Source organism: Oncorhynchus tshawytscha, linkage group LG20 (genome assembly GCF_018296145.1).
Source record: "Oncorhynchus tshawytscha isolate Ot180627B linkage group LG20, Otsh_v2.0, whole genome shotgun sequence".
Classification (NCBI taxonomy): Eukaryota; Metazoa; Chordata; class Actinopteri; order Salmoniformes; family Salmonidae; genus Oncorhynchus; species Oncorhynchus tshawytscha.
Window position 1 is genome coordinate 7,069,359 of NC_056448.1, and position 72,089 is coordinate 7,141,447.

A 72,089-nucleotide genomic window follows, 5' to 3' on the forward strand; every position below is an offset into this window, starting at 1 on the left:
ATGTGACAGGAATACTAGTTGAATGTCAGCCTGACCTTGGTCGCATATGAGCATCCCCACGGAAACACTAACACAAACACTGTCATCAAATGATCAGAGTACTAGAGGAAATCCTTTAAATCCTTGTGGCAGTTTTGTTGTCTCTAATATCTGTGTCAAATGGGCAAATTATGTCCGCCATATCGTGCATTCATGACTTAAATATATTTTAATTCCCTGTGTGACAAAGGACGATGGTTCCTCCATGGAGACACACGGACAAACACATCTGTATAATGTAGTGTATTCCAGTCCTATAAACCGAAGCAATTCTGATCTCACGTTGGCCACGACCCAGCAGTAGACATAAGGAGTTATTGAACAGTTTTTGTTCTGAAAAAGCCTTGCAGCAAGCTTGACATCCTGAGACCTAACGGTGGTGCCGCCTGCAACTTAATGCTGCCGCTTGTGACACACACACTGGTCAAGGTCACTGACAGTTGATGTTTCGTCTTCAGCTATTGACATAATCATTTCCAGGAATGAACTGGAGACTTTATATTGCTGAACGCCTCAATAACTCATAGTATAGACACTGTCTGTGTTGCATCAATATGCCTCTATTCATTGAATGTGTTGGGTTAGTTTCATAAGCACGTGGAGTCTCCTTTGCACACCCATTAGCCACGATCCATAAGAGGAGGAGAGGCATTGAGAGACTTTACAAGGCCCTAATGTCCAGCATGCTGCCATGCAAACCTGATGAGACTGAGTGTGAGCTGTGTGACATGGTAGTGATGAGAGCGAGGGCTGTGGAGATCAACTGCAGGGGTCACACACAAATCTGTCAGGGCATTTGTTAGAGCCTGCCCTGTTCCGTAATCCCCTCTGGTTGAGACCCCTATCTCTCTCTTCTCTCCCTCCAAGGATTCACCACCGAGAGATGCCTCCTCCCATGGATTTCACATGGATTCACAGAGAAGGTCACAAGAGGAATTTCAGTGGAAAGTATATGGCAGGTGGGGATTTTCCATTACACCTCCATTACGACTGACATAACCTGAGAGAAAGGCTGGGATGGAAGAGAGCTGCACCGTCGCAGGAAAAGAGGGAAAACAGCTGCTTATATGCTACAGCTAGATAGAGACAACGGAAACACACATACGCACGCAAGCACGCACCCACGCACGCACACACACACACACACAGACACACACACACACACACACACTTAATGTAGGGGTCATACACCAATCAACAAAGTGAGATAAACATGTCCAGGCTGCCTGTACCAGGCATGCATTCTTGATGGAGAGACAAAAGCAGAGGGATAGCATGTGCACTTTCATGACCAGCGTGGCACCTGCCGGGGGCTCTGTGAAACTGCGGTATGCAACTGCGCGTGGGCCTTGCAGACAACATGATGGCGGAGATCCCACTCTTATCCAGAGCAACTTACAGTTAGTTAAGATAGCTAGGTTAGACAAACATATCTCAGTGATAGTAAATATATTTTCCCTCAATAAAGTAACTATCAGAAAAGTCAGTGCCAGTAAGGGGGAAAAAAAAAGACAAATGAGAGTGTTAGTTCACAAAATACTTTTACTTTTCAGGTGGGGAGGGGTGAAGTGGGGATGCGAGGGGGGGGGTGTTGTGGGATTTATTTAAGATACTCTATAAAGGGTTTCAGATGTTTTTGGGAAGATGGGCAGGGACTCTGCTGTTTTAGCTTCAGGGGGAAACTGGTTCCACCATTGGGGTGCCAGAACAGAGAAAAGCTAAGTCTGGGCTGAGTGGGAGCTGCCCTCCCGTAGGGTGGGAGGGCCAAGAAACTAGAGGTGTAGGGTTTGACCATAGCCTGAAGGTAGGCATGGGCAGTTTCTCTTGCTGCTCCATAGACAAGAACCATGGTATTGTAGTGGATGCAAGTTTCGACTGGAAGCCAGTGGAATGTGCGCACGAGCGACGTGACATTGAAGAACTTGGGAAGGTTCAACACCAGGCACGAAGCAGAGTTATGGATAAGTTGCAGGGGTTTGATGGCACAAGCCAACAACAAGTTGTAGTAGTCCAGCCGGGAGATGACAAGTGCCTGGATTAGAACCTGCACCACTTTCTGTGTGAGGTGGTAGGGTCGTACTCTACGGATGTTGTAGAGCATGAACCTGCAGGAGCGGGTCACTGCTTTGATGTTTGCAGAGAACGACAGGGTGTTGTCCAGGGTCACACGTTCTTTGCACTCTGGGAGGGGGACACTGTGGAGTTGTCAACCGTGATGGAGAGCTCTTGGATCAGGCAGGCCTTCCCTGGTAGTAAGAGCAGCTCTGTCTTGTCTAGGTTGAGATTGAGGTGGTGGGCTGACATCCAAGCTGAGATATCTGCCAGGCACGCAGAGATGCATTTCGCACACCTGGGTGTCAGAAGGAGGGAAGGAGAAGAGTAGTTGAGTGTCATCCACATAGCCATGTTTTGACATATCATCATACAGTATGTGTGTGAAACCATCTTGTCAACCACATTAGAGAAACCAGAACCATTTATTTATTATCATTTCCTGTTTCAAAACCTCATTTTACAGAAGAGATGGTAAGACAATTTCATGAAAGAAAGAAGATAATGTCCAGATTGAGGTAAATACAGATGTGCCTGTGTTTTACTTTAAAGCATTCAAAAATATTTTAATATGTACAACACTTTAACACTGGAAGCTCTATCTGTCTCTGTTAGCCTTTTATCTGTCCTCACAGGATGGAGGAACACATTAATTACACAGCCATTAGTCATGAACATCCATGTTGAATGTCTAATCCGGAAGCCATGTTATTTCCCTGCGTTTATGTTACTGACAAAGCCTGGCATCTGCTGCAACAACAGGTCATTTACGAGTTACGTTTCACCACCACCTCTCTTGCTGAAACATAAGCTGGTGCCAAAGCCTATTTATCATGCAAATCCATTTGATAGACAATGGATTTCAGGATGAGTCAAACCAGATAAGGTGGCCATTTTAAGTGGGAACTCAAACACTCATACCACGCACATTCAACTCTGCATCAGTCATCCTTGCTGATGGTGAAAAATAGTCATGTCAGAACGCAAAAGAGTGGAAGAGTGGAGTGTCCTCTTTCTTCTCCCAGTGAATGAATAATAGTAGAAACCGCTGGAGACACACTGTACTGAATAACTGTACATTAATAATAGAACTATAACACTGACCTGACTGAGAGCCTTTACCTGGAATTACTACTAAAGTCACCATGGAATCTTACCAAATATGAGTCACTGCATGAGACTGCAGAGAAGGGACTAACGTTTGAAAACCAATTGTGTGGAAATATAATTGTTTGGATGAGATTTGTTGACAAGTAACAGCACTTTCACAAAGAAACCCACAAGGATGCCCTTGAGGTGTCATTTTCCCTTATGTCGGTCAGACTGGAAGGAAGTGACATATCTTCATCTGTCCTGTTTTCATTCTTTCATTCTTCCCTTCCTGTCTTTGTGCTTCTCTCCAAAATAATTTTTCCTCTTTGTCACAAATGCCAACGCTTGTCATTCTATGGCCCCATTGGCATGTCAAAGAGGAGACTGCCCTATTAGCAGTCACAGTAATAGAGATGCCTCTCGGTGTGGCAGCTCCTGTCACCTCAGGAAATAATGGAACACTTTTTTGATTGCCTTTAAAAAAAAACATGAATATTTTAACACCTGCTATAAGCCTACATTGAACAATTTCAGTTCCACGATGGCTTGTTCACCAGAGGCACTCCACTGTCTTTCTGAATAATATGGAATTAATCAAGTTTTGCCCTTTGGTTTATTACTCATGGTAATTTTTACATTCCAATCAGATTTCAATCAGACTGTCAGGCTCTGCTAAAGGTATTATCAAGGACCATTGTCACAAGATTTAACCATCAAAAAGTAAAACAACTGAACGGGTTTAATTACTTTATTGTTCACAGACTCATAATGACTACGCATGATAAGTGTGAAATGTATTTGAATTATAATGCTGATAGGTCCAAACATACATGCAATAAGGACATTTTTGAACATATGTAACTTTTAAACATTTCTAGGTCATCTTGAACTGACCATTTCCTTCCTTAATTTCCAAATGAGAGTGTGGTAAAAGAATCACTTGTGCTTGCTTATCCTCAGTTATCATTTCTCCTCATAGGATAATGACCGGTCTTCATCAGGAATCTCAATTGAAAGTCTTCCGTTTGTCTTCAAAGATTTACAAACCTGCTCATTAACTTGGAGCATTCTACACCACCTCATTGATGATACATTTTCGTTAATTATCTAAGCTGCATTGATGCTAAAGACACTATCTTGTGTCTAAGATCTGTGACAAAATACTTAGATCATTGAAACAGCACAAACAAGACATGCTTGTCTTCTGGCTGCACCAGGCAATGGATTTTACCCTGAGTTTCACCCACTGATGCTAGACTTGAATAATTCATCCCAGACTAGTCTGTGAAAGTCATCATGCCAAAATCGAAAACAGTAGTGATAATATTGCTTAAAATGTAGTCTACTATACTCATGTTGGTCCATCCTGCAAATAAACGGCGTGAATTATTAGCTGACATTCAAGTGTATTAGTGTTTTGAATCTAGAAGGTCATTGTTTTGAATGGACTGAACACTCCATTGCACTGTCGAAGACATTTCTGATGGCTGTGCATGGCTGGCAAGTGCCAGGAGCGCAGCAGAAAAGGACTGTGTAATTTATGTATCTATGCTGTTTTGACTTTCCCAGTGAGCGTACTGGAAAGCTCCAGAAGGTAACCTAATTGGATACAGAGTGTCTGTGTGCCCTTCACAAACAGAAAAACAGGCTACACTGCTAGATGCTCTACTCTGTAGAACACAGATAGGGAAGGCATGTTTGGAGTTTTTCAAGCAACATATAAAACCAGGCACAGGCACACAAATCAGATTTTGTCGTGTTTTGCACTAATAAAAGAGAAGGGTTAGGGCAGGGATCATCAACTAGATTGAGCCGCGGGCCATTTTTTCTTGAGTGGATGGTCGGGGGGCTGGAACATACTTGCAAATAATTTGTCGACTGCAAATTGACCGATGGTGCCAAAACAGATACAATGTTTGACTAAAACATAATCAATTCAAACCTTGCTTACGTTTGTATAGGATCAAATGACTCTCTATTATGTGTTGGAGCTGATTTCCTGTGGTGTAACTGTCTTTTATGTCCAACAATAAAAAATAAAAAAAAATGTTTATTTTTTTTGCTCAGAAAACTTGGGAGGGCAAATAAAACCACCTGTGGGCCAAATACAGCCCGCAATCCGCCAGTTGGGGAACCCTGGGTTACGGATTAGGTTGCAGTGTTTATACCTGTCTGCCACAGACAGTGAGACAAATATCTTCTGTCAAATTCAAGGTAACGATCTGTTTGACATTGGATACACACAACTCATGCTGTACTTCCCTTCATCACCTAGTTGATTAAATATTAATGTAATTCCAGTCTCATTATGTGTGCTAACATTCGAATATCACACATCAACTTCCTGTCGCTATTAATCTAAATAATACTTTGCAATACAGCCAGGTACTGTCCCGTGTATACATGTACAGTACCAGTCAAAAGTTCAAACACACAGTGGATTTTCTTGTTATGACCGCTGATCAGTTATTGATAAGTTTTGACTCAATCACGGGAACCAATTTGTGGGTCCTATACTGCATTGAGTGTGGGATATACGCTCTACAAATTAAATATTGTTATTACTGTTCAAAAGTTTGGGGTCACTTAGAAATGTCCTTGTTTTTGATAGAAAATAACATCAAATAACATCAAATTGATCAGAAATACAGTGTAGACATTGTTAATGTTGTAAATGACTATTGTAGCTGGAAACGGCTGGTTTTTAATGGAATATCTACATAGGCGTACAGAGGCCCATTATCAGCAACCATCACTCCTGTGTTCCAATGGCACGTTGTGTTAGCTAATCCAAGTTCATCATTTTAAAATGCTAATTGATCATTATAAAATCCTTTTGCAATTATGTTAGCTTCATTAAATAGTACCCGCAAAACACCAGTCTCAACGTCAGCAGTGAAGAGGCGACTACGAGACGCTGGCCTTCTAGGCAGAGTTGCAAAGAAAAAGCCATATCTCAGACTGGCCAATTAAAAAATAAAGATTAAGATGGGCAAATGAACACACAGACACTGGACAGAGGAACTCTGCCTAGAAGGCCAGCATACTGGAGTATTTGCGGGTACAATTTCATGAAGCGGCCAGTTGAGGACTTGTGAGGAGTCTGTTTCTCAAACTGGACACTAATGTACTTGTCCTCCTGCTCAGTTGTGCACTGGGGCCTCCCACTCCTCTTTCTATTATGATTAGAGCCAGTTTGCACTGTTCTGTGAAGGGAGTAGTACACAGCGTTGTACAAGAGCTTCAGTTTCTTGGCAATTTCTCGCATGGAATGGCCTTAATTTCTCAGAACAAGAATAGACTGACTAGTTTCAGAAGAAAGTTATTTGTTTCTGGCCATTTTGAGCCTGAAATCGAACCCACAAATGCTGATGCTCCAGACACTCAATTAGTCTAAAGAAGGTCAGATTTATTGATTCTTTAATCAGAACAACAGTTTTCTGCTGTGCTAACATAATTGCAAAAAGGTTTTCTAATGATCAATTTACCTTTTAAAATGATAACAATAGTAATTTACAACATTTGCAATGTCTACACTGTATTTCTGATCAATTTGATATTATTTTAATGGACAAAAAAATTATATTTTCTTTCAAAAACAAGGACATCTTGAAGTGACCCGAAACTTTTGAACGGTAGTGTACATTGTAGTGAAGACATCAAAACTATGAAATAACACATATGGAATCATGTAGTAACCAAAAAAGTGTTATTAAACAAATCAAAATATATTTTAGATTTTAGATTCTTCAAAGTAGCCACCCTTCGCATTGATGGCAGCTTCGCATTCTGGAGTTCCCACATATTTTGATCAAATGTTGGCTGCTTTTCCTTCACTCTGAGGTCCAACTCATCCCAAACCATCTCAATTTGGTTGAGGTCGGGTGATTGTGGAGGCCAGGTCATCTGATGCAGCCCCTTCTTGGTGAAATAGCCCGTACACAGCCTGGAGGTGTGTTGGGCCATTGTCCTGTTAAAAACAAATGATAGTCCCACTAAGTGCAAACTAGATGGGATGGTGTATCGCTGACAAATGCTGTGGTAGCCATGCTGGTTAAGTGTGCCTTGAATTCTAAATAAATCACAGACAGTGTCACCAATAAAGGACCCCCACACCATCACACCTCCTCCTCAATGCTTCACAGTACAAACCACACATGCGGACATCATCCATTCACCTACTCTGCATCTCACAAAGACACGACAGTTGGAACCAAATCTCAAATTTGGACTCATCAGACCAAAGGACAGATTTCCACCGGTCTAATGTCCATTGCTCGTGTTTCTTTGCCCAATCAAGTCTCTTCTTATCATTGGTGTCCTTTAGTAGTGGTTTCTTTGCAGCAATTCAACCATGAAGGCCTGATTCAACGCAGTCTCCCCTGAACAGTTGATGTTGAGATGTGAAGACTTTGTATAGGCTGCAACTTCTGGGGCTGGTAACTCTCATGAACCTATTCTGCACTTGAAGACACTTGAAAAGTTCTTGAAATGTTCCGCATTGTCTTGACTGTCCACGAGAATACAAATGGGTCAAATCAGGTATGCAATGAATAACTTCAATCAGACCCCCTCTCACCCTAGAGCGGGAAGGAAAGAACTAGGGGGTTAATAACCGGCCTGTTGTAAATCAAGGGAGAAGATTCAGATCTGCGCTCTCAAGATTCACCAAAGCAAACTTTTTCCCGCTGAAACTCTAACTCGTTCATAGCGAATACTGGAACAATATTTCTGACTTAAATCGTGAGGAATGGTCAGAGGTGATAAATAGAACACTAATGTCATTTTGTTTGTAATTTTGTGATGTTATTAAAAATGTTATAAAGGAAATACTGTAACTTGGAAAGTATAGACACTACATATATGAAGTTTCCATACTCTGTGTTGTGCATGTAATATGACAAATTATGAATGTGTTTTTGTTAAGAGAGTCAGGTGTGATTTGAGAAGCTATAAGATAATTTTTTGTTAACCTAACTTTGCACAGTGAGTAGTTACCGCCTGGAGTGAGGCCAGGAGCCCCTTTTGAGCATATACATAATTGGTTAAGAAAAAACACATTAGACCAGAAAAGAGTGAGGCTGCAGCTGCACATTTAAAGTGGTTTGAATTTGGAATCTCAACACAAGGTGGAGACAATAAACTCACCTCCCAGACAATCATTGATACGGCTGAAAGCAAAATTTAAGTAGGATCATCCTGTTACTCTGCTCAAACCATCGATACGTTTGGCTAGCCTATCTTCAAAGAAGCCTCTTCAAGAGTGAATGGAAGGAAAGTCAACTCTGTAGTTCGGTTCAGGACTACACAACAAGTCCTGTGCTACCAGACAACTACAAAGAAGGATAACAGTAGAAGACTTGTTGTAACCATTTCGTTCAATTAGAACCTTACAAGTGTGCCACGAAAAGGCCCAACCCCCTTTCCAAGGCTGCCCTGTTCACCAAGAGACCACCAGCAAACTCAGGCATTTCACGTAAAAACATTAATGATTTCTTACTCAGTGGGCAGCAGTTCGTGTTCAAAGTAGGTGGTTACTGTAGACGAGAGTGGTTTTTGAATGTACCAATGTTAAGTGTCTCTGTACCTCTCTCTGCCTCTCCATCGCTCCTTTAAAAGCATCAATACTGTTGTCATTCCGCTAGGGACCTGTTTTCAGTGTATTACAGTCAATAGCTAGTGCAGAGTGTGTATGTTTATCTTGTGTTCCCATTTAATTATCTTGTAAATAAATAATTAAACAAATTTGTGTAGTAGTGAATCATAAGTAAGGCTCTGGTTTTTGCAGATCCAAGGAGGTTACGACTGTTCAGAATGGTCATATGATACGAGGTTATGATTAATAAGTTGACTGTTTATAGATGTGATAGGTAATGCCCTTTTAGAGTTTAATTCGGAGATAACTCTTTAAAGAACCACTCTCGTGGTGCCCCAGATACTTATGAATTAATTGTTACATTATTAATTTAATCGCGTAACAATTAAACATAGTTAGTTAAAACTTATCTGGATAGGGGGCAGCATTTGGAATTTTGGATTAAAAAGCATGCCCAATTTCAACTGCCTACTCATCCCCAGAAGATAAGATATGCCATAGTATGTATTTTCCTTGTCAAGTCATAAATGCTTGAACTTCTTTTGGACTGGAGGGCAGTATTGAGTAGCTTGGATGAATAAGGTAAACTGGCTGCTACTCAGGCCCCGTTGCTAATATATGCATGTTATTAGTATATTTGGATAGAAAACACTCTGACGTTTCTAAAACTGTTTTAATCATGTCTGTGAGTATAACAGAACTTATGTAGCAGGCGAAACCCCGAGGACAAACCATTCAGATTTGTTTTTGAAGTCACCATCTTTTCAATGAGGTTTCATTGGGAATCCGGGATTTCTAAGGGACTTGCTTGCAGTTCCTACCGCTTCCACTGGGTGTCACCAGTCTTTAGAAATTAGTTGAGGTTATTCCTTTGTGTAATGAAGAAGTACGGCCATCTTGAATGAGTGTCACTTCATGTGTACTGTTTGATAGAGGCGCAAGACCAGAAAGCATGCTTGAGTTTGTTTTCTTCCTGTATTGAACACAGATCATCCCGTCTTCAATTTTATCGATTATTTACTTTAAAAATACCTAAAGTTGTATTACAAAAGTAGTTTGAAATGTTTTGGCAAAGTTTACAGGTAACTTTTGTGATATTTTGTCGCTCACGCTATGCAGTTGGAACCGGTGTTTTTCTGGATCAAATGCGCCAAATAAATGGACATTTTGGATATATCTGGACAGAATTAATCAAGAAAAGGACCATTTGTGATGTTTATGGGACATATTGGAGTGCCAACAGAAGAAGCTCGTCAAAGGTAAGGCATGATTTATATTTTTATTTCTGCGTTTTGTGTCGCACCTGCAGGGTTGAAATGTTTTCTCACTTTTGTTTACTATGGTGCTATGCTCAGATAATAGCATTGTTTGATTATATAAAACCTTTTGAAATCTGACATGTTGGCTGGATTCACAACACGTGTAGCTTTTAATTTGGTGTCTTACATGTGTGATTTCATGAAAGTTTGATTTTTATAGGAATTTATTTGAATTTGGCGACTCTGCATTTCATCTGTCTTTGGCCAAGTGGGACGCTACTGTCCCACATATCCCAGAGAGGTTTTAATTGGATAAATAGCAGTCTTTAGATTGATGTTGTGTCAAGTCACCCATACAGCATTGACTGACCTTCATGTCTTAAAGTAATGATGGACTGTCATTTCTCTTTGCTTATTTGAGCTGTTCTTGAATAATCTAGTGGTATCTCCTGTATAGAACTCCTACCTTGTCACAACACAACTGGCTGGCTCAAACGCATTAAATTCTGTAACGTACTAGAATCACCATTAGCCTCATGGTGAAATCCCGTGCGGCTTCCTTCCTCTCCGGCAACTGAGTTAGGGAAGGACATCTGTATATTTGTACTGCAAAATGTTTACTCCTGAACTTATTTAGGCTTGCCATAACAAAATGGTTGTTGGCATGGGGCAGTGTCTATAGAATTCCTTGGGAATTCCTTGGGAAGTCCCTACCCTACAACTTAACCTTAACGCCTACCCTTTCCTTAACCATAGACTGTAGTAAGGCATTTGAAGATCAGAAGTGTCTTTTCAGCACACCATATTCTTGCATATGGAGTTTATGGAACATCGCATCCGAAGTTTGAGCTTTTCTAGGATGTGACGTTGAGGGCTAGCTCATTGATGCCCCTTGTTCGAGAATCTCAAGGTGGAAGGCCGATGAGGTAATTGCAGGCTGCCATTAGCACCTAAATTATCCTTTTAACCCCGGCTGCATTTCATTTTAAAGTAATCAGTTCAAGGACAATGTTTTGTGTGCTGTTCATTCTACAGTACAGAGCAAGGTAATGTTGATTAGAAAGTCTTGCTAAGCATGACTCGGTAGCGCACTTGACTCCGTTCAGTGAGTAATGCTAACTTGGCTCGCTAGTACTATAGAAGTATCACACTCAGATTTACATAACAGCAGCGCCATCTATTGGCTTGGCCACATCTCGTAACATCCTCCTTTATACAACAAATGAAGATAACTGCTCCTCGATTCATAAACAGGAGAACTAGGGTTAGACCCTTGCCAGTGAAAACATCACATTGTTAACAAAAACATAACTGTGTTTTATTCAAGTACCATCAATAAGCATCAACTTTAAAGCCAATGAGCAGACTACCCTCTTCCCAATTATTATTTTTTTCCAACAATTTAAACGTTACGATTAAAGCAACATAGAGTCTGGAGTATTTCACATGCGGCCTGATATTTGCCCTGATTCTGGTATATTTTCAGGCAGTGGGGCTGCTTCCATATCAGCAGCCTGTTGTTCACCACCTGCTTGGATGGCAGGTTCGTGCCGTGGTCCCCAGTCATCCTCATCCATGTTTGTTTGGTGGTCGTTCAGGGGGATCCTGAGTTGTTCAGTCACTGCACAAATGTCTTTCTGTTTCTGCTGTATTTTTAGCATTTGCTAGTACTTCATACGACCGGTCACTGGATTAATCAGTGCATATGCCCAGCGTCAATTGCTGGCTGAGTTGTTGGGGTGGAGAAGAACCCTTACTGCTTGTCCTTGGATGACGATGGCCTGAGTTGTTGGGTGGAGAAGAACCCTTACTGTTTGTGGATGATGTTGGTCGTGTCATAGTGGTGTTTTGCTGTCAGCCCTTTTGCTTGTTTTCTTGAATGACATTTTTGTACCACTTGGGGTTCGAGCAGTTTTTTCAATGGTGGGTAGGATCGTGCGTATCCGTCAGGACATGAGTCGCTGTACTCGAGAACTGTTAAGTCCCTCTGTTGGAGTATTACGCCATGCCAACATTGCTTTCCATGGGTCTTCACCATCCATCGCAGCCTTTTTTTAGGAGCATTTTGGCAATTTCCACTGCTGATTCTGCTTTGTCATTGCTTTGGCTGTGATATGGTGAGATGTCACATGTTTACAGTCCCACTCATCAGCAAATCTTTGAAAGTCCATTCCAGAGAAGGGGGTCCATTATCACAAATAACTGTGTGGGCAACGCCATGTTCTGGAACTGCTTTTGCAGCATTCAAGGATGGTGTCTGATATAGTGTACTTCATCTCATTGAGCTCCCAATAGTCTGAGTGATAATCGACCATGATGAGGTAGTTACTTTTGTTGAATGTGAGTAAGTCCATCCCTGTCATGGATGGACTAACTCATAGTCCTTCCATTCACCAGCTCTGGAGGTCTACGTCACCAGCCCCTTCTAGGCATCACCGAATTGGATTCATTACTGTCTTGTCTCATTACGCACACCTGGTTCCCATTCCCCTGATTAGCATGATATTTTTGTGCCCTCTGTTCTCCGTTGTCCTTGTCGGTTATTGCTACCATGTCCGTTGGTCCTGTGAGTACCTGTGCTGTTGTATTGGCTTCCATGCTACGTGTACTTGTGCACTCCTTTTATGGGTCTCGTCCCGTGTCTTATTTAGAGGTTTGTCCTCACTCTTTGTTTGGGTGAAGAAATAAAAACCCTATTACGTATCCCTGCACCTGTCTCCAATCATTAGACAACGTGACAGAATAACCAACCCAAATAAACGGAGACAGCAGGAAAGACTGAGCTGTCGACCATCAGAGAGACAGTCCAGCATCACGAGGACTGTCTCTCCAGATTCGGCAGTACCATGGAAAGCGTGCTGGCAAACATCCTGCGCTTGGAGGGGAATGTGCAGGCTCCAGCACCGGTTATGGCACCAGCCCCCCACACCACGACCTGCCTCTGTCCCATCTGAGCTGGCCCGCGGAATACCCCTGTCCCTCCCGGAGTGCATTTGACTTGCGCGCCAGCAAGATACCGTGGCTGTCTACGGGAGAGACAGGGTTGCCACCGTCATCTCGGCATCGACCGGGCGGGCCCTGGACTGCATCAAACATGCATCAAACATGATTTTAGAGCTTGTTTTATGGAAAAGTGCTTATTTCTGCATTTCAATGTTGCAACTTGCTGAAAACAGTCTACAGTGTTTTCATTTCATCTCAAATAAACAACAAAAAATTGGAATCCAGAGTGCATCAAACATGATTTAGAGCTTGTTTTTTATGGAAAAGTGCTTATTTCTGCATTTCAATGTTGCAACTTGCTGAAAACAGTCTACAGTGTTTTCATAACATCTCGAATAAACAGCACAAAAACATTTTTTAATCCAGAGTGCATCAAATATGATTTAGAGCTTGTTTTATGGAAAAGTGCTTATGTCTGTATTTCCATGTTGCAACTTGCTGAAAACTGTCCACAATGTTCATTTCATCTCAAATAGACAGCACAGCAAAAATTGGACATCCAGAGTGCATCAAACATGATTTTAGAGCTTGTTTATGGAAAAGTGTTTATTTCTGCATTTCAATGTTGCAACTTGCTGAAAACAGTCTACAGTGTTTGCATAACATCTCGAATAAACTTAAAACATTTTTTAATCCAGAGTGCATCAAACATGATTTAGAGCTTGTTTTATGGAAAAGTGCTTATGTCTGTATTTCCATGTTGCAACTTGCTGAAAACTGTCCACAATGTTCATTTCATCTCAAATAGACAGCACAGCAAAAATTGGACATCCAGAGTGCATCAAACATGATTTTAGAGCTTGTTTATGGAACAGTGCTTATTTCTGTATTTCCATGTTGCAACTTGCTGAAAACAGTCTACAGTGTTTTCATTTCATCTCAAATAAACAGCAACAAAAACATTTTTTTAATCCAGAGTGCATCAAACATGATTTAGAGCTTGTTTTATGGAAAAGTGCTTATTTCTGCATTTCAATGTTGCAACTTGCTGAAAACAGTCCACAATCTTCATTTCATCTCAAATAGACAGCACAGCAAAAATTGGATATCCAGAGTGCATCAAACATGATTTTAGAGCTTGTTTATGGAAAAGTGCTTATTTCTGCATTTCAATGTTGCAACTTGCTGAAAACAGTCCACAATGTTCATTTCATCTCAAATAGACAGCACAGCAAAAATTGGACATCCAGAGTGCATCAAACATGATTTCAGAGCTTTGTTTATGGAAAAGTGCTTATTTCTGCATTTCAATGTTGCAACTTGCTGAAAACAGTCTACAGTGTTTTCATAACATCTCTCAAATAAACAGCACAACAAAAAATTTTTTATCCAGAGTGCATCAAACATGATTTAGAGCTTGTTTTATGGAAAAGTGCTTATTTCTGTATTTCAATGTTGCAACTTGCTGAAAACTGTCCACAATGTTCATTTCATCTCAAATAGACAGCACAGCAAAAATTTTTTATCCAGAGTGCATCAAACATGATTTTAGAGCTTGTTTATGGAAAAGTGCTTATTTCTGCATTTCAATGTTGCAACTTGCTGAAAACATTCTACAATGTTTTCATAACATCTCGAATAAACTTGCTGAACTTTTTGAACGGTTTCAGAAATTTAGAGCTTCATTTGTGGAACCATAATGTCAGTAATTCAACAGTTTTGCTGAAAACAGTCTGTTTTTAAAATAAACAGCAACAAAATTGGACATCCAGAGTGCATCAAACATGATTTAGAGCTTGTTTATGGAAAAGTGCTTATTTCTGTATTTCAATGTTTTTAACTTGCTGAAAACAGTCACAATGTTTTCATTTCATCTCGAATAAACTTAACAAAAACATTTTTTAATCCAGAGTGCATCAAACATGATTTAGAGCTTGTTTTATGGAAAAGTGCTTATTTCTGCATTTCAATGTTGCAACTTGCTGAAAACAGTCTACAGTGTTTTCATAACATCTCGAATTTAAACTGCTAATGTTGCAACTTGCTGAAAACAGTCTAAACAAAACATTGGAATCCAGAGTGCATCAAACATGATTTAGAGCTTGTTTTATGGAAAAGTGCTTATTTCTGTATTTCCATGTTGCAACTTGCTGAAAACTGTCCACAATGTTCATTTCATCTCAAATAGACAGCACAGCAAAAATTGGACATCCAGAGTGCATCAAACATGATTTTAGAGCTTGTTTATGGAAAAGTGCTTATTTCTGCATTTCAATGTTGCAACTTGCTGAAAACAGTCTACAGTGTTTTCATTTCATCTCAAATAAACAGCACAAAAAAATTTTTTAATCCAGAGTGCATCAAACATGATTTAGAGCTTGTTTATGGAAAAGTGCTTATTTCTGTATTTCAATGTTGCAACTTGCTGAAAACTGTCCACAATGTTCATTTCATCTCAAATAGACAACACAGCAAAAATTGGACATCCAGAGTGCATCAAACATGATTTTAGAGCTTGTTTATGGAAAAGTGCTTATTTCTGCATTTCAATGTTGCAACTTGCTGAAAACAGTCTACAGTGTTTTCATTTCATCTCAAATAAACAGCACAGCAAAAACATTTTTTACATCCAGAGTGCATCAAACATGATTTAGAGCTTGTTTATGGAAAAGTGCTTATTTCTGCATTTCAATGTTGCAACTTGCTGAAAACAGTCTACAATGTTTTCATTTCATCTCAAATAAACAGCACAGCAAAAAAACATTTTTTTCATCCAGAGTGCATCAAACATGATTTAGAGCTTGTTTATGGAAAAGTGCATTTCAATTTCATTAACTTCTGTACAATTTCATTTGTTGACAGCAGTAATCCAAACAGATTTTGCTGGAAAAATGTGCAGTCAACATTTTTCATTTCTCGAATAAACTTAACCTGAATATCTCAAATAAACTTGTTTAACAAAAAAACATTTTTTAATTTTTTACCAGAGTGCATCAAACATGATTTAGAGCTTGTTTATGGAAAAGTGCTTATTTCTGCATTTCAATGTTGCAACTTTGCTGAAAACAGTCTACAGTGTTTTCATTTCATCTCGAATAAACAGCACAAAAACATTTTTTATCCAGAGTGCATCAAACATGATTTAGAGCTTGTTTTATGGAAAAGTGCTTATTTCTGTATTTCAATGTTGCAACTTGCTGAAAACTGTCCACAATGTTCATTTCATCTCAAATAGACAGCACAGCAAAAAAAACATTGGACATCCAGAGTGCATCAAACATGATTTAGAGCTTGTTTATGGAAAAGTGCTTATTTCTGTTTCAATGTTGCAACTTGCTGAAAACAGTCTACAATGTTTTTCATCTCAAATAGACAGCACAGCAAAAACATTTTTTATCCAGAGTGCATCAAACATGATTTAGAGCTTGTTTATGGAAAAGTGCTTATTTCTGCATTTCAATGTTGCAACTTGCTGAAAACAGTCTACAGTGTTTTCATTTCATCTCGAATAAACAACAAAAAATTTTTTAATCCAGAGTGCATCAAACATGATTTAGAGCTTGTTTTATGGAAAGTGCTTATTTCTGTATTTCAATGTTGCAACTTGCTGAAAACTGTCCACAATGTTCATTTCATCTCAAATAGACAGCACAGCAAAAATTGGACATCCAGAGTGCATCAAACATGATTTTAGAGCTTGTTTATGGAAAAGTGCTTATTTCTGCATTTCAATGTTGCAACTTGCTGAAAACAGTCCACAATGTTTTCATTTCATCTCAAATAAAGCACAGCAAAAATTGGACATCCAGAGTGCATCAAACATGATTTAGAGCTTGTTTATGGAAAAGTGCTTATTTCTGTATTTCCATGTTGCAACTTGCTGAAAACTGTCCACAATGTTCATTTCATCTCAAATAGACAGCACAGCAAAAATTGGACATCCAGAGTGCATCAAACATGATTTAGAGCTTGTTTTATGGAAAAGTGCTTATTTCTGTATTTCCATGTTGCAACTTGCTGAAATCACAATGTTCATTTCATCTCAAATAGACAGCACAGCAAAAATTGGACATCCAGAGTGCATCAAACATGATTTAGAGCTTGTTTTATGGAACAGTGCTTATTTCTGCATTTCAATGTTGCAACTTGCTGAAAACAGTCTAACAGTGTTTTCATAACATCTCGAATAAACTTAACAAAAACATTTTTTAATCCAGAGTGCATCAACATGATTTAGAAGCTTGTTTTATGGAACAGTGCTTATTTCTGCATTTCCATGTTGCAACTTGCTGAAAACTGTCCACAATGTTCATTTCATCTCAAATAGACAAGCACAGCAAAAATTGGACATCCAGAGTGCATTAAACATGATTTTAGAGCTTGTTTATGGAACAGTGCTTATTTCTGTATTTCCATGTTGCAACTTGCTGAAAACTGTCCACAATGTTAATTTCATCTCAAATAGACAGCACAGCAAAAATTGGATATCCAGAGTGCATCAAACACGATTTATAGAGCTTGTTTTATGGAAAAGTGCTTATTTCTGTATTTCCATGTTGCAACTTGCTGAAAACTGTCCACAATGTTCATTTCATCTCAAATAGACAGCACAGCAAAAATTGGACATCCAGAGTGCATCAAACATGATTTAGAGCTTGTTTTATGGAAAAGTGCTTATTTCTGTATTTCCATGTTGCAACTTGCTGAAAACTGTCCACAATGTTCATTTCATCTCAAATAGACAGCACAGCAAAAATTGGACATCCAGAGTGCATCAAACATGATTTTAGAGCTTGTTTATGGAAAAGTGCTTATTTCTGCATTTCAATGTTGCAACTTGCTGAAAACAGTCTACAGTGTTTTCATTAACATCTCGAATAAACTTAACAAAAACATTTTTTAATCCAGAGTGCATCAAACATGATTTAGAGCTTGTTTTATGGAACATTGTTTATTTCCTCATTTCAATGTTGCAACTTGCTGAAAACAGTCTACAGTGTTTTCATTAACATCTCGAGTAAATTTAACAAAAACATTTTTTAATCCAGAGTGCATCAAACACGATTTAGAGCTTGTTTTATGGAAAAGTGCTTCCATGTTGCAACTTGCTCTAAACTGTCACAATGTTCATTTCATCTCAAATAGACAGCACAGCAAAAATTGGACATCCAGAGTGCATCAAACATGATTTTAGAGCTTGTTTATGGAAAAGTGCTTATTTCTGCATTTCAATGTTGCAACTTGCTGAAAACAGTCTACAGTGTTTGCATAACATCTCGAATAAATTTAACAAAAACGTTTTTTAATCCAGAGTGCATCAAACATGATTTAGAGCTTGTTTTATGGAAAAGTGCTTATGTCTGTATTTCCATGTTGCAACTTGCTGAAAACAGTCCACAATGTTCATTTCATCTCAAATAGACAGCACAGCAAAAATTGGACATCCAGAGTGCATCAAACATGATTTTAGAGCTTGTTGATGGAAAAGTGCTTATTTCTGCATTTCAATTTTGCAACTTGCTGAAAACATTCTACAGTGTTTTCATAACATCTCGAATAAACTTGCTGAACTTTATGAACGGTTTCAGAAATTCTTCATTTGTGAACCATAATGTGCAGTAATCCAACAGTTTTGCTGGATCTGTTTTTAAGGAATGTGCAGCAACATTACTTGTATCTTACAAAAAAATTTTAATCCAGAGTGCATCAAACAGTTTTGCTGGATTGTTTTTATGGAAAAGGAATGTGCAGCAAAACATTACAATTTTTCTGAATATCTCGAATAAACTTAACAAAAACATTTTTTAATCCAGAGTGCATCAAACATGATTTAGAGCTTGTTTTATGGAAAAGTGCTTATTTCTGCATTTCAATGTTGCAACTTGCTGAAAACAGTCTACAGTGTTTTCATTTCATCTCAAATAAACAACAAAAAATTGGACATCCAGAGTGCATCAAACATGATTTAGAGCTTGTTTTATGGAAAAGTGCTTATTTCTGTATTTCCATGTTGCAACTTGCTGAAAACTGTCACAATGTTCATTTCATCTCAAATAGACAGCACAGCAAAAATTGGACATCCAGAGTGCATCAAACATGATTTTAGAGCTTGTTTTATGGAACAGTGCTTATTTCTGCATTTCAATGTTTCAACTTGCTGAAAACATTCTACAGTGTTTTCATAACATCTCGAATAAACTTAACAAAAACATTGTTTTATCCAGAGTGCATCAAACATGATTTTAGAGCTTGTTTATGGAACAGTGCTTATTTCTGTATTTCCATGTTGCAACTTGCTGAAAACTGTCACAATGTTCATTTCATCTCAAATAGACAGCACAACAAAAATTGGACATCCAGAGTGCATCAAACATGATTTTAGAGCTTGTTTATGGAAAAGTGCTTATTTCTGCATTTCAATGTTGCAACTTGCTGAAAACAGTCCACAATGTTCATTTAATCTCAAAAAGACAGCACAGCAAAAATTGGATATCCAGAGTGCATCAAACATGATTTAGAGCTTGTTTATGGAAAAGTGCTTATTTCTGCATTTCAATGTTGCAACTTGCTGAAAACAGTCTACAGTGTTTTCATTAACATCTCAAAGAAACTTAACAAAAACATTTTTTAATCCAGAGTGCATCAAATATGATTTAGAGCTTGTTTTATGGAACAGTGCTTATTTCCTCATTTCAATGTTGCAACTTGCTGAAAACTGTCCACAATGTTCATTTCATCTCAAATAGACAGCACAACAAAAATTGGACATCCAGAGTACATCAAACATGATTTTAGAGCTTGTTTATGGAAAAGTGCTTATGTCTGTATTTCCATGTTGCAACTTGCTGAAAACTGTCACAATGTTCATTTCAACTCAAATAGACAGCACAGCAAAAATTGGACATCCAGAGTGCATCAAACATGATTTTAGAGCTTGTTTATGGAAAAGTGCTTATTTCTGCATTTCAATGTTGCAACTTGCTGAAAACAGTCTACAGTGTTTGCATAACATCTCGAATAAACTGAAAACATTTTTTAATTCAGAGTGCATCAAACATGATTTTAGAGCTTGTTTTATGGAACAGTGCTTATTTCCTCATTTCAATGTTGCAACTTGCTGAAAACTGTCCACAATGTTCATTTCATCTCAAATAGACAGCACAGCAAAAATTGGACATCCAGAGTGCATCAAACATGATTTTAGAGCTTGTTTATGGAAAAGTGCTTATTTCTGCATTTCAATGTTGCAACTTGCTGAAAACAGTCCACAATGTTCATTTCATCTCAAATAGACAGCACAGCAAAAATTGGATTATCCAGAGTGCATCAAACACGATTTAGAGCTTGTTTTATGGAAAAGTGCTTATTTCTGTATTTCCATGTTGCAACTTGCTGAAAACTGTCACAATGTTCATTTCATCTCAAATAGACAGCACAGCAAAAATTGGACATCCAGAGTGCATCAAACATGATTTTAGAGCTTGTTTATGGAAAAGTGCTTATTTCTGCATTTCAATGTTTCAACTTGCTGAAAACATTCTACAGTGTTTTCATAACATCTCGAATAAACTTAACAAAAACATTGTTTTATCCAGAGTGCATCAAACACGATTTAGAGCTTGTTTTATGGAAAAGTGCTTATGTCTGTATTTCCATGTTGCAACTTGCTGAAAACTGTCACAATGTTCATTTCATCTCAAATAGACAGCACAACAAAAATTGGACATCCAGAGTGCATCAAACATGATTTTAGAGCTTGTTTATGGAAAAGTGCTTATTTCTGCATTTCAATGTTGCAACTTGCTGAAAACAGTCCACAATGTTCATTTCATCTCAAATAGACAGCACAGCAAAAATTGGATATCCAGAGTGCATCAAACATGATTTAGAGCTTGTTTATGGAAAAGTGCTTATTTCTGCATTTCAATGTTGCAACTTGCTGAAAACATTCTACAGTGTTTTCATAACATCTCGAATAAACTTGCTGAACTTTATGAACAAACATGGTTTTTAGAAATTTTCATTTGTGAACCATAATGTGCATAAAACAGTTTTTGGATCTGTTTTTAAGGAATGTGCAGCAACATTTACTTATTCATTTCTGATTTCAAAAACAAAACAGTTACCATAATGTGCAGTAATCCAACAGTTTTGCTGGTTTTATCTGCTTTTTCTGCAAATGTGCAGCAACACAGTCTACAATGTTCCTTTCATCTCGAATAAACTTAACAAAAACATTTTTTAATCCAGAGTGCATCAAACACGATTTAGAGCTTGTTTTATGGAAAAGTGCTTATGTCTGTATTTCCATGTTGCAACTTGCTCTAAACTGTCACAATGTTCATTTCATCTCAAATAGACAGCACAGCAAAAATTGGACATCCAGAGTGCATCAAACATGATTTTAGAGCTTGTTTATGGAAAAGTGCTTATTTCTGCATTTCAATGTTGCAACTTGCTGAAAACAGTCTACAGTGTTTGCATAACATCTCGAATAAATTTAACAAAAACGTTTTTTAATCCAGAGTGCATCAAACATGATTTAGAGCTTGTTTTATGGAACAGTGCTTATTTCCTCATTTCAATGTTGCAACTTGCTGAAAACTGTCCACAATGTTCATTTCATCTCAAATAGACAGCACAGCAAAAATTGGACATCCAGAGTGCAACAAACATGATTTTAGAGCTTGTTTATGGAAAAGTGCTTATTTCTGCATTTCAATGTTGCAACTTGCTGAAAACATTCTACAGTGTTTTCATAACATCTCGAATAAACTTGCTGAACTTTATGAACGGTTTCAGAAATTCTTCATTTGTGAACCATAATGTGCAGTAATCCAACAGTTTTGCTGGATCTGTTTTTAAGGAATGTGCAGCAACATTACTTACCTGTACTTACCATAATGTGCAGTAATCCAACAGTTTTGCTGGATCTGTTTTTAAGGAATGTGCAGCAACATTACTTACCTGAATATCTCGAATAAACTTAACAAAAACATTTTTTAATCCAGAGTGCATCAAACATGATTTAGAAGCTTGTTTTATGGAAAAGTGCTTATTTCTGTATGTCCATGTTGCACAGCAAAAATTGGACATCCAGAGTGCAACAAACATGATTTTAGAGCTTGTTTATAGATAAGTGCTTATTTCTGTGACCATGGATACCTTTATTGAAGTTGGCAGTGATTTAAGTCTGTATGTTGCCAGCAAGCCTCTCTATGTTAGTGATGGCTGTTTAACAGTCTGATGGCCTTGAGACAAAAGATGTTTTTAGTCTCTCGGTCCCAGCTTTGATGCACCTGTACTGACCTCGCATTCTGGGTGATAGCGGGGTGAACAGGCTGTGGCTCAGGTGGTTGTTCTTGATGATCTTTTTGGCCTTCCTGTGACACAGGGTGCTGTAGGTGTCCTGATGGGCAGGTAGTTTGCCCCCAGTGATATGCATTGTGCAGACCGCACTATCCTCTGGAGAGCCTTGCGGTCGAGGGAGGTGCATTTTGCCGTATCAGGTGGTGATACAGCCCGACAATATGCTCTCTGTAAAAGTGGTTTTAGGTGACAAGCCAAATTTCTTCATTCTCCTGATGTTGAAGAGGCGCTGTTTGCGCCTTCTTCACCACGCTGTCAGTGTGGGTGGACCATTTCCGTTTGTCCGTAAGCCAAGGAACTTAAAACATTCCACCTCCTCTTCTGTCCCGTCAATGTGGATAGGGGGGTGCTTCCTCTGCTGTTTCTTGAAGTCCACGATAATCTCCTTTGTTTTGTTGACGTTGAGTTAGAGTTTGTTTTCCTGACACCACGCTCCGAGTGCCCTCACCTCCTCCCTGTAGGCTACTTGACATCATGGGAAAATCATAAGAAACCAGCCAAGTCTTCAGAAAAACATTTGTAGACCTCCACAAGTCTGGATCATCCTTGGGAGCCATTTCGAAACACCTGAAGGTACCACGTTTAATTGTACAAAGAATACTACGCAAGTATAAACACCATGGGACCAAGCAGCCATCATACAGCTCAGGAAGGAGACACGTTCTGTCTCCTAGAGATAAACGCACTCTGGTGCAAAATTGAAAATCAATTCCAGAACAACAGCAAAAGGACCTTGTGAAGACTCTGGAGGAAACAGTTACAAAAGTATCTATATCCACAGTTAAACAACCGGAAAGGCCACTCAGCAAGGAAGAAGCCACTGCTCTAAAACCGCCATAAAAAAAGCAAGACTATGGTTTGCAACAGCACATGGGGACAAAGATCGTACTTTTTGGAGAAATGTCCTCTGGTCTGATGAAACAAAAATAGAACAGTTTGGCCATAATGACCATCTTTATGTTTGGAAGAAAAAGGGGGAGGCTTGCAAGTTGTGGGTTTGCTTTGCTGCAGAGGAGGGACTGGTGTACTTCACAAAATAGAAGGCGTCACGAGGGAGGAAAATTACGTGGATTTATTGAAGCAACATCTCAAGACATCAGTCAGGAAGCTTTGGTCGCAAATGGGTCTTCCAATGGACAAAGACCCCAAGCATACTTCCAAAGTTGTGGCAAAATGTCAACAAAGTCAAGGTGTTGGAGCGGACATCACAAAACCCTTACCTCAAATCCTGTAGAAAATGTGTGGGCAGAACTGAAAATTGTGTGCGAGCAAGGAGGCCTACAATTCTGACTCAGTTACACCAGCTCTGTCAGGAGGAATGGGTCAAAATTCACCCAACTTATTTTGGGAAGCTTCTGGAAGGCTACCCGAAACGTTTGACCCAAGTTAAAGAATTTAAAGGCAATGCTACCAAATACTAATTCAGTGTATGTAAACTTCTGACCCACTGGGAATGTGATGACAGAAATAAAAGCTTAAATAAATCACTCTACTTTTATTCTGACATTTCACATTCTTAAAATAAAGTGGTGATCCTAACTGACCTAAGACATGGAATTTTGACTAGGATTAAATGTCAGGAATTGTGAAAAACAGAGTTTAAATGTACTTGGCTAAGGTGTATGTAAACTTCTGACTTCAACTGTAGGTATTCCTCTTGTCCAAGATGGGATTAGGGCAGTGTGCAGTGTGATGCCGATTGCATCGTCTGTGAACCCATTTGGGAGGTAAGCAAATTGGAGTGGGTTTAGGGTATCAGGTAGCGTGGAGGTATTATGATCCTTGACTAGTCTCTCAAAGCACTTCATGATGACGGAAGAGAGTGTTGCGGGGCGATCGTCATTTAGTTCAGTTACCTTAGCTTTCTTAGGAACAGGAACAATGGTTGCCATCTTGAAGCATGTGGAAACAGCAGATTGGGATAGAGATTGAGTGAATATGTCCGTAAACACACCAGCCAGCTGGTCTGCGCATGCTCTGAGGATGCTGCTAAGGTTGCCGTCTGGTCCTGCAGCCTTGCGAGGGTTAAACATGATTAAATGTTTTACTCACATAGGCCACAGAGAAGGAGAGCCCACAGTCTTTGGAAGAGGGCCGTGTCAGTGGCACTGTATTGTCCCCTAAGTGAGCAAAGAAGTTGTTTAATTTGTCTGGGAGCAAGACGTTGATGTCCGCGACGGGGCTGGTTTTCTTTTTTGCTATCCGTTATTGTCTGTAGACCGTGGCACATATGTCTCACGTTTGAGCCATTGAATTGTTATCTACTTTGTCTCTACACTGACACTTTGCTTGTTTGATTGCCTTGCTGAGGGAATAAATACACTGTTTCCAGTCGCCTTGCCATGATTAAATGCGGTGGTTCGCGCTTTCAGTTTTGAGCAAATGCTACCATCAATCCACAATTTCTGGTTAGGGAAGATTTTAATAGTCGCAGTGGGTACAACATCTCCAATGCACTTCCTAATAAACTCACTCACCGAGTCAGCGTATACAATTGATGTTATTTTCTGAGGCTACCAGGAACATATCCCAGTCCACGTGACTGACCTGCAATCTGACACAGATCAGTAAAATATAGAAATAACAGTGACTGGGGTTTCTTGGTGGATGAGAGAAACTTGACCTGTTGCTGTGGGTTTTAATCTAGTGGGTTTAATCATTTAAATGGGTACATTAATACTTTGCCATTTAATCTGTTTAAGCTCCAAAAAATACAAAACAATATGATCAAAGTTTAAAAGGAAAACAAAAAGAGAACGTGCAGAAGAGGTAGAAAACCCTTGAACAGCTTGTAAGACACCTCCCCTTTCAAATAAGATTGGAATGGTTATTTACAAGGCCATTAGAATGCTGTCTTGACACAGCAGGCTATCACACAATAATTAATCATTTTAAAGAATGCAGACAATCTCATGTATTTTTGCATTAAAGGTGCAATCTGCAGTTGCTACATCAATTGGTGTACTTATAAAGTAAGGACATCAACCTGTTGATTATCATATTTTATACCTGTATTTTCAGGCCTAATGTAGTATAAAAAAATATGCCCAGGGCCCTAAATCAAATCAAATTTATTTTCAAGACCTTTTTACATCTGCAGTTGTCACAATGTGCATATACAGGAACACATCCTAAAACCCCCAAACTAACACAAAGATGTGTATCGGGTATGTGACCCACTGCTGAGTCAAAGAATGATGGCAAGTTATTTATCACTTTCTAGCTAAATTCATGTCATCCTTGTGCAGTGAACATGTCTTGCCTTTTTTTACTGACCATTTCTTTGTTATTGCTGTTTGAGCAGCGGCGTGTCACGTTCTCATCTTCTCGGCGCTGGCACATTATGAGAGAACTGTTACAAAGTAACCGAATATGAAAGACTGTTAATGCAAACTGGTTCGACGTTACAATGTATAATTGTACCCTTTGTCTCCCAGTAATCTAATCGACTTCTAAAGATATTTCATCAAGTTCAGCTGAAGGATAAAACGGTCATTGGGCAGGAATCATATGCTGGGATATTTGCTCGGGGGCGGGACCTGAGATTTTTTAAATTCCTTTTTCAGCCAATCCCAAGATACACTGTGTGATATCGAGGTCCTTTTAGCCAATCACAGGCCTCCCTTACTATCAGGGCATATAGCTGGCTGTATAAAGTGTTGTATTTAGTAGGCATTGTCTAAACAACAACAGCATATATCAACTCGCCTTTATTGCAAATTGACGGAAAGTAAGTATTGCGCTAGGTTTGTTATATAGTGTTCGGTCGGTCTTCTTGGGTTGTGGCCGTTTACCAGGGTCATTTGCTCTTCGAACAATGCCTAACAGCGTTAAAATACAGTTTCTGATGTTATTGCTTGCCGGCTGTTACCAACCTTGAATATCTCGGATATCAACATTTATCATTTGGAAAAGCATTATACCAGATATAATTTGGATTAACGACAGTAACGTTCCATATATTTAGTTTTTTCCTTCAGTTTAATTTACTGTTGCGCTAGATTTTTAGAATATGGAGTTCTCACATAAGTAATTTGGTGCCATTTTCAGTGTGCAGATTATAGCAATTGTGAATATCTCCAGACCTACGACCTTGGCACGCTATCTTGAATGCATGATGCATTAATTTTTTGCATTGGTTAGACCCTGTAAGTAAGCATTTCATTTTAAGGTCTACATATTCGGCACACGTGACAAACTTTGATATGCAAATAAGACATTTTATAGTGACTCATCTCGAATGTGGCACGGATGTGTTTACTCATTTTAGTTGAGTAAATACTGTTACATTAGTTTAAGAGCCACAATTTTAGGCTATTTACTGTATTGCACAAATATAAATGTTTTGTCAATGCAACCAATTATCAACATTTGAAGGATTTGTATATTTTTGTGTCACGGCTTAATTTTGGCTTGATGATTGATTCACAGCTCCAGCTCAACCAAAAGTTAAAGAATAGGTCTTAAGTTTGATTTAGTCCTGTTCTTTAACTTGGATATTTGTTGAGGGAGATGTGAATCCAACATATGGCCTAATTTAAGATGCCTTTTTAAATCAAGTGAAGCTTAACCCTAGATGTGTCTATTTTTAGTTGACTTGGAACAATAGCTCTGCTGGTGCCTTCACAAATCTTATATATGCCTGAATAGTGTCATTGATATGTAGGGTGACATTTCATTGTTTCTGTTAAACCTATCCTTTGGAATGACTCTGCTATAGCAACAGTGAATCTGAAGTTAAGAGACTTCTCACTGTACCACATGGGTGGGAGATTTATATTAACCCTGGGTGGGAGACCAAATGGATAGTTGTAGCTCTTCTACTGAAAAGTTGGTGCTGCCCAGCCTCTATTTTGAAGCTCTATTGTTTTAAAGGTACAATTTAATTAAAAAAAAATAATGTATAGATTCTTAACACTGAATACAAGGCTGACTGACTCTGCTTTCTCCCTTCAGTTGTTTGACTATGATGTCGCTCTACTTGGCAGTGTTGGTGCTCTGTATGAGTGCTGTGTATGCGGCCCCTATGTTTGACTCTCAGTTGGAGGGCCACTGGCACTTGTGGAAGAACTGGCACAGCAAGAGCTACCATGAGGTGGGTTTTTAAGCAGAAGTAGAGGAGCACATAGGAACCCCTCAGTGGCTCTAATTGGTGCCTTTGCAAACATGTAGCTGTAAATTACAATTAACTCAGTATTACAATATTACATGGATTGTGTATTTTCTGACTGTTTTTCACTCATTTAGAGGGAGGAGGGCTGGAGGAGGATGGTTTGGGAGAAGAACCTGAAGAAGATTTGAGATGCACAACCTGGACCACTCTATGGGAAAACATTCCTACTGTCTGGGCATGAACCACTTTGGTGACATGGTAAGAATCACCTTGCTGAGCAGTGCTTGACATGGATGAAATGGGTGCTGCTACTCATTCTGGGTGCCAGTACTGTTTATATTAAGGTGCAGGAAATCTGCAGTACTTTGAGCTAATATTCTGAGGTGCAGGAACTCAAGCAGTAGAAAGTTTGAGGTGCCAATACCAATTCTGGTTAGCTCCTGCCCAAGTCAAGCTTTGTTGCTGAGACATTTTAAGGTTGGAGCAGGTGGTACATTTCAGAAGTCTTGTCCCATGCTGAATTGTTTTGTTGTCATGACACTATTTTTTTTTTAACTAGGCAAGTCAGTAAAGAACATTCTTATTTACAATTGTGACCTCGGAACAAGGGGTAACTGCCTTGTTCAGGGGTAGAACGACAGAATTTTTATTTTTACACCTTGTCAGCTCTGTGATTCGATCTAGCAACCTTTCGGTTACTGGCCCAACACTATGACCACTAGGCTACCTGCTGCCCCTGCATTGGCCACAGCATGAAATATTTCACAGGCACTTTGAAAATCAACACTGGTGTCAGCGTTGACAACTAAAGCAGGACAACTAAAGCACTCAGTTTAGGGTTCTTCCGCTATCAGGTTCTGAAGGAACAGAAACAGTGATCCTGAGAAGAGAACAGAAATGTACACTTTTCTTTAACGACACACAATGTTTCTGGTTCAATGAATAACTTTTATTTTAAACAGTTGTAAAACATTAACCTACATGTTAAATTCAGATAGTAACTTACAGAACACATCTGGCCAGGTAAACTACATTTCAACGTGTTTTTCTGAATTCTTTCCTCCCTAGACCAACGATGAGTTCAGGCAGCTGAACGGCTACAAGCAGACTACTGAGAGGAAGTAAAAGGGTGCCCAACTACCTGCAGGCCCCTAAAGCTGTGGACTGGCGAGAGAAGGGCTACGTCACTCCCATCAAGAACCAGGTGAGACCTGAATCACTCATGATTCATGACTCATATCCACACAATGCTCTGTCACTTAATGCAGGCTTTCCTGAGTTCTTAAATCCAGGAAATGTCTGGCTTGTTTGCATGCTTACCAATGACATGCCTGTAATTTACAGTATGTGGCAAATTGCATATGCAAATGGTTTATTACTTACATACACTGGCTTAATATGCACATGTCAGTGTTCTGACATGAAATACTAACATGATGTTTAACAACCTTTACCCCCTCAGTGCTCTTGTGGGTCTTGCTGGTCGTTTAGTTCCACCGGGGCCATAGAGGGCCAGCAATTCAGGAAGACTGGCAATCTGGTGTCTGAGTGAACAGAACCTGATGGACTGCTCCAGACCCCAGGGCAACGAGGGCTGTAATGGGGGTCTCATGGACTTGGCGTTCCAGTATGTAAAGGACAATGGCGGCCTGGACATAGATGCGTCCTTACCCCTATGTGTGGGCAAGGTAAGGCACAGTGTTCTATTAGTCTGAATTCAAATATGATACATTTATTAAAAGGCCCTGTTCTTTTAGCATGGTCCCAGATAATTTCCTGTAGATCCAACTCCTATGGATATTATTTTGGAATGACTTACAACTTTGAAAAATAAATGACATTTTCCACTACATTACAGTTCGATTTATGTCTCCAAGGATGACTGACTTGCTTGAATATTTTTATTTTTATTAATCATTGCCGTTGTGCTTATCTGGTTACTCAGGATGATCTTTGCCACTACCGACCAGAGTTCAGTGCCGTTAACGAAACTGGCTTTGTGGACATCCCCAATGGCAAGGAGCACACTCTGATGATGGCTGTGGTGTCTGTCGGTCCCGTCTCTGTCGCCATCGATGTCAGCCACGAATCTTTCCAGTTCTACCAGTCTGGTAAGTAGCAGTTAGCGATGCCACTTAAATTATGTTACAATATTTGCAAGGATTGGATTCCCTACCTACTATTTTTGGGTAGCAGTGAGCTATTCTGGTCTGTCCTTTTCACACTGTAGTTAAAATTTACAAATGGTTTCATCTTTGAAGTAAATTGTTTGTTACCAAATATTTCAGTTTTTCCATGTAGTGAATAGCTACCTACCTTTAGCTTTGAGATCCGGTGGGTTACATACTGAGGTAAACCCAGCATCTTAGCCCACTAATTTAACTTTGACCTCTCCCTGTAGGGATCTATTATGAGGAGTGCAGCAGTGAGGAGCTTGACCATGAAGTTCTGGTGGTGGGATATGGTTTTGAAGGAGAGGATGTAGATGGCAAGAAATTCTGGATTGTCAAGAACAGGTACAGTACACAGTATTTTCCTAGGATTTTTTAAAATTTGTTATGTCACCACTACGGGATTGGTTGATTCCCTCATCGGGGAATATGCATCTCCACATTGCCTTTATTTGAATATGGTGTTGGTGTTGTCCTAATACTATGGTCTAAGTCATATATTTCTCTAAAGCAGCAGTAAATCTATAATTGTGGGACTAACATGTTTTGTCTCTTCCTCAGCTGGAGTGATTAAGTGGGGAGACAAAAGCTACATCTACATGGCCAAAGACAGGAAGAACCACTGTGGCATCGCCACGGCAGCCAGCTACCCACTGGTCTAGTGTTCTACAACCTGGAGGTTCTTAGTACACTAGACCTTAGTTTTAAAAACATTTGAAAGTTCTGGAAAAAGGGTCATGATTACAGTGCTGCCTTAACTAAATCTGTGAAAGGTGCATGAGAACCTGCTGCTTGGGCTTTAAAGAAGCTCATTTAGGGAATTTATTTTGTGTATGCCTGTTGTGTCAAGTGAATGTCACAGGTGTAACCTGTTTACATTCCTAGTTCTGCTTTTACACCTGTTTTGTACATGAACAAAACTTTTAAAATTGTTTTGTGGTCCTAATCGACTACGTTTTCCTATGATGTAGCGCAAATTTTTGAATGTTGGCACGATCTAGCTGCTATTATGACCAATGAAGGCTGACTCAAACACAAACATGTCATGTGGAAGATAGTTGAATTGCAACTGCACTAGGCTGTTCAAAACAAATCTCCCCTGCATTGAGACTAACTATTTCTTTTGTTATACTATTTCAGTGATTTATTTTTTTGGTGCTGGTACAGGGATTCCCTACACTTTGGTGCGTGTTATTTTTTTTACAAAATGAAATTGAGCAACCAGTGACTTTTGGCCACCAGGAAATGACAGGGTGTCTTGACCCAATAACCACTACGTAACACAGCCAACACCGCTTTCCCATTTGAGGGCAGATGCCATTTCGGCAGGCAAAATCATTAGACTAATCACAACACTGGCAGGTCAGGAAATTTGTGATTTAGTCTGCTATTACTGCAGATATTATGGACGTCCTCAGAAATTTGGCAAATTCTAGAGATCCTGTGTGGCACCTTTTAAAGGTTGTGGGGTTTGCTGCACATTAGTGAATAAGGAACTGATGCATTTACTTAGCATTTAGATGGATTTTGAGGGGGGGGGGATGAGACCCTATTCAGCGGGTGTAATTGTAAAAGCTGCTTCACGCTACAGAAACAAGATGGGCTCTTGCCCCTAAATGGCAGTTCTAGCTCAGACAAGCTTAACTAGGCTCATTTTATGCCTGGGCCTTATGGATAAAAGCCCATACAGACAGCTTGTTGGTATAAGAAATTTGCTTTCACGTTGAGCACTTTGACTATCTTTCAATAGTCTTCATGTGCACCCACAGTTAATAATTTGTATACAAAGTGGCAAGCCAACCAAATCGTTTCTTTACAATTGACCGAAACATGCTTTGAGGCAGAAATGTTTTAAACAATTTCACACCCATTGTATTTCCTATATTGTCCTTAAGACTGCTACACTGTTTCCTACAAACCTTCCAGAGGCCATGAGTAATGGTAAACCTTGTTAAAGGCCAAGTGCAGTCAAAATTCAGTATAAAATCCTTTCAGCTGTTATTTCCCAATAGCTGCTGGTTGAAAATACAATTGACACCGGATGTTTTAATCAGGTATTGCATGAGGAATTGCTGTATCGGTTAACAGACCAGTTCCAAATCTCTCTTCAAATAACAGCTCATTTTCAGGTTGGAATACATATTCCTCCCAATTAGGCCCTTCATCTCTGGTGGATTGAGCTGCTCTTTGGTGCCCTTCTTGCCACTCAGACCACTCCAAGACAGTCCTAGTGACATTCTTGCTTGACAAATAGGTTTTTGCTAAAAACTCTTTCTCTATGACCACTTCAATGGAAAATCATTACAGTAAGGCTGTAATATGTAACTCTGTCTGGCGACCGTGCCTAATTCACACAAATGTTGGTCATTCTCATTGAAAGCAAGTCTAAGAAGTGGTAGCTCTTTTCTATGTGAGGTATTTCTATGCTTCCCGTTCTTAACTTTAGTTTTTGCATCTTTTAATTTTAGGTTTTTAACACCAGCTTCAAACAGCAAAAAATATTTTATACAGGTTTAGATGGAACAATGATTCTCTATGCTGTACTTATGTTGTCACAAACTGAAATTAGGCGAATTGTGAACTGAATTTTAACAACCAGGAAATGGCCAGAGCTATTTCTGCATAGTGCATCTTTAATTATTACCCAGAAATTCTTAGATTTGTAGATAAAAAAATAAAAAAAACAGCTGCATTGGGCCTTTAAAATGCAGGAAATTAATTTAAAAATGAATTGTTACTGACGTTTCTGTGTACTGTATTTGGTATGTCTATCTGGTCCTAATTTAAATATATGTCAGGCTGGAGTGAAGAACAGACTGTACAATAATTTAAAACCTTGTATGGCCTACATACTTACTACAGGAGTTTCTGTGACTTTGCAAACAAGATCAACAGTATGTGAAGAGACATGTGTCACTCAGCATTAAGTCAGTTTTAAGCTTTACCAGCACATAAGTCAGTTTGTGCTTACTGCTGGCATATGTCTGTTTACAACACTGTTATAGATACAGGATATATACATACCCTAGATAACTACCTATTTTCTCCCATTCTATAGATATATTATTTATTTTATTTTTGAATGCATTAGTCTTAGTCCACTGTTTATTTTAATATTGTTTTACTATTTTCATTTGTCTCGTTTAGAAAATGTATTGTGTTTTTAATTTCCCTACCTATCATTTTTATTTGTAAAGCACGTTGAAATGCATCCCCTGGAAGAAATTTGAGCTTTAAATAAAGTTTGATTTGGAACAGACATGCATTGCTGTAAAATCATTAAGATAAGATGTGATCTTATCACCAGGTAGAGTAACTAAGTAACTCAAACTTAATTTGCATGGCAAGATCAACAGCATTGAATTGATAACAGGGCCCCTGTTTGAATACTGTCATCACACATTTCTGACACATGCTGATGACTACTAGAGGCATTGTCCAGACAGGCCTACTTTCTGCTGGTCTGGCTTTTCAAAAGCATTGTGACATGTGATGGAAATGTTGTACATGTGCTTTTCGTATTACTTATTTATGTGTTCTGTTCATGTGCTGTTCTAAAAACCAATTTCTGTGTTCATCCAAGTGACTGATTGAACAAATCCTCACTTATCAGTATCTGCAATTTGGCAGTACGCTCAGTCCTTGTTTTGAGAATGAAAGATATCTCATTTTCAAGGTCTCCGCTTAGAGAGGAAAAAGCCTTGTGAGGTGTTGGTCTTTCACAAATTATGAACCAGTATTGGTAGTAGTGCTACAGTTCATTCAGCCTCATTTACTCCCTTTAAAAAAACATAGCTGATACGTCTGACTTGCTTAAACAAATCTATTTTCTACTGACAATTGAGATGTACAAACTATGGCATAAGGGGACGACAAGCGGATAAGAGGCAATCTGTAATTTCGATTAAGACATTCATGAGCGAGAGACGACGTAGTCAGTATAAGTATTTGTTCAGCACTTTTGAAATGTACAGCGACAGAATTCAGAACATGGGCCGTTCTTACATATTAACAGACAATGAAAGCTCTTACAATTTTCGATGATTATGTTTCTCTAAAACAGGTTATAGGAAAATAGACCAAATTATTAGAGTGAGGCACATGGGCTACTAACAGCTTACTTACATACACTGAGAATTACTTTAGTTTCAGTATACATATATCTCTGGCATCCTATATAATTTCTGAAGCAGCATAAGACATTTTTTTGACTCTTGTTGTGATGTGCTTGAACAGGAAAGTGGTGCGGCGGTTCTTCGTGGGCAGATTTAGTCATCAAAGAGAAACGTATTTTCCCAATTGTAGCTAATTTTTCCCAAGTTCCCAGTTGTCTTGAACTCACAGTTAGCCACTGATTCCTTCCCAAACCACTCATTGTTGAATATGCGATTTCCAATTTGTTGTATAATGTTTGTCCAAATGCCGATGAGCACCGAGACGTTTTATCTCTAATTTCTCTTCATATGACAAAAATGGAAAAGGATTTGATTGTTGACTTGATTTTCACGGTGACGACTGCTAGCTTGCTAGCTAAGATTTTGAAAGTATGATGTTGAGTCCAATCAAAGCTTCTATAACGTGATTTGATGTCATTCTATCTGTGGCCAATGACCTTGAGCCTTCTTGGATGGGCACTTCTAATATAACTCTATGGCAGAACCCAAGGGGCTAACATTTTTTAACTCTAACCTTAGAATTGGGGATGACCGACTGTCCCATGAGTGACAGAAAACTGAGCCAATCATGACAGAAAACTGAGCTAATCAGGCACAATGCTCTGTCTTGCCCGCTGGCAAGCCCCACCACCACAGAAAGCACTGAGCTTGGCTGAAACAGCTGCATTTTGGAGCTGCCTTACTCAAGAAATCAAAAAAGAGACCATGTTTGTATGAGGCTTTATTAACTCAATTTGTTTTGTTTTTTACATGGTTTGCAAACTGATATGTGACACGTATTAATGCCAAAATAACAAGCAGAACAGGCAAGTCCCCCATGCCCTGAATGACAGGTCGCCACTGCACACAGTACATAGCTTTGGCATGGTGGTTACCAGAGTACTATATATTTTTTACTAAAAGTACTTAGTGTTGTCTTTAGCACCCATGTCAAATTAGTATTTAAGGATCATATAGGATTGAGAACTGAGAGCAAAGAATTACCAATACACCACCTGCTGTTGTTAATATTATAAACCAACGTTTCTCATGGTTTGACAGACTGTATTGAGCCACAGATAAAAATATTAGACAGATATTTCACCAGAAATATAAATGTGAATCATCTGGTTGGCTTTTCTACTCCATATGGTGTTGAGAGGAAGCCCAGTGGCCGGAAGTGGGAGAAGATGGCGCGACATAGATTTTGGCCAACATTCTGATAATTTTCTCATCGACAAAACATTTGCTCTCAGTACAGTTTTCAGTTTGAAAAACTACAATATGTAAAGAGCAGAGTGGACTAGGTTTTATAGACTCAACCCTTTGCCAAAGTTTTACAAAATTGCATTGTTTAAGAGTGCAAAGGGTAAATTGAGTTATTGCACACGCACACTTCACAGGGTAGGCGTTCCCTAACGGAAATACATGTTGCCAAAAGGCTCTCGCTAGCTCGTGTTTGGCTCTGCCCATCTCCTTGCATGTGCTGCCCACTTCGATTAATTTGCTCCCGTTGGAAATGACAGGCTGTTGTCTATCTTGGGATAGTTATACGTCCCCATGCTAGTGAGTCAGCAACACAGCCCGCCTGTCCAACATCACTGCTCTGGAGGGCTCTGACTTAGAATACGTGGACAACTACAAATACTTAGGTGTCTGGTTAGACTGTAAACTCTCCTTCCAGACCCATATCAAACATCTCCAGTCCAAAGTTAAATCTAGAATTGGCTTCCTATTTCGCAACAAAGCATCCTTCACTTATGCTGCCAAACATACCCTTGTAAAACTGACTATCCTACCAATCCTCGTTTTTGGCAATGTCATTTACAAAATAGCCTCCAATACCCTACTCAACAAATTGGATGCAGTCTATCTCGTCGCCAAACCCACTGACTCCATGTCATCTACAAGACCCTGCTAGGTAAATTCCCCCCTTATCTCAGCTCGCTGGTCACCATAGCATCTCCCACCTGTAGCACATGCTCCAGCAGGTATATCTCTCTAGTCACCCCCAAAACCAATTATTTCTTTGGCCGCCTCTCCTTCCAGTTCTCTGCTGCCAATGACTGGAACGAACTACAAAAATCTCTGAAACTGGAAACACTTATCTCCCTCACTAGCTTTAAGCACCTACCACATTTCAAGGACAGCTTTTTTCCATCTACGTAACATTGCAAAAATCAGAAACTTTCTGTCCAAAAATGATGCAGAAAAATTAATACATGCTTTTGTCACTTCTAGGTTAGACTACTGCAATGCTCTACTTTCCGGCTACCCGGATAAAGCACAAAATAAACTTCAGTTGGTGCTAAATACGGCTGCTAGAATCCTGACTAGAACCAAAAAATTTGATCATATTACTCCAGTGCTAGCCTCTCTACACTGGCTTTCTGTCAAAGCAAGGGCTGATTTCAAGGTTTTACTGCTAACCTACAAAGCATTACATGGGCTTGCTCCTACCTATCTCTCTGATTTGGTCCTGCCGTACATACCTACACGTACGCTACGGTCACAAGACGCAGGCCTCCTAATTGTCCCTAGAATTTCTAAGCAAACAGCTGGAGGCAGGGCTTTCTCCTATAGAGCTCCATTTTTATGGAACGGTCTGCCTACCCATGTCAGAGACGCAAAGTCGGTCTCAACCTTTAAGTCCTTACTGAAGACTTATCTCTTCAGTGGGTCATTATGATTGAGTGTAGTCTGGCCCAGGAGTGGGGAGGTGAACGGAAAGGCTCTGGAGCAACGAACCGCCCTTGCTGTCTCTGCCTGGCCGGTTCCCCTCTTCCCACTGGGATTCTCTGCCTCTAACCCTATTACAGGGGCTGAGTCACTGGCTTACTGGGGCTCTCTCATGCCGTCCCTGGAAGGGGTGCGTCACCTGAGTGGGTTGATTCACTGATGTGGTCATCCTGTCTGGGTTTAGCGCCCCCCCTTGGGTTGTGCCATGGCGGAGATCTTTGTGGGCTATACTCAGCCTTGTCTCAGGATGGTAAGTTGGTGGTTGAAGATATCCCTCTAGTGGTGTGGCAGCTGTGCTTTGGCAAAGTGGGTGGGGTTATATCCTTCCTGTTTGGCCCTGTCTGGGGGTGTCCTCGGATGGGGCCACAGTGTCTCCTGACCCCTCCTGTCTCAGCCTCCAGTATTTATGCTGCAGTAGTTAATGTGTTGGGGGGCTAGGGTCAGTTTGTTATATCTAGGAGTACCTCTCCTGTCTTATTCGGTGTCCTGTGTGAATCTAAGTGTGCGTTCTCTAATTCTCTCTTTCTCTCTCTCTCTCTCTCTCTCTCTCTCGGAGTACCTGAGCCCTAGGACCATGCCCCAGGACTACCTGACATGATGACTCCTTGCTGTCCCCAGTCCACCTGACCATGCTGCTGCTCCAGTTTCAACTGTTCTGTCTTATTATTATACGACCATGCTGGTCATTTATGAACATTTGAATATCTTGGCCATGTTCTGTTATAATCTCCACCTGGCACAGCCAGAAGAGGACTGGCCACCCAACATAGCCTGGTTCCTCTCTAGGTTTCTTCCTAGGTTTTGGCCTTTCTAGGGAGTTTTTCCTAGCCACCGTGCTTCTACACCTGCATTGCTTGTGCTGTTTGGGGTTTTAGAATGGGTTTCTGTACAGCACTTTGAGATATCAGCTGATGTACGAAGGGCTACATAAATAAATTTGATTTGATTTTGATTTGATTACTGTCAGAGCAGCTCACAGATTACTCCATCTGTACATAGCCCACCTATAATTTAGCCCAAACAACTACCTCTTTCCCTACTGTATTTAGTTAATTAATTTATTTTGCTCCTTTGCACCCCATTATTTTTATTTCTACTTTGCACATTCTTCCATTGAAATCTACCATTCCAGTGTTTTACTTGCTATATTGTATTTACTTTGCCACCATGGCCTTTTTTTGCCTTTACCTCCCTTATCTCACCTCATTTGCTCACATCGTATATAGACTTGTTTATACTGTATTATTGACTGTATGTTTGTTTTACTCCATGTGTAACTCTGTGTCGTTGTATGTGTCGAACTGCTTTGCTTTATCTTGGCCAGGTCGCAATTGTAAATGAGAACTTGTTCTCAACTTGCCTACCAGGTTAAATAAAGGTGAAATAAATAAATAAATAAAAAACATGGACAACAAGTGGAGGGATTTTTACATTGGGTTTTATTCAAAACATCCTTCAGGTCAACCAGTGCAATTGGCACAACAACCCTCCATTAGGAGGGGGAGGCTGAGGTTATATTTGGTCTATGAGGGGGTTGGTCCATCAGTTTAGTAATCCAAACGAATCTTGGTTCATTGTAAGACATGTGGGAGGCATCATAATAATTTAAAGGCCCAGTGCAGTCAAAAATGGGATTTGCCTGTGTTTTATACAGTTGAAGTTTACATACACTTAGGTTGGAGTCCTTTAAACTTGTTTTTCAACCACTCCACAAATTTCTTGTTGACTAGTTAGGACATCTACTTTGTGGAGTCATTTTTGCAACAATTTGTTTACAGACAGATTATTTCACTTATAATTCACTCTATTACAATTCCAGTGGGTCAGAAGTGTACATACACTAAGTTGACTGTGCCTTTAAACAACTTGGAAAATTCCAGAAAATTATGTCATGGCTTTAGAAGCTTCTGATAGGCTAATTTACATCATTCGAGTGAATTGGAGGTGTACCTGTGGATCTATTTCAAGGTCTACCTTCAAACTCAGTCCCTCTTTGCTTGACATCATGGGAAAATCATAAGAAATCAGCCAAGACCTCAGAAAAAAAGTGAAAACAAGCAAAATCCAAGCCATGAGGTAGAAGGAATTTTCCGTAGCTCAGAGATACGATTGTTTCGAGGCACAGATCTGGTGAAGGGTACCAAAACATTTCTGCAGCATTAAAGGTCCCCAAGAACCCAGTGGCCTCCATCATTCTTAAATGTAAGACATCTGGAACCACTAAGACTCTTCCTAGAGCTGGCCGCCCAGCCAAACTGCGCAATCGGGGGAGAAGGGACTTGGTCAGGGAGGTGACCAAGAACCTAATGTTCACTCTGACAGAGCTCTAGACTTCCTCTGTGGAGATTGGAAAACCTTCCAGAAGGACAACCATCTCTGCAGCACTCCACCAATCAGGCCTTTATGGTAGAGTGACCAGAGGGAAGCCACTTCTCAGTGAAAGTTAATTGACAGCCCACTTGGAGTTTGCCAAAGTGGGAAGGTTCTCCAAGATTGAACTCTTTGGTCTGAATGTCAAGCTTCATGTCTGGAGGAAACCTGGCATCATTCCTAAAGAATTAAAAATGGATGTTACAGAGAGAGAAGACCTTGATGCGCAGGTGTAGTTGGTATGGTGGTGGCAGCATCATGCTGTGGGGATGTTTTTCATTAGCAGGGACTGGGAGACTAGTCAGGATCGAGGCAAAGATGAACGGAGCAAAGTACAGAGAGATCCTTGATGAAAACCTACTCCAGAGCGCTCAGGACCTCAGACTGGGTCGAAGGTTCACCTTCCAACAGGACACCGACCCTAAGCACACTGGCTTCGGGGCAAGTCTGTGAATGTCCTTGAGTGGCCCAGCCAGGAGCCCGGACTTGACTGTCCCGAACTACCAGACAGAGCTTGAGAGGATCTGCAGAGAAGAATGGGAGAACCTCCCCAAATACAGATGTGCCAAGCTTGTAGTGTCGTACCCAAGAAGACTCGAGGCTGTAATCACTGCCAAAGGTTCTTCAAGAAAGTATTGAGTCAAGGGTCTGAATACCTTTGTAAATGTGATATTTCCATTTTATTTGTTATACATTTGCTAAAATTTCTAAAAACCTGTTTTCACTTTGTCATTATGGGGTATTGTGTGTAGATAGATGAGGGGGGAAAAAGAATGTAATCAATTTTAGAATAAGGCTGTAACAAAATGTGGAAAAAGTCAAGGGGTCTGAACACTTTCCAAATGCCCTGTATTCAACTCTTTATTCCACGCTATGGTCATGACCGTGTTACATTACCTGCATTACCAGACACTTCATGTCTGACAGGTGGAGTAAAGTGCATCTGTTTCTGTTAGTATGATATTGCATGGATACATTACTGCATTGTTATCAAAACATTCTTCTTGGTATGATCGATCAATACTGGGAGCTAATGGTTATCTTTAAAAAACCTATAGGATAATTCAGTACCCATCCATTCATTGATTTCCCTGTAGTGTTTTTGTAGACACACCAATACCAAATCAAGGAGTCCTATTACTAACCACATAACTACTGCGTGCGTGTGTGTGTGTGTGTGTGTGTGTGTGTGTGTGTGTGTGTGTGTGCCCTATTAGTAACCACATAGATTCAGCAGCTGCCCAAGAAGAGACTCCATCCCTCCCCTTTTTCCTGTGTGACTGTGTTTGGTTGACAGGCAGTATTTCCTAAAGCTGACAAGGCAAAAGTGACATGACACAATAGGTGTTTCTTTAGAAACAATGTATTGATTAGTGTGTTTTCTGTGGGTTTCGATTCAGTGGGTTTAATAATTAAAATAGTTACACAAATGTGTTGTAAGTTATTCTGTATGAGCTAAAAAAAAATACAAAGCAAAACATTCTTCTGTCTGAATATCAATGATTTAAAGGAAAACCAGAAGAGAATGTGCAGAAGAGGTAGGAAAATACGGAAAGGCTTGTAAGACACCTTTCAAATTAAATTGGAATGATTATTTACACAAATACATTATTTGTGTAAAACCCATCAGAACTTTCCTGACACAGCATATTATCACACAATAACTCATCAGTATCTAAAGAATGCAGATAATCTTCATATTTGAGCTAGATAAATGTAGGTTAATTTGTTCATTCTCTCAACTTCAGGCTATTATTTGAATCTATCATATTAGGACATGGTTGAACAAACACTGAAGCTGTTGTATGCTTCACAGAGCAGGAATATGTAACGTTTGTTGTTGGCCACTCAGTTTCAGGTATTAGACTACATGTAACATTTCTTCCTAAATTCATGTCCTTATTGTTCAATGAACATGTTTAGCATTTTTTTCCCGGTAATTTCTTTGTCATTGCTGTATGAGCATCAGCGTGCCATGCTCTCATCTCCTCCGTGCCCGCACATAATGAGAGAACTGTTACAAAGTAACCGAAAATGAAAGAATGTTAAGTGAAACTGATTCGATGGTACAATGTATCTTTTCACCCTTTTGTTTCCCATTAATCTAATCAACTCACTGAGTGATGTTTAATCAAATTTGATGAGTTGATGAAAACGGTCAAGTGGTCAGGAATCACATGCTGGGCTATTTACACCGGGCGGGACCTGAGATCTTTAAATGATCTTTCAGCGGGTCCGCAGTGTGAGATTACGGTCCCCTTTCAGCCAATCACAAGCCAGCCCCCACCACTATAGGACATATAGCTGGCTGTATAAAGTGTCGTGTCTTCTTCACTGACTACACAACAACAGCAGCAAATATCATCTCCCTGCTACTGCAAATTGACGGGAAAAAGTAAGTACAGCCTTCTATTCTGTTCTTTGTACAGTGTTAGGATCTTGGGTTATGGCCCATTTACCAGGGGCATTTGTTCTTCAATTTGATTGATACAGCAAAACAACATTAGTCTACAGTTTCTGATGTTACTTTTTCTGCCGGCTGTTACCAAACATTCCCTCGAATATCTCTGTGGACATCAACATTACTTTATATAATTTGGAACACTGGTAGTGTAGTAGTCTAGTAAGAGATGGGGGGGACTTGGAATCTAAAAAATATATATATTCTCACAAACCACTTTTCCATCCAACCGTGTTATGCGAGTAAAGTACATGTCGGATAAATGTAAATGTCAAAGCTGATGGCAACATCATTTTCCGGTAAACTTTCCAAATGTCGACAACACAAAATACTCTAGACAAGTGGTCTTTTTGTGTCCGTAAAATTAATTATGCAATGATTGTTGGTAAGAATGCTTTTATGACCAAATGATGGTTATTATATCGAAGTAAACTTTGAGTAGTAGTGTGGACATCACTCTACTACTTGTTGGGAAAGCATGCAGTTTATTAGGCTGCAGATTAAATCAATTATGATGAATTAACTTCACAGGATGGTGAAAGTGCAAGGTGATGTGTTTGTGAACCCTAGGTTGAATTAAAACAATAGCTGCTGATGACTTCACAAGGGATTTATTGGCGTAAATATTACAATTGATATGACTTATAAAGGATGGTTACATTTCATTTTCTGTTAAAGATACACTTTGCAATGACTTGATTTTTTAAACATTTGTATTTTATTAGGATCCCCATTAGCTGTTGCAAAAGCAGCAGCTACTCTTCTTGGGGTCCACACAACATGAAACATAATACAGAATGATATAATACAGAACATCATTAGACAAGAACAGCTCAAGGACAGAACTACATCAATTTTCTTTTAAATGCACACGTAACCTACATATCAATGCATACACACAAACTATCTAGGTCAAATAGGGGAGAGGTGTTGTACCGCGAGGTTGCTTTATCTACTTTTTTGAAACCAGGTTTGCTGTTTATTTGAGCAATATGAGATGGAAGTTCCATGCAGTAAGGGCTCTATATAATACTGTATGTTTTCTTGAATTTGTTCTGGATTTGGGGACTGTGAAAAGCCCGCTGGTGGCATGTCTGATAGGATAAGTGTGTGTCAGAGCTGTGTGTAAGTTGACTATGCAAACAAAGTATTTTCAACACAATGTTTCTTTCTTATAAAAAGAAGTGATGCAGTCAATCATTCACATGATAGCACATGAGTAGTCAGTGACATGTCAAAGCTAAGCTGGCCTTGGTTAAAACACTGGATGGGAGACCAAATGGATAGTTGTTGATCAACTCTCCAATAGGAGGTGCTGCCCAGACTTTTTGTTGTATATAATGTCGAAGATCTGCCGTTGTTTCAAAGGTACAAATTCAACAGTTTATGCTATATTGCTTCTTTACACTGAAAATACAAGGCTGACTGAGCTCTGCTCTCTCTCTCTCTCTCTCCACAGCTGTTTGATCATGATGTCCCTATACTTGGCAGTGTTAGTGCTCTGTATGAGTGCTGTGTATGCGGACCCTATGTTTGACTCTCAGTTGGAGGGCCACTGGCACTTGTGGAAGAACTGGCACAGCAAGAACTACCATGAGGTGGGTGTTTCAGCACATCCTCAGGAACCCCTCGGTAGCTCCCAACGAGTGGAGGCTGGTGGGATGAGCTATGGGAGGATGGGCTTATTGTATAGGCTGGAATGGAATTTCTGGAATGGTATCATACATTTGGAAACCACATTTGACTCCGTTCCATTAATTCCATTACAGCCAGTACAATGAGCCTGTCCTCCTTTGACTCCTCCCACCATCCTCCACTGCTCTCAACAAGGGGCTCAAATTGATCAATTGGTGCAGACATGTAGCTGTAAATTACACCTATGTATCATTAATTGCATGGATTGTGCACATAGTTCTGGGACAGTATATGATTGTGTATATTTTCTCACTGTTTTTCACTCATTGTTACAGAGCGAGGAGGGCTGGAGGAGGATGGTTTGGGAAAAGAACTTGAAGAAGATTGAGATGCACAACCTGGACCACTCTATGGGAAAACACTCCTACCGTCTGGGCATGAACCACTTTGGTGACATGGTAAGAAGAATCACCTTGCTGAGCAGTGCTTGACATGGATGAAATGGGTGCCGCTACTCATTCTGGGGGCCTGTACTGTACATATTTATATCCAAGAACTCTGCAGGACTGTTGAGCTAATATTCTATGAGGTGCAGGAACTAAAGCAGTAGAATGTTTCAGGTGCTGATATCAGTTCCAGTGAGCTTCTGTCCAAGTCTGTTGCTGAGACATTTTACTGTGGAGCAGGTGGTACATTTCAGCAGCCCTTTCCCATACTGTGTGTGGTGTAGCTGTAATTTTTTGTTGTCATGCCATATATTTGCTAAAGCACATAGTACATACTATTTCACAGGCACTTTGACAACACACAGGTATCGGTGTTGACAATGAAGGCAGGAATGTATTCAGACTCTCAGTTTAGGTTTCTTTAACTATCAAGCAGCAATGGAATAGATATCCTGAGAAGGGAATTGAAACTTACTCTTAAAGATGCACACTAGATTCATGGTTCAGTGCACAACTTTTAAAACAGTCCTAAGACATAAACATAAAAAAACTACATTTCGAGCACGTCCCCCATTCTCATCTTCCCACGCCCTGCAGTGGAGCAGGTTGAGAGCTTCCAGTTCCTTGTTTGTCCACATCACCAACAAACTAACATGATCCAAGCACACCAAGAAAGTTGTGAAGAGGGCATGACAACCTATTCACCCTCAGGAGACTGAAAAGATTTGGTATGGGTCCTCAGATCCTCAAAAGGTTCTACAGCTGCACCATCGAGAGCATCCTGACTGGTTTCATCACTGTCTGGTATGGCAACTGCTCGGCCTCCGACCGCAAGGCACTACAGAGGGATATGCTAACGGCCCTGTACATCACTGGTGCCAAGCTTCCTGCCGTCCAGGACCTCTATACCAGGCAGTGTCAGAGGAAGGCCCTGAAATTGTCAGACTCCAGCCACATAGATGGTTCTCTCTGCTACGGCAAGCGGTACCGGAGCGCCATGTCTAGGTTCAAGAGGCTTCTACCCCCAAGTCTGCCCAGGCTATTTGCAGTGCCCCTCTCACCCTCTTTACACCACTGCTACTCTCTGTTGTCGTATATGCATAGTCACTTTAATAACTCTACCTACATGTACATACTACCTCAAATAACCGATGCCCCCACACATTGACTCTGTATCGGTACCCCCCCTGTTTGTGGTCTCGCTGTTATTTCACTGCTGCTCTTTAGTTACTTTTATCTCTTACTCTTATCTTTATTTTTTGAAGCTGCATTGTTGGCTCTTAAGTAAGCATTTCACTGTAAGGTCTACTACACCTGTTGTGCATGTGGCTAATAAAATTGGATTTCTCATTCAGATGGTAAATTACAAACCACATCTGGCCAGGGAAGACATTACGTTTCAACGTGTTCTGATTCTTTCCTCCCTAGAACAACGAAGAGTTCGGGCAGCTCATGAATGGCTACAAGCAGACAACCGAGAGGAAGTACAAGGGCTCTCTGTTCATGGAGCCCAACTATCTGCAGGCCCCTAAAGCTGTGGACTGGAGAGAGAAGGGCTACGTCACTCCCGTCATGGACCAGGTGAGACCTGAATCACTCATGAGTCATGACTCCTATCCACACACACTGCTGTGTCACTAAATAAATGCATATCTTCCAGAGAACTGTCTGGTTCTTGCATGCTGGTTACCATGATTGTAATTTACAGTATACAGAAGATAAGGTGGCAAATTGCGAATACATAGTTATTACTTACATGCGCATGTTAGTGTGTTCTGACATGAAATACTAACAAGATGTTTAACAATCTTTCCTCCAGGGCTCATGTGGGTCTTGCTGGGCGTTCAGTTCCACCGGGGCCATAGAGGGCCAGCAATTCAGGAAGACTGGCAATCTGGTGTCTCTGAGTAAACAGAACCTGTTGGACTGCTCCAGACCCCAGGGCAACGATGGCTGTAATGGAGGTCTCATGGACCGGGCGTTCCAGTATGTAATGGACAACGGCGGCCTGGACACAGAGGCGTCCTACCCCTATGTGGGCAAGGTAAGGCCCTGTGTTCTATTAGTCTGAATTCAAATATAATAGCGTATGAAGATGCATTTATTAAACGTAAGGCCCTGTTCTTTTAGCCTGGTCCCAGATAATGCAGTTTGCTGTAGAACCAACTCCTATGGTCGTTATTTTGGAATGACTTACAACTTAGAAATATACATTACAGTGGGATTTATGTGTCCAAGGATGACTGACTTGCTTGAATAATTGGAGTATGTTTTTTTTTTTTTTACTAATCATGGCCGTTGGGCTTATCTGGTTACTCAGGATGATTACTTTTGCCACTACCGACCAGAGTTCAGTGCCGTCAATGAAACCGGCTTCGTGGACATCCCCAGTGGCAAGGAGCACACTCTGATGAAGGCTGTGGCGTCTGTCGGCCCCGTCTCTGTCGCCATCGATGGCAGCCACGAATCCTTCCAGTTCTACCAGTCTGGTGAGTAGCAGTTAGCGGTGCAACTTAAATTATGTGTTAGAATATTTGCAAGGATTGGATTCTCTACCTACTATTTTTGGGTGGCAGTGAGCTATTCTGGTCTGTCCTTATCACACTGTAGTTAAGATTTACAAATGGCATCATCTTTGAAGTAAATTGTTTGTTGCCAATATTTCAGTTTTGCCGTCTAGTAAATAGCTACACGCTACCTAACGACCTTTAGCTTTGAGATCCGGTGGTTTTACATACTGAGGTAAACTCCGTATCTTAGCCCACTAATTTAACTATGTCCTCTCCCTGTAGGGATCTATTATGAGGAGAAGTGCAGCAGTAAGGAGCTTGACCATGGAGTTCTGGTGGTGGGATACGGTTTTGAAGGAGAGGATGTAGATGGCAAGAAATTCTGGATTGTCAAGAACAGGTACAGTACACAGTATCTTCCTAGGATGTTTTTTATTTGTTACATCACCACTACGGGATTGGTTGATTCCCTCATCGGGGAATATGCATCTCTACATTGCATTTATTTGAATACAGTGTTGGTGTTGTCCTGATCCTATGGTCTAAGTCATACAAGCGAATCTATAATTTCCTACTAACTAGAACTGTGGGACTAACATGTTTTGTCTCTTCCTCAGCTGGAGTGATAAGTGGGGAGACAAAGGCTACATCTACATGGCCAAAGACAGGAAGAACCACTGTGGAATCGCCACGGCAGCCAGCTACCCACTGGTCTAGTGTTCTACAACCTGGAGGTTCTAGTACACTAGACCTTAGTTTTAGAAACGTTTGATGAAAGTTCTGGAAAACGGGTCATGGTTACAGTGCTGCCTTAATTAAATATATCCGTGAAAGGTGCATGAGAACCTGCTGCTTGGGTTTTAAAGAAGCACATTTAGGGAATTTATGAAATTCTACCCATTTTTGTTTTATACATTTTTATGTCTAGGCATCTTGAGCCAAGTGAATGTTACAGGTGTAACCTGTGTACATTCCTCATTTTCTGCTTTTACAAGTGTTTTGTACATCAGCAAAATAAACATTTTTAAAATTGATTTGTGAGGCTACTTTGTGGTACTAATCGACTACATTTTTCTACGATGTAGCACTAATTTTTAAATGTTGGCACTATCTAGCAGCTATTATGACAGTCAGTGAAGGCTGACTCTCAAACACACATGTCATTTGGAAGCTAGGTGAATTTCAACAGCACTAGGCTGTTCAAAATAAATCTCCCCTGCATCCCATTTCCCTGTAACATGGTACGCCTACTTGAGATTTATACTTAAATATATTTCAGTGATTTTTGATGGGACAAGGATTCTCTACACTGTTCAGTGCTTGTTTCCTCAACTAAAATTGAGTGAACAGTGTTGCATTTTAGCAACCAGGAAATGACAGCTGTTCTTAAGTTTAGTTTTTGCATCTTAATTTTGGTTTTGAACACTGGCTTCAAACTGCTGAAAATACAATATTTTTGGTTATGGAAAATATATTTCAGAGGTTTAGATGAAACAATGGTCCTCCACACTACTTTGTGACAAACTGAAATTATTTGAGACACCGGGAAATGGCCAAAGCTTTTTCTGCATAGTGCATCTTTTATTGCCCAGAAATTATTTGATTTTTCGATAACCGCTGCACTGGGCCTTTAATATGCAGACTTCTCAACTGTTAGTGAAGTGTACTGTATTTGGTATGTTTAGCTGGTCCTAATTTAAATAATAGCCAGTCTGGAGTGAAGAACAGACCGTGCAGTAATTTAAAACCTTAACATTGTGCGGCCTACAGACAGTACTGTGCAGCCGTCTTCATCGACCTGGCCAAAGGCTTTCGACTCTGTCAATAAACGTATTCTTATCGGCAGACTCGACAGCCTTGGTTTCTGACTGTCTCGCCTGGTTCACTAACTACATCTCAGAGTTCAGTGTGTCAAATCGGAGGGCCTGTGGTCCGTACCTCATGTTCTCTATGGGGGTACCACAGGGTTAAATTCTCGGGCCGACTCTTTTCTCTGTATATATCAATGTCGCTCTTGCTGCGGGTGACTCTTTGATCCACCTCTACACAGACGACACCATTCTGTATACATCTGGCCCTTCTTTGGATACTGTTTTAACAAACCTCCAAACAAGCTTCAACGCCATACAACAATCCTTTCGTGGCCTCCAACTGCTCTTAAACGTTAATAAAACTAAATGCATGCTCTTCAACCGATCGCTGCCCGCACCTCCCCGACCGACTAGCATCACTACTCTGGACGGTTCTGACTTAGAATATGTGGACAACTATAAATACCTAGGCGTCTGGCTAGACTGTAAACTCTCATTCCAGACTCCCAATAAGCATCTACAATCCAAATTTAAATCTAGAATAGGGTTCCTATTGCCAAACACCCTCGTAAAACTGACTATACTACCGATCCTTGACTTTGGCGATGTCATTTACAAAATAGCCTCCAAGACTCTACTCTGCAAATTGGATGCAGTCTATCACAGTGCCATCCGTTATGTCACCAAAGCCCCATATACTACCCACCACTGCGACCTGTATGCTCTTGTTGGCTGGTCCTCACTACATATTTGTCGCCAAACCCACTAGCTCCAGGTCATCTATAGGTCTTTAAGGTAAAGCTCCACCATACTATCACCAGCAGCACACGCTCCATTTCACCCGTAGCACGCCCTCCATTTCACTCGTCATCCACAAAGTCAACACCTCCTTTGGCCGTCCTTCCTTCCAGTTCTCTGCTGCCAATGACTGGAACAAATTGCAAAAATCACTGAAGTTGGAGACGTATATCTCCCTCACTAACTTTAAGCGTCAACTGTCATAGCAGCTTACCGATAGATGCAGCTGTACTCAGCCCATCTGTAAATAGCCCATCCAACCAACTACCTACCTCATCCCCATATTCAATTGAGTTTTTCTGCTCTTTTGCACACCAGTATTTCTACTTGCACATCCTCATCTGCACATATATCACTCCAGTGTAAACTGCTAAATTGTAATTACTTCGCCACTATTGGCCTATTTATTGCCTTACCTCCTTACTTCATTTGCACACACTTTATACAGATTTTTCTATTGTGTTATTTGACTGTACGTTTGTTTATCCCATGTGTAACTGTGTTGTTTTTCTCCCACTGCTTTGCTTTATCTTGGCCAAGTCGCAGTTGTAAATGAGAACTTGTTCTCAACTGGCCTACCTGGTTAAATAAATGTAAAAAAAATTAAAAATACTACAGGAGCGTCTGTGACTTTGCTAACATGATCAACAGTATGTGGAGACATTTGTCCCTCAGCACTCAGTTTATTTGTAGCTTTACTTGATGAGACCAACTACTTGACAACAGTCGCTAGTCTAGCACAAAACAAGTCAGATTGTGCTTACTGATGGTATGTCTGTCTTTACAACACAGTTATAGACACAGTATATATACCCCTACTCAGCTACTTATATCCAGTTGAAGTCAGAAGTTTACATACGCCTTAGCCAAATATATTTCAACTCAAATTTCTCAAGCAAGAATTAAGCTAGGACTGTCTGGGAGTGGTCTGAGTGGGGAGGGGAAACCTGAAAATGAGCTGTTATTGGCAGAGAGGTTTAGAACTCTCTTTCTTATTGGTCTGTTAACTAATTTACCACCTGGTGATGTCACCAGGCAGGCCGAAACTCCATCCCAACAAAACAGGCAGACATTTCAGGCAATCTTTTCAAACAGTTCTTACACTAAAAGGGCATTATCATAATTTCCACAATTTCAGAGTGTTATTCCAACCTCACAATGTGGAAATATATACAGTTGAAGTTGGAAGTTTACATACACCTTAGCCATATACATTCACATTCCGTTTTTCACAATTCCTGACATTTAATCGTTGTAAAAATAGTTCATTTCGGATCACCACTTTATTGTAAAAATGTGAAATAGTGTGTGAAAAAAATGTGAATAATAGTAGAGAGAATGATTTATTTCAGTTTTTATTTATTTCATCACATTCCCAATGGGTCAGAAGTTTACATACACTCAATTATAGTATTTGGTAGCATTGCTTTTAAGTTGTTTAAATTGGGTCAAATATTTTGGGTAGCCTTCCACAAGCTTCCCACAATAAGTTGGGTGAATTTTGTCCCATTCCTCCTGACTGAGCTGGTGTAACTGAGTCAGGTTTGTAGGCCTCCTTGCTCGCACACGCTTTTTCAGTTCTGCCCACACATTTTCTATAGGGTTGAGGTCAGGGCCTTGTGATGGCCACTCCAATACCTTGACTTTGTTGTCCTTAAGCCATTTTGCCACAACTTTGGAAGTATGCTTGGGGTCATTGTTCATTTGGAAGACCCATTTACGACCAAGCTTTGACTTCCTCACTGATGTCTTGAGATGTTTCTTCAATACATCCACATAATTGTCCTGCCTCATAATGACATCTATTTTGTGAAGTGCACCAGTCCCTCCTGCAGCAAAGCACCCCCGTGCTTCATGGTTGAAATGGTGTTCTTCGGCTTGCAAGCCTCCCCCTTTTTCCTCCAAACATAATGATGGTCATTATGGCCAAACAGTTCTATTTTTGTTTAATCAGACCAGAGGACATTTCTCCAAAAAGTACGATCTTTGTCCCCCATGTGCAGTTGCAAACTGTAGTCTGGATTTTCTATGGCGGTTTTGGAGCAGTGGCTTCTTCCTTGCTGAGCTGCCTTTCAGGTTATCTTGATATAGGACTCGTTTTACTGTGGATATAGATACTTTTGTACCTCCTCCAGCATCTTCACAAGGTCCTTTGCTGTTGTTCTGAGATTGATTTGCAATTTTCGCACCAAAGTACGTTCATCTCTAGGAGACAGAACGCGTCTCCTTCCTGAGCATTATGATGGCTGCGTCGTCCCATGGTGTTTACACTTGCATACTATTGCTTGTACATATGAACGTGGTACATTCAGGAATTTAGAAATTGCTCCCAAGGATGAACTAGACTTGTGAAGGTCTACAATTGTTTTTCTGAGGTCTTGGCCGATTTCTTTTGATTTTCCCATGATGTCAAGCAAAGAGACACTGAGTTTGAAGGTAGGCCTTGAATTACATCTACAGGTACACCTCCAATTGACTCAAATTATGTCAATTAGCCTATCAGAAGCTTCTAAAGCCATGACATCATTTTCTGGAATTTTCCAAGTTTCCAAGAATTGTGATACAGTGAATTATAAGTGTCTGTAAACAATTTTTGGAAAAATTACTTGTGTCATGCACAAAGTAGATGTCCTAACCGACTTGCCAAAACTATAGTTTGTTAACAAGAAATTTGTGGGAGTGGGTGAAAAACGAGTTTTAATGACTCCAACCTAAGTATATGTAAACTTCCGACTTCAACTGTTGCTATGACATGGTGGTTACCAGAGTACTATACATGTTTTACTAAAAGTACCTGGTGTTTACATTGGCACCCATGTCAAATGAGTATTTAATGATCATAAAGGATTGAGAACTGAGAGGAAAGAATTACAAATACACCACCTGCTGTTGTTAATATTAGAAACCAAAAATGTTCTTGGTTTGACAGCCTGTATTGGGCCAAAGATAGAAAAATTTGACAGATATTTCACCGGATTTATAAATGTGAAGTATCCGGTTGGCTTCTCCACTCAATATGGTGGTGAGAGGAAGCTCAGTGGGAGCGACATAGATTTTGGCCAAGATTTTGCCAAGATTTTGCTCATTTTCCCAATCTCGATACAGTTTCAGTTTGAAAAACTACGATATGTAAAGAACAGAGTGGACTAAGTTTTGTAGACTTGACCCTTTGCCAAAGTTTTACAAAATGTGTTTGTTTCGAAGGAGTGCAAGGGTCAATTGAGTTATTGCACACGCACACTTCACAGGGTAGGCGTTCCCTAACGGAAATATACAAATACATGCTTAGAACGCTCCCATTGGAAATGACAGGCTGTTGTCTATCTTGGGTTAGTTATAAAAATATTTGATTGAGCTGTATGCCACTGAAGGGCTAATACGTCCCCCTGCTGGTGAGTTAGAAACACGACATGGACAAGAAGTGGAGGGATTTTTACATTGGGTATTATTCAAAACATCCTTCAGGTCAACCAGTGCAAATGGCAAAACCACCCTCCATTACGAGGGGGAGACTGAAGTTATATTTGGTCTATGAGGGGGTTGGTCCCTCAGTTTAGTAATCCAAACGAATCTTGCTTCACTGTAAGACATGTGGGAGGCATCATAATAATGTAAAGGCCCAGTGCAGTCAAAAATGTGATTTTTCCAATGTTTTATATATATTTCCACACTATGAGGTTGGAATAACACTCTGAAATTGTGGAAATTATGATAATGCCCTTTTAGTGTAAGAACTGTTTGAAAAGATTGCCTGAAATGTTTTCCTGTTTTGTTGGGATGGAGTTTTGGCCTGCCTGGTGATATCACCAGGTGGTAAATTAGTTAACAGACCAATAAGAAAGAGAGTTCTAACCTCTCTGCCAATAACAGCTAATTTTCAGTTTTTCCCACCCCACTCAGACCACTCCCAGACAGTCCTAGCTAAATTCTTGCTTGAGAAATTGCTTTTTGCTAATAAGGTATTTTTGTAAAACATTGTAGAATTTGAATTTAAAACAATCACAGTAAGATACTCACAGTGCCTTCAGACAGTATTCAGACCCCTTTGACTTTTTCCACATGTTGTTATGTTACAGCCTTATTCCAAAATCTTATTTTTTTTAACTGCGATCTACACACCATAATGACATAGTAAAAAAAATGATTAGACATTTTTGCACATTTATTTGAAAAAAAATCTTGATCATCCTTGAGATGCTTCTACAACTTGATTGGAGTCCACCTGTGGTAAATTAAATTGATTGGACATGATTTGGAAAGGCACACACTTGTCTGCCTGCCTGTCTGTCTAAGGTCCCACAGTTGACAGGGAATGTCAGAGCAAAAACCAAGCCATGAGGTCGAAGGACTCTTCTTAGAGCAGGCCGCCTGGCTAAATGGAGCAATCAGGGGAGAAGGGCCTTGGTCAGGGAGGTGACCAAGAACCCGATGGTCACTCTGACAAAGGTCTAGTGTTCTTCTGTGGAGATGGGAGAATCTAGAGTTCCTCTGTGGAGATTGGAGAACCTTCCAGAAGGACAACCATCTCTGCAGTACTCCACCAATCAGGCCTTTATGGTAGAGTGGCCAGATGGAAGCCACTTCAAAGTAAAAGGCACATGACAGCCCGCTTGGAGTTTGCCAAAAGATGCCTAAAGACTCTCAGACCATGAGAAACAAGATTCTCTGGAAGGTTCTCCAAGATTGAACTCTTTGGCCTGAATGCCAAGCGTCACGTCTGGAGGAAACCTGGTATCATCCCTACAGTGAAGCATACTTTCAGAATGCACTGTATTTTTTACCCAAAAATGATTTGATATTGAGATAAAAGCGTCTGCATTAGAGAGAATACAGTAGACGGCACGGGTCAAAATGATTGATTGATGACCCTGCGTCATGATGACGTGTGCATGTCTGAATATGGGCCTCCGGCCCGTCCCCCCTGTTCATGTGGTCACGTGTTAGAGGGTGTGTGTTATTTTATATCTATATGGAATGCTTTGAAGTAGTCATGGTGATTGATGTCTAGGGGCCTGGTTGGGGAGGGGGTTTGAGTGTTTGAACTTTTGGAACGTGTATGTCCCCCACCCCCAGTTTTATCGCCCTTATGTTTGTGATCTGATGAAGCAGGAATGTCCTGGGGGTATAGGGCTGTGGCATCTGCATTATAAATGTCCAGAACAAGGCTTGTGAAACCAGAACAGTAAACACTATTTTTAAACATGGATTTTGCGATCAGTGGCAAAGCTGTGATGACTGTAGCAACTGAAGCAGGACCGCGTCTGAAACATAGAGAAAGGGCAAAGTATACAGCCACAATATACGATGCTCCAAAAAAGCGTTTTCTAAATGTGTATAGAACCCAGATACCGCCCGCAACTGCGCTGAAAGATGAAGTGCCGATGTCTAACGGACAGCAATGGGGGTATCTGTTTGATTACTTGGCCTGTAGAGTGAAACTCTATATGGTAGCCGAAGGAGAAGAATATACCGACCAGACATTAGGAGTGGCCTATGGGGTTGAAGACTGGACGGTTTTTCGCCAGGTTTTGTGTCCCGAACTTAGACGTATCACCAAGGGTTACAGCTTGTTCACAGGCTACGAGACCCGTTGGGAAGGTACCCCGGACACCTCCGGAAGAGTATTTCACCGGGTGAAAATACAGAGAAAGAATGGACTTCCCTGTGGCTGCGTGGAGTTCTATATCAGCACCGAGGAAATCCGCAGCCCTACATTCTACTCCCCCCTGGCAAGACCCTCGACACCCCCTACATGTACACAGCCTGAGGACGTGTTTGATGGGGTGGTCAGTACTATTTTTGTGGACACCATCAAGGCCTCAGTAGCCACGCTTTTAGACGTGATGATTGGAGAATATATACGAGAAAAATGCATCGGTTGTGAGATTAATCACCCCAGCCAGCGCAGGCATCCATGCCCCACAAGATACTACTTCTTCAACAATTTTGAGGCGCTGGTGAAAAGACTTAGGTCCTGCCGGTTTATACCATCGCTGGTCAGAGCCCTGGAGGCTATGGGCCTTGTGCCGTCTATCCCCAGAGTTTACGGGGTAACAGAGGCATTCCTACATGAACTGAAGGAGGCGATCCACATCCACGAGAAACTCAAAGAAATCCGACACACCCTGGTGGACGATAACAAATACCGGGAGGCTGTGGTGGCTGATGTGATGACTTTCTGGCTCAATAAACCCCAAGAGACTGAGTGATATTTTTGTTATTTAGATGTAGAGCAATGGGTAACTATATGTATACGATGTTAGAGAGAATAAATACCTTTTTTCTTTTGAGAGAACTTACAAATGTTATGCATCAAATTATTGAAAATAAAGTGAACAATGTATCGTTCTACACAACCCACAATTCCGGGACTAATGTAGAGCGTGTGTTGAAAATGGAACAAATCATGAATCATGTACGACATGCGGGCGAGTGTCTACAATGGACACAAATGGTAACCCGGCTTGGTGGTGATTCTGAAGAACTAGAAACAACCTTGTCTAAGATTTTACTTTATTCGTTTGAGTCCATTTGGTTCTTTAAAAAAATCAGCTGAAACAATTTATTTTTTTGCTGTAATTAGTTTGATTCACATTGCCTTGTGTTTTGTATATTTCTGTTTTTGTGAAGTGTAACATGTATCATATTTGTTGTTTATATACTTTTATAGCTGATGTGTGTGTTGTAAAAATTCAGCGAGTCTTATGGGGGGCAAGGAACGTTTACAGAGAGCTTATAGCCGAAGAAACAGGTAGCCGGTTAAGCGATGCTAAAGTGAATGAGTGGCTATCAGAGCAGGATGCGCACACTCTGCATAAGCCCGTAAGAAAACATTTTCCCAGAAATAGAGTTTTTTCTACCCAACCATTGTCGCAATTTCAGGCGGATCTCTGTGACATGCAGGCCCTTGCAGATAAAAATGATGCAAATCGCTACATGCTAACGGTTATAGATATTTTCTCTAAAATAGCTTTTGTCCGGGTCTTAAAAAATAAGAGTGGTGCAGAGGTGACCCAGGCCTTTGAATCTATCTTGAAGGAAGGTGGCGCCCCCAAGAAAGTGCAGACTGATGGCGGAAAATAATTTTTTAATACGACTTTTCAGAAACTCATGAAGAAGCACAATATAGTACATTTTGCTACAGGCTCAGATTTAAAAGCTTCAGTTGTTGAACGCTTTAACAGAACTCTGAAGGAGCGGATGTGGCGCTATTTTACAGCTCACAACACGCATAGATATATCGATATAGTTCAAGATTTAGTAATTGGGTATAACAATAGTTATCATAAGAGTATAAGGATGAAACCCTCCGAGGTCTCTTCGGAAAACTCTTTTCAAGTCTTTAAAAATCTGTATGGTTTGCTACCCCTTCGCCGTAAGAAAAACAAACATTTTAAATTCATTGTGGGGGACTTGGTTCGTATATCCAAGTTGAGGGGTGTTTTCGACAAAAAATACGTGCAAGGATACAGTGACGAGCTATTCACGGTTACAGAATGTCTGCATACCCCGGTCTACATTTAAAAGATTATGACGGGGAACTTATAGAGGGATCTTTTTATGAGAAGGAATTACAGAAGGTAAATGTGGGTAAAGACAAAGTGTTTCACGTAGAAGAGATTCTAGATCAAAAGAGAGAAAAGGTCAAAAATGGGTGCTGGTCCGCTGGAAAAACTGGCCCCAAAAATTCAACAGCTGGGTATTAGAGAAGGATGTGGTGGAGGCATCTGGTGGGGGGGGGGGTTAAATTTAAACCCCCATGCATGATAAAATACATCCTCATTCGTGTGTACACCGGAGTGCATAATGGAACACAGCGGTTTCTACCTGACTCTCCCCAGTAATGCGTCCGCACATATATATCGTAATAATCAGAGTTCGAATTATACAACCAATTTTCCAAAGCCTATAGAGTTATCAGAGGCCTGGGAAGTAGGTCTCAGCGAGATTACATACCCCCATAGCTGGTATAATATCAAAGATAAGGACCGTGATTTTTATTTCAAAAAGTTATCGGAACCTGCGAAACTTATTAAGGTTAAAAAAGGGTTCTATAGAACCGTCGACAGGATCGTCTCCGAGTTGAATGAACGTCTATCACAGAACAGTATGGAAATATTCCTGATGTACAACCCTATACATAAAAGGGTACAAATCTCAGGAGATGCTTCCGGGGGGATAAAGACTGGCGGTAATTTAGCATACATGTTGGGGATGGGTCCCAATAAATGGACATATGTGAGAGATAAATTATTCCCATTACCCGCGGATATACATGCAGGATTTTACAACATATTTGTGTATACCGACATCATATCCTATCAAAGGGTCGGAGACAGCTGTGTGCCACTCCTGAGAACGGTTCATATAGACGGAAAGGATGGGGACATAGTCACTGTCACCTACGACAAGCCACACTACGTACCTGTAAGCAAGAAATATATTGAAAACATTCTTGTTGAGCTTAAAACGGATCAGAACGAAAACAATGAATTTACTTCTTGTAAAACGATTGTAAAACTCCACTTTAGACCCGCCAAAACCTCTCTACATATATAATATTAGTATTATATATTTTATATACATAATTACATCTAAATTAAAATTATTGAACACTGACATCTCGACCCTAACCTAACTATGTTGATCAAGTGGGTAATGGGTTACCCGGCTATTATGGTTCACCCACCATGTATGGTTCGGGGATAGGAGGTATATTCCGTATCCTCTTTAGGATGGTTTTACCGTTTATGAAAAGAGGCTTCAGTATAGCCAAACCTCATTTAAAATCAGCAGCAAAAAATATAGTAAGTGAGGTTGTAGCCAATGCTATGACCAGAAGGGCGTCACCAGATGTCGAGAGTCAAGAAGGTTCAGGGTTGATGATGTTATCTCGAAGACCGAAAAAGAGACCTCCGGGTATAAGGCGCAAGCTTGCGCCTAAAAAACGGAGGTTAACGGTTAAAAGAAACTCAGTTAGTCAAAGACGGGGTAAAGTGAGGAGGTCTGGACCAAAAACGGTAAAAAGAATACTTGGCTGTATTTTCTAAAAGAACAAGCACCATGGCTCTTTTACACCGCATGTCCTCTGAAGCTAAAAGACAGAGTCTTTTCAGTCAACATTCAGAGAGAGGTCCAGTTATGTGGAGATAAATTACAGACAACGGCCCCAAAATGAGTTTTTCATACCAGGCCAGGTGACTATCTGGACCAAAACACCTTGGTGCATTTGCGTCTAAAAGTGACCAAAAGAAATGGTACTGATATTGCAAACAATGCCAAAGTGAGTTTTAATTACCCAGTGGCCAATCTTCTCCCAAGATGTGACTTTGGGGGAAGCAATCAGTCAAAGCAGTGCCACATACCCATACCGCCATCATGGAATTTACTCAACTACTCTGCACTAAGACCCAATGCGCAGGGCTTTTTAGCCTCTGAAGCTCCACCGGTAAATAAAGACTGGAGGCAGCGGGCTCTACTGTGCAGAATCTCGAGAGTTTCATCTGCTAGGCCCTATACACTCTGACATTTTCTTTCAAGAACGTTTACTCTTAAATGCGGTTGATTTAAGACTAAAATTAACCAGGGCCAAGGATGAGTTTTGCCTAATGTCTGCAACGGACGGGGACTTTAGCTTAAAAGTGTTGGGGGCCACGCTTTTTATTAAAAAAGTGTCAGTATCTCTGGCAGTTCGTCTGGGTCACTCACAGGCTTTGCTGAAAGGAAATGCCCTTTACCCTCTCCAAAGAATTACCATGAAAACCTTTAGCATACCTGTGGGCAGCAGAATCTGCAGTCAAGAAAACCTATTTCTATGCCCTTTACCGCGATACGTAGTTATAGGTTTGGTTGATCATGCCTCCATTACGGGCAGCTTAAATAAAAAACCATTTAATTTTCAACACTTCAATGCAGAGTATGTAGCTCTGTGTCAGGACGGACGTCAGGTCCCTGCTAAGGCTTTCCAACCGCAATTTAATAACAACATATCTGTGCGAGAATTTTACAATCTATTCCTGGCTACCGGGAAGGCATCTAAAAGATCTCTCTTTACCTATTGACAGAAATGATTTTGCAGAGGGTTACACAATGTATGCTTTCAATTTATCCCCTGACGATGACACCTCAGGAAATCTTTCGGTGGTGTCCCAAGGTAACCTCAGGCTGGAAATGCGTTTCCATACACCTTTAGCCTGTACCGTTAGCATGATTGTTTATGCCTGCTCTGATTCAATCTTGGAGGTGAATAGCCGAAGACAGGTTTTAGTAGATTATTATTAAGGATCATTGAGCAAAGACATGAATACCCAAGAGTTGGAAGGGGTCATGAGCCGACTGATTGGAAAACAATTTTGCGGAGTGTTGGCTTGTGATGAATTACCTATGGAGAAATGGATGGTGCGGCCTGCCATGTTTATTGTCAATACCCATCCTAAACACATGCCGGGTGAACATTGGCTAGCTGTGACATTAGAAGAGGAAGGAGGAAGAAAAATCTAAACTTTTTTTGATTCCTATGGCTTTCCCCCTGGTTTTTCACATTTCCCCAAATCTATTAAAGAATTTCTGACCAAAAACTGCTCAAAGATATACTGCAACATCAAACAGGTGCAAGATAACCTTTCAACTACATGCGGTCAACACTGTGTATTCTACCTATGCCAAAGAGCCCCGGGAGTTTCTTTTGAAGATGTTATGTCTCTTTATAAGGATGATTTAAGAAGTAATGATAACGTTGTAGCTTGTTTTGTTAGAAAATATCAAAAGTGTTCAAATGCGTATCCTTTAAGAACGTATAATCAAGGCGTATGCTCACACCAAATGTTTCAAGAATGCCACAAATGTTAAATCGCTTATTTTTTTAAATAAAATTTATTGAATTTAATCATAGTCATTCAAAAGTCATTCAAAAGTCTAACCACCCAGAGAGATCGGGATTAGGGAAAGGTCCGGAGGCGTTCAGGGGGGTAAATGGGTTATTGTCATTCATTTCATAAGGATGCAAGGGTTTTGGGGCATCTTCAGGGGTGCTGTATCTCGTTGAAGGTTTGTGTTTTAAAGAGTGAAGCTATTGACAAATCTTATAGTTGGGTACACCCGAGAGGGGAATGTTGAGGATGGCCAGGGCCTTAAGAAACTGAAGCCACCCTGGAGGTCTTCTGTCATCAGCAACCTTGTGGGCAGATGTGGTACTTTTAAGCAAGTCAAGTATATGTGAACCCTTGACAACCGAACCCTGAAGGATAAACTCTTCTTTGTCGTTCCAAGTAGCTGCCCCATTTGAGTCTTTTATCTTGTTCATAATGTAGCTAACATTTTTCCTGTTACGTGCCGGAACATGGGTTAACAAGTCATGCATAACTTTATCTTCAACAGGCATTTGATCTTCAGACGGTAAGCTCGCAGGTACAGGCATTACAGGGGCGTGGCTCTCGCTAGGCTCGTCATCTTTTAAAGGGTCCTGTAGGGAAATAGTTAAATGGCCTGTCTCTCTCTCCCCTTGTTTCACCAAGGACAAATACCTTTGCAAGAGGTTTGTGTATTTTTGGACCTTATCATAGGGGTTCAATCCTTTTTGATTCAAAATATCCTTCATGGCCGTATCCAAATCATTTTCCGCTGTTTGTCTGATATTTTCGGGACCCTGCACTTGTTTTTTAAGTCTATCCAACTCTTGTTGTGGCACCAGATACATTTTATTGGCCATCACCCTATGTGTTCAACCACCACGTCGGGCTGCAATAAGGCTGGTGATGAAGGGCACGGCTATACTTAGTAAAGGTAGAATAAAACCGCCAGACTGTTGTATGCTATGTCGTTTCTTTTGAAGACTGACCCTTTTATTGGCAAAGAGCTTGATCGCGGTCTTTTGTCTCTTTAATTTTTTCAATTGTGTCAGGGTGAGTGGAATGCGTCCTTTGAGAAGATTCAAAGCAATCTCACATAGGGATAATATGAGATCTGAAGAACAGTGACCCAAGATGGCCTTCCGTTCATTAGATGTAGCCCCAACTAGGCTTCTCAAGAGGGGCAAGTTTCTTTTTAAACGCAGAGACATAGCGGTTACTTTTTAGGAATGTACGCAGCCGGCCACTCCCACGGGAACAGACCGGTTCGTAGCCTCAGGCGTTCTGGAGTATTTGCTTTTAAATCCACGATTAAATAAGAAAATTGCGCTTTGGTTGCGTCCTCGTAGCTCTCCATAAAGTAGGATTTCCTTCCCGGGTACATCTGCTGAGCTAGAGTGTTAATTTGTAGTTTGTCTCTAGGATTTTTGAACAAAACCATGTAATTGGCGTTCAAACTGATGGTGCGGCTATTTTTACCTTGGTGAAACACATTCTGCACCAAGTAAAGCACGGACAGGTTTCTATGATGAGTATATTGGGTAAACGCTCGGGCAATTTCGCTACCTGCAAATAGCATATCGTCCAAAACCAGCAGATTGTTTTTATGAGGAGGTAAAAGTTCATCATCAGACAGGGAATCAGTTATTCCTTCAACAAACTTGATTTTTATTGTCTTCAACAATTCATCATACAGAGGTTGATAACAAGAATAACACCACACAACATTATCAGGCTTTTGAGATAACACATGTTCAGAATTCTCTAAAATACCTTTTACAAAACAAGTTTTACCACTATTCGAAGGCCCTGCGATTAAGGCCGAAAATGGTAGTTGCAACCAGGGGTCAAAACCTTCAACAGCAGTCATTATATCTTAAGCTTTAAGACACCCTGTAGCTTGTAGCATAAGTCAGTAGCCAAAGGGACAATGTGGTCCAGTCAGGCAAAAGCAGTCTCTTGTCATAGACAACCCAAAATCTTTTAGTAAGTGGGGCCTTCCTCAGATGGAAGCCCTTTTTATCCCTAACAAACTTTTTTGTAGGAGCTCCAAAATCTCCAAGTATCTATTCCTGTCATTTAGGAACCCCTCGACCAAGCGTGTGATTGATTCCAAGTTTTACACGCGGGGCATTTTCATAGTTTTGAGTCACGCCTGACACACGGCGGCATGTAGTAGCATAAGTCAGTAGCCATAGGGCAATGTGGTCCCGTCAGCCAAAAGCAGTCTCTTCCCATAGACTACCCTGAATCTTTTAGTGAGTGGGGCATTCCTCATATGGAAGCCCTTTTTATCCCTAACAATCTTTTTGTAGGAGCTCAAAATCTCCAAGTCACTATTCCTGTCATTTAGGAACCCCTCGACCAAGCGTGTGATTGATTCCAAGTTTACACGCTGGGCATTTTCATAGTTTTGAGTCACGCCTTTGGCTTTCAACACCACGTGATTCTTTAGAGTCCTAAAAGCATAGCTTTTGGGACCACAGGAGGACCATTCTGTGATATGGTCACCCTCTGCGAGTTCACTCGTTAAGCCACCCAGATAGTTGCTGAGTGGGGGGCTCCAATCCCCCAGTTTGCTTACATAGACCACAGAGTCGGTGTTGTGGTAAAGAACCCGCCTCTGAAGCTGCTCCATGAGCTTGTACAGTTCAAGTCGGCCATAGGCCGTGGTAAATGCTGCAAGAAACACATTTACATTACCCGGGGGTAGAACCCACTTCTTGTTACGTCGCCATTGCACCAAGGCAATGTCTTGACTCAAAAATGAAAAATGTGAAATTTCGTATTGGTCCGAAAAAACAAATTCCAAAAATTCTTCAGGGTCTTTAATAATCGACGTTGTTAGCATATTACACCTCTGCGCTAATTTTCCCCAAAGCAAATTTAAGTACAATTTCGACACATTTCGTGTGGTTTTGTTGACCTCTATTCTGTCAGGGTCAAGAAGGATGCCTTCTCTGTCGTGATAGTCTTGAATGTACCTGTCTTTACTCTCTTGATCTGTGACCGATGCAGGATAGCCTGAAGCCATTTGCTTACATCTCAAGAAGGTCTTGATGTACTCTTTAAAAAGAGTGTCTGATTTCTTGGAAAAGTTCCATACTTCAAAGATTTTGGCCACACGATACCCCATCTCTAAAGCCTTAGAGAATTCAACTGTGACCCACACCCCGGGTAAGGGCCCTTTCTTGATCGGAGTGATCACATGGGTTTTGTTGTATGTTTTCACTGCAGGTGCGACAAAGGGGAAAGAAAAGTTTTCCTTGAGGGCCCCTGTAAGGCAACACAGGTATAAACAAACCCCTAGGAGGGTAGACTGTTGCTTTGATCAGACCAAAATAGTTTTGAGGTAAGTCAAAATCACGATGAATAATTTCCAGATGCCCTATAGGATAGCATGAGGAACTCATTACATGAGGATAAAGGGATGTAAAATCTACATAGCCTATTGTCTCGTCGGGTTGCGCTACATACCGCAATGTCAAAGCATTGGTACGGCCGCCATACAAGGCCTGTCTGGGATCCAGGGGCTCGGGGGTGGAAAGGAAGGCTTGAACATGAGGATCAGAGGGCTGTCCATTCGTGCTCCCACAAAACAACCACTTTTAGACTGTAAGTAGCCTGTAAAGAATCAACTTTGTCTTGAAACTCTTGGTACATTTCCCCAAAAGTCTTTTGGGTTAGGACACACATGTTCTGGGGCACAAAGCAAGATTTGCAACCATGGAAGAAACAACCGTTGTACTCATACACGGTCTCAACCCCGTCAATCTGGGTGTAGCCATCTACATGGTAAGAGCCAAATGCCTTCTCCCCTCGATTCAAAGCATGTTGAATAAAAATGTCTTTATCCTGGGCCATATACTCTAACCATTGAATGGACCCACTAGAGTATGACTTGAATTGGCGTCGGTAGTTGTCAGGCGAGGGGATAGCTATAGAGGCTGTAGGCAGATAGTGTAGGTAGGTTTTCATGCATGCTGATGCAATAGTTGTACAACTCCAGGGGTCAATGCCTGCATCTTTGATTACCTCTTCTCTGAATCTGAGGCATCCTTCACGAAGTATAACCACATCATTGTCACAGTATGATTCCATCTCTTTATGGAAATCAAAGGTGCCATGTCTTACTGTCTCGTAATCTCTCACGCTCTTTGGGAGACATTTGATCACACCCGTACATTTCAGGGCTGGGATATGATCCGACATAATTTAGATTCTCCTCAGATGTGAAGAAGTGGGGGAACCAGCCTTTCACAGAGTTTTCAAAACCCAAGGCCTCTGGCATTTGCGCCAATCGCATCGGTAAGAAGCTTAAGCTGTCAATGTATCTCTGGTTGAAGGCTGGGTCTACAAAACACAAGATTTTACTACCTTGAGCTATGACCCTGGGTGCCACGCCTTGCTGTATCAAAGGATTCAGAAGCAGGTAAGAATCGTAGGCTCTAGCATTGTGGGCTATAAACGTGAAGTTTCGGTACTGTGGCTTTCTAAAATGTTTTAGAAAGAGTAGTGCACAATTGGATCCTTCTGCAGACCACTTTTCCCCCTTGAATGTCATGGTAGATACAAAAATAGGCAAATGATCCCCCGATTGCTGATTTGTCTCAAAATCATAGAACACATATTTCTCTGAATGTTCATCTTCAGCCAAGGGCTGAATATAACACTCGTGTGGCACTTCTTGAACCACTTCAGCGTCTCTGCTTTTCAAAGGCCCTTTACATATTGGACAATGTATGATTCCACACGCATGCGGTTTAGGGCTATCTATTTTAAGGTTGTAATTGCAATGACATTTTGGGCATTTCTTGCTAATGGCACAAATGCTTACAGATTTACAGGCCTTTAGGGTGCCATGTTTCAATTTTGTGTTTATCGTAACAGTAGGTCGAAGGACATGTGCGGTGGCAATCCTCACAGGGTGTCAAGTTTAAGGGTTGCCTGCATCTTGACATACCGAACAGTTATAACGGCACGAGTGCCCCCCCTTTCGGGTGTAGCCGGTATGGCAGGATGGACACACATGGTGCGCCTAAAAATGCTGTGATGTTGGTAATGGCGTAGTAATGTTCGTTTTGCACATAAAAGTACAGAATCTGAGGGTACGGTTGGGGGATGTTTTGGAACTTCAAGAGAGCTGCATTAGCTCTACTGTGGTACAAAACCACAATCTTGATATTCAGAAAGTTTTCAAATTTGACTATGTCGGAGAATGCCACCGCCTCCTGTATACCGAGACCCACCGCGGTTTGGATCTCTCTAGCCTTTTGTAATGCCGTCAGATCAGTACATCCAGGGTTAAGTAAATGCGCTAGGCCTATTGCAAAACATAGCTTATTATCGGGATTGTGAACGTTTATGAGGTAGGCCCTTTTATTGCTTATGATTTCTGACTGCATTAGGCTATCAAGCTTCCTTCTCTGCCCCCCACCCCCCTGGGGTTGACGTATTATTTGCACTACAAGCTCGAGGGTTCGATCGGCTATGATGGCTAAATTTGACTGAACAAGGCGTTCTAGCAGCGCGGTAAATTGTTCAAGATCTGCTTCGCCATTGGGTAAAACAAGAGATACTGTGTTATGCAGGCTATCTCCACAAATTTCCAACTGTAAGACATCACGTGGTTCACCATAATCTCTTGCCGTCTCTAACAGATCGTTTAGAGTGTCCATTATCATCATGTAAAATACCGCATAGTCAAGATTCTGATTCACCCATAGGAAATTGAAAAACTGTCAAATCTCTGTATTGTTGAATTTATTCCGGTACACAACCCGGACACGTCTATCAAGACCATCTCCCGCCAGATTTATTAGACAATTTTCCAATTCCCCAAAAACATCTTGTGGCGTTTCAGACTCTACGGACCTGGGCGTTACTGGTTGGTCTATCTCTGTTGGGGTGGCAGGGGCCGAAAATGTCTGACTCTCATTCATCCGATTAATTAAGGTAATGAGGGCTTCGGGAATCTGGGATAACATGCTTTCATCGGGCGTCCCTGACTCGTTCATGCGATTAATCATTTCTAGGAGTTCGGCTGGAATCTGGGATAATATGCTTTCATCGGACGTCCCTGACTCGTTCATATGTTTAATAACTTCTAGGAGTTCGGATGGAATCTGGGATAAGAGGCTTTCAACTGTCTCCCCTTGTTGCTGTAGTTCTGCCATTTTTGGATAATTAAGGATGTGCGTTTTTTGGGTCTTTCTGGAATGGTTGGTGTTACATGTATGATTTTAGCGTCTGTATTTGCGTTTTTTAACATGCGTGGAATTGTTCTATGCCAGAATAACATATTGTCTCTGTACTGTCTCTCAATTAAATACCCCAGTCGTTTGTATAGCAAAACATTCCTCGATTTCAAAGCCCTGGAAAATAATGTGAAAAACCTTTCTTGTTCTACTTCAGGTACAGATGCCGTAGAATTGACGGGGTTGATAAGGTTGGCCGCATCACAGAATAGCTGGTCGTCAACATCTGACATGTCATTAAAAACAGGTCTCTCGGTTGTTTCATCGGGAATGTTCGGTGCGCCGGAATCCCCCAGCTCTAGATGTATGTGTCCGTCTGTGCCGTTTTTCGCCGGGGCGGAGTCTGAATGAAAATAATACATACAAAATTACGTTATTAAATATAAAAAATATGTTAGAGACATAAAATGTCAAATACATTTCAGGTATAATAATACATATTAACAATACATATTTAAAATACCTCGGCTATTTTGGCGCTTGTTCTGACGAATTGAGGATACAGAGGGCTCTAGGCTTTTTTCCTCTAGTGTTCCAGATTCTGCAGGGCCTGTCTCCGGGCAGTCTGAAAAAACATTATTTGTCCTTGTTTTAACATATGCTATCAACAGAGGTATAACTAATAAAAAGACGTATAACTAATAACAAAATGTATAATGGTCTCATACCGTGGCCCTGGAGCACCTGCTCGTGAAGCCGCAAGTTCCCTTCCCAACAAGTAGTTTCGGGTGGCGTTGAATCTGAGCAATGTACTTGGGCCACAGTTGTTCGTTGCCTGTTGGGGTCTGGAATATGTCGGGTAGACGTTCCCTGGATTCGCGGTGAGTTTGAAAAATCGCTCGTACAGAACGGTAGAATTGCATCCAAGTCACCCGTGTCAGATGTCCATAACGAATCCTTTATCATTCCTGGCTGTATGTGGGCTGTAAATACATAAAATAGTTTTTAAAATAGTACACACTATTTTTTAATTTTTATATATAAATATTCTTGGGTATGTGTTTAATTATAAGGACTTACAACGAAAAAAGGCTGATGGCGACTGACTGCCTGACTTTTGAGACTGTGAGCCCTCCTCATGTTGTTCCAGATCCGGTTAAACCGCGTAAAAGCTGCATAAATGTTTGGGATCCTAACCAACGTTAGACAATATTAACAGTTATACGCTATATATATACACTTTTTAACGTATATTGGCCTTTGGCCTGAAATACCCAAATAACTCGGGTTTAATATTACAATAATATTCAAACAAATCTTAAAATATATTTTTCATTTACTCACCTCCAGAAATATCCATTAGGAGAGATTCACTTATTCAGAATATATTTTTTAAAATCGGTCCTGGCAGCTAAATATTAGGGCCTTTGTGTTTGCGCTAAAGCAGTGCTAACCGTGTTAAAATAGATGCTCCCCATTCTGGCTCCAATTTGCTAAAGTACGGAATGAGTTTCGAGAGATATCATGTATGCAACACCCGCTGTATGTTTGGTTTAGAGACCAAAAGGCTATGAATTCATAGAGCCATTCTGTCTGCAAACGGTTTGGTGGGGTCCTGGTGCGTTGATATCGGCGGTCGGCCGATCGGTCGGCGGTCGGCCATATGGCTGATAAGGCAAACCTTGGTTTCAAACGCTTCTCTACAGATAGAGCGCTGGGACCCCTTGTTGAACCCACACACAAACCCTTTTGTTTTTGAAACGCACACACACACACACTCCTGCTGCTCCGTCACACGCCCACTCATGCACGCACCCTGATTTCACATGTCTTTTTCTTCGCGACAGAGCTGGGTGATGATGTGAAATACCTTTTGCCATAGTTACGGGTGAGATACAGTTTTTTAAAATTCCTTTTATTGAATTCCAAAATATTTCGTACAACCTTTAAGACATGTTTGAATTAAGTAACAAATTTAAATAATATTTAAACATGCATCACACGTGTTTTATGTAAAAAACCTTGGAGGCCTGCCGTTGTACATTATTACAAACTTTAATAAACCGTAATGTTCATAACACACCATTGTAGGAAAAGACTATAAAATAATACATGTTTTTTCAGATCTTACAGTAGTCTGCGCCAGACCCTAGCGTGAGATAAAAGACCGCTTCCCCCTTAGTTAAATGGGTGCGATACATTTTCAAAACCAATGATTTAATTCTAAATATTTAACACCTACATTTTAACGTACTTTACTTCAACATTTTTTACTAGTTCTTACAGATATAGGGTCCTGTTAGCCCTGACCATTATCCGTTTCCAATTCCCCATCGCAAAGTCTTTTGCCCGCTCCATCGAAGCTCTGCCCGCTTTCACTCCAGGGAAGAGCCGCCTTCGACCTTGTTGGTCCTGGGTATGTCTCAACGATAACCTCGGCCATCGCCGTAATTGTTCACGATTTTCGAAAAGACTGTCCAGCTTATTCATCAGTGTTCGGAAAATATGGTAATCGCGCCATTTAAAACTGAACATTATTTGAAAAATATTTACATCCTTGCATGCTTTGGAAGATACATATGAACTGACCGTTTTCGATGCATTTGCACTATCAAATTGTTCACGTGCTAAAATTGTCACTCTGGAGTCTGCGGTATACGCCATTGAAGCGACTCTTAGGGCCATTAAATCACTTCGTCCACAGACTTGTTCTTCCAACGCATATCCGGGCAGCCTTGAAGCACACAGGGTGCGTTCCATTTGACACAGCGCGAGTCTTATTTTAAGTCATTCTCTCATCCTTAGCGCTGGAGAAAAACTCTCTAGTTCTGCCCGATAAAAGGGTTGGGACACGCTGTCTGTGAATATCTTAACCGTAGATTCCTCAGGGTGGAATATGTACGAAATATGTCCCTCACAAAAATCCTTTAAAACATTCTGGAGCCTCACGCAAAACATCCTCCAGGCTTTTGTCGTTGGATTCACGACATGAACTGCAAAGCACTCCGAGAATTGTCCTTGTAGACATATTTTAGCTGTTTAATATTCAGGTCTTTATTTTAAAAATTGCTTGTTCTGGACATTTATAATGCAGATGCCACAGCCCTATACCCCCAGGACATTCCTGCTTCATCAGATAACAAACATAAGGGCGATAAAACTGGGGGTGGGGGACATACACGTTCCAAAAGTTCAAACACTCAAACCCCCTCCCCAACCAGGCCCCTAGACATCAATCACCATGACTACTTCAAAGCATTCCATATAGATATAAAATAACACACACCCTCTAACACGTGACCACATGAACAGGGGGGACGGGCCGGAGGCCCATATTCAGACATGCACACGTCATCATGACGTAGGGTCATCAATCAATCATTTTGACCCGTGCCGTCTACTGTATTCTCTCTTGCATTGGACGTTTAAATATTTTATACATATCTATACATACACACAAAATTTACTGAACAAAAATATGAATGCAACAATTTCAAAGATTTTGCTGAGTTATAGTTCATATAAAAAAAATCTGTCAATCCAAATAAATTCATTAGGCCCTAATCTATTGTTTGCACTTGACTGAGCAGGGGCGCAGCCAGGCTGACCCACTGGGGACCCGGGCTCAGCCAATCAGAATGAGTTCCCAACAAAAGGCTTTATTACAGACAGAAATACTCCTCCGAAAGTGTATCCACACCAACCCAGGACCTCCACATCCACTTCTTCACCTGCAGGATCGTCGGAGGAGGGGGGTTTACACGTGGTCTGCGGTTGTGAGGACATTTGGACGTACTGCCAAATTCTCTAAAACGACGTTGAAGGCGGCATGTGGTAGAGAAATTAAGTTTAAATTATCTGGCAACAGCATTGGTGTACATTCCTGCGGTCAGCATGCCAATTGCACGATCCCTCAAAACTTGAAATATCTTCAGTGTGGCCTTTTATTGTCCCCAGCAAAAGGTGCACCTGTGTAATGATCATGCTGTTCAATCAGCTTCTTGATATGCGACACCTGTCAGATGAATGGATTATCTTGACAAAGGATAAAATGCTCACTTACAGGGATGTAAACCAATTTGTCCACAATATTTGAGAGAAATAAGCTTTTGTTGTGTATGGAAAAATCCTGGGATGTTTTATTTCAGCTCATGAAAAATGGGACCAGCATTGACATGTTGCGTTTATATTTTTGTTCAGTGTATGTAGGTCAAATAGGGAAAAGGCGTTGTGCTGTGAGGTGTTGCTTTATCTGTTTTTTGAAACCAGGTTTGCTGTTCATTTGAGCAATATGAGATGGAAGGGAGTTCCATGCAATAATGGCTCTTTATAATATCGTACGCTTTCTTGAATTTGTTCTGGATTTGCAGACTGTAAAAAGACCCCTGGTGGCATGTCTGGTGGGATAAGTGTGTATGTCAGAGCTGTGCATAAGTTTACTATGCAAACAATTTGGAATTTTCAACACATTGTTTCTTATTAAAAGAAGAAGTGATGCAGTCAGTCTCTCCTCAACTATTAGCCAAGAGAGACTGGCATGCATATAATTTATATTAGCCCTCTGATTATGAAGCACAAGACATGCCGCTCTGTTCTGGGCCATCTGCAACTTAACTAGGTCTTTCTTAGCAGCACTTGATCACATGGCTGGACAATGATTAAGATAAGTCCCTGCGGGACTTGCTGTGTGGAGTGTGGTGTCAAAAAATGCCCTTCTCTATAAGCATGCTAAAAGTCTGATGTCAATTTGTTTACAGAGAAATAGCATTGCATTTGCTCAAACACAATTTTTACAAAATTGTACTAAGACCTGGCAACAGGTCTTCTGTTAGCACCAGTAAATGCTGCTTTCACCACCCGTGGGTAGCGGAATGACTTTGGCTTTCCGGCCTGTGGATAAACACCTTCCACTAGACTCAGCTACCATCCCCAGTAAACCTTCTAAGTTGTCAATGCCAGGAGGTTTGTCATTACAGATGGGTTGGTGTATCAAATCAAATAATTATTAATTAGTCACATGCGCGGAATAGAACAGTGAAATGCTTGCTTACGAGTCCCTAACCAACAATGCAGTTAAAAAAAATACGGATAAGAAATAAAAGTAACAAGTAATTAAAGAGCAGCAGTAAAATAACAATTGTGAGACTATATCCAGCGGGGTACCTGTACAGGATCAATTTGGCACCAGTTTGTTGAGGTAACATGTACATGTAGGTAGAGTTATTAAAGTGACTATGCATAGATGATAACAACAGAGAGTAACAGCGGAGTAAAAGGGGGTGGGGGAGGGACACAGTAAATAGTCTGGGTAGCCATTTGATTAGGTGTTCAGGAGTCATGTGGCTTAAACATATGGTTTAGAAGCCTCTTGGACCTAGACTTTGCGCTCCGGTACCGCTTGCCGTGCGGTAGCAGAGAGAACAGTTTATGACTAGGGTGTCTGGAGTCTTTGACAATTTTTAGGGCCTTCCTCTGACACCGCCTGGTATAGAGGTCCTGGATGGCAGGCAGCTTGGCCCCAGTGATGTACTGGGCCATTCACACTACCCTCTGTAGTGCCTTGCGGTCGGATGCCGAGCAGTTGCCATACCAGGCAGTGATGCAACCAGCCAGGATGCTCTCAATGGTGCAGTTAAAGAACCTTTGGATCTGAGGACCCATGCCAAATCTTTTCAGTCTCCTGAGGGGGGATAGGTTTTGTTGTGCCCTCTTCACCACTATCGCTTCAGAATGCTGTGGTAGCCACACTGATGAAGTGTGCTTTGAATTCTAAATAAATCCCAGACAGTGTCACCAGCAAAGCACCCCCACACCATCACACTTCCTCCTCCATGCTCCACGGTGGGAACCACACATGCAGAGATCATCCGTTCACCTGTGAGACAGTGGTTGGAACCAAAAATCTAATTTGGACTCATCAGACCAAAGGACAGATTTCCAATGATCTAATGACGATTTCTAGTGTTTCTTGGCCCCAAGCAAGTATCTTCTTCTTATTGGTGTCCTTTAGTAGTGGTTTCTTTGCAGCATTTCAACCATGAAGGCCTGATTCACGCAGTCTCCTCTGAACAGTTGATGTTGAGATGTGTCTGTTACTTGAACTCTGTGAAGCATTTGGGCTGCAATTTTTGAGGCTGGTAACTTTAATGAACTTATCCTCTGCAGCAGAGGTAACTCTGGGTTATCTTTTCCTGTGGCGTTCCTCATGGGAGCCAGTTTCATCATAGCGCTTGATGGTTTTTGCGACTGCACTTGAAGAAACTTTAGAATTTCTTGAACTTTTCCGGATTGACTTACCTTCATGTCTTAAAAGGTCTCTTTACTTATTCGAGCTGATCTTGCCATATGGACTTGGTGTCACACTCGTCTGAATGAATGGACCAAGGTGCAGCGTACTTAGAGTTCCACATGTTTAAGAAATATGAAACTCACCAAAAACAATACAGAAGAAAACGAAACGTGATGTTCTGGGCTGCTCACAGGCAGC

At 40.7% G+C, this 72,089-nt stretch overlaps 1 protein-coding gene and 1 pseudogene across 1 annotated transcript; both read left to right on the forward strand.

The window, feature by feature from the left end:
* The first annotated feature begins 27,336 nt into the window (after positions 1-27,336).
* On the forward strand, positions 27,337-30,296 carry LOC112214945 (annotated as a pseudogene).
* A 12,527-nt stretch (positions 30,297-42,823) lies between these two features.
* Positions 42,824-46,666, forward strand: LOC112246217 (procathepsin L-like). Its single transcript, XM_024414520.1, has 7 exons — positions 42,824-42,956; positions 43,329-43,451; positions 44,868-45,020; positions 45,259-45,483; positions 45,760-45,928; positions 46,232-46,349; positions 46,567-46,666. The coding sequence occupies exons 1-7, from the start codon at positions 42,828-42,830 to the stop codon at positions 46,664-46,666; spliced, it is 1,017 nt and encodes a 338-aa protein (XP_024270288.1). The 5' UTR covers positions 42,824-42,827.
* The last annotated feature ends 25,423 nt before the right edge of the window (positions 46,667-72,089 follow it).

Bases quoted from the DNA above. Each gene is read 5' to 3' on its own strand.
- LOC112246217 (XM_024414520.1), top strand. From the start codon at position 42,828: ATGATGTCCCTATACTTGGCAGTGTTAGTGCTCTGTATGAGTGCTGTG. The intron at 43,452-44,867 runs GTAAGAAGAATC...TTTCCTCCCTAG, and splicing joins TGAACCACTTTGGTGACATG to AACAACGAAGAGTTCGGGCA. The intron at 46,350-46,566 runs GTACAGTACACA...TCTCTTCCTCAG, and splicing joins TTCTGGATTGTCAAGAACAG to CTGGAGTGATAAGTGGGGAG.